The sequence below is a fragment of the Hemitrygon akajei genome, chromosome 24, assembly GCF_048418815.1.
Source record: "Hemitrygon akajei chromosome 24, sHemAka1.3, whole genome shotgun sequence".
Taxonomy (NCBI): Eukaryota; Metazoa; Chordata; class Chondrichthyes; order Myliobatiformes; family Dasyatidae; genus Hemitrygon; species Hemitrygon akajei.
The window spans coordinates 15,675,560-15,747,648 of record NC_133147.1 but is presented as its reverse complement, the minus strand read 5'-3'; positions in this window follow the sequence as shown (position 1 = coordinate 15,747,648).

Here is a 72,089-nt window from a genome sequence, read left to right as displayed (position 1 = left end):
GGCAGCGATTTCTGCTCCCAAGAAAAATCAAGGAAGCAAGAGGAGATATGATCCAAAGATTAAGTTCTCTCAACTGAAGCCTGGAGAAAGATTTTTAATAAGAAATTTAGGACTACCAGGGAAGCGTAAGTTGGCTGACGGTTGGGTATCTTCTCCTTATCTCCTAAAAGTCGAGAGCCGGATGCAACATGAATCTCAAAGTTCCTCAAAACAAGTCCACAGACTCATCGATCAATCCTGGCACCGTAGATCCCAAGACTCCCGCACCATTCCGAGAGAAGCAATGGAGTCGGTCGTGGTCTCGTGCCCTCGATGCCTCTGTCACAGAGAAGCAATGGAGACAATCACTGGCTTGCACCCCGCATCCTGGCTACCAGGCCGCCAGGTCGTACGCCCCACCCAACCCTCATCAAACTCCCACAGAGACAGCAAAGCACCAGGTCGCTCAATCGGCCCCAAAGTACACCATTAATGCAAATATCTAATCAACCAATCATGTGGAAACCACTCAATGCATAAAAGTATGCAGACATGGTCAAGAGATTCAGTTGTTGTTCAGGTCAAACATCAATCTGGGGGAAGAAATCGGGTCTAAGTGATTTTGATTGTGGAATGATTGTTGGAGTCAGACAGGGTGATCTCAGAAACTGCTGATTATACGTGAACAGTCTCTACACACGACATGCGCAACAGTCTCTAGAATTTACAGAGAACAGTGCGAAAAATAACAAAAAAATTCAGTGAGGAGCGGCAGTTCTGCGGGCGAGAATGTTTCCTATGATTGCAACGTTGACCTGCCAACTTTTAGACCCAGTGCTTCTTTTATCATCAAATCCACTTGTGCCGCTACTTTCACCGAGCAACGCACTTGCTCCAGAAGAACGCTCTGTCCGTCAGCGCTCCAAAGGGCCCTGCCTTTCCTCCCGACTTGCAGAGAACGTTCTCAGAAATCTAAATGCGTAACATCAAAAGCTCTCACCGTTACACGGTCGGGCGCAAGTAATTGTGGATGCACCTATTCTGTCAGAATTCTCTCCAGGAGGAACGGGAGCCAGAAGACACACACTCAGCATTTTATCAGCAGCTTCTTCCCCTCCACTGTGAGATTTTTGAACAGACAATTAACCCATGAACACCACCTCACTATTTTGCCTTCTTTTTGCACTACTTAATTTATATACATAAAAATCTAAATATATATATAATTTATTTTTATTAATTTATATGTGTATGTAAATCAATCAAATGAGTTGTATATTATCTTTAAAAAAATGCGAAATGCTGGCAGAACTCAGCAGGCCAGACAGCATCTATGGGAGGAGGTAGTGACGACGTTTCGGGCCGAAACCCTTCATCAGGAGTGAAGTAACATGGGATGGTTGAGGGGGGATAAGAAGTGGGGGGAGGGATAAAGTAGAGAGCTGGGAAGTGATAGGCTGGAGGGAAATGGGCTAGGGGGAAGGTGGAGAATTATGGGAAATAAAAGAGAAAGAAAGGTAGGGCTGGGGGAAGAGATTATAGTGAGGGGGGAAAAAGAGAGAGAAAGAGAACCAGACTAAAACTCCCTTCTTATCCCCCCTCGACCATCCCATGCTACTTCACTCCTGATGAAGGGTTTCGGCCCAAAATGTCGTCACTACCTCCTCCCATAGATGCTGTCTGGCCTGCTGAGTTCTGCCAGCATTTCGTGTTTTTTTATTTTTTTATTTCCAGCATCTGCAGATTCACTCGTGTTGTATATTATCTATAAAGGTAATGGAAAATGACAGAGCTATATCCTCTGGGACTTCCAAATACAAACTGATAAGTAGGTACTGGCCAACCAGCCGACAGACGAAAGCAATGTGGCAATCCCAAACAACAGTAACATCAGGAAGGAAGAATGTGAGAAGCTGGAGAAATACCAGGGCTTGAAAGAGCAGGAAGAAAGGATGTGGAAGGTTAAAGATGAAGGGTTTCGGCCCGAAACGTCATCACTACCTCCTCCCATAGATGCTGTCTGGCCTGCTGAGTTCTGCCAGCATTTTGTGTTTTTATTTATTTCCAGCATCTGCAGATTCACTCGTGTTACCTTATATTCCGTCTGGGTAGCCTTCAACCTGATGGCATGAACATTGATTTCTCTAGCTTCTGTTAATGCCCCTCCTCCCCTTCTTTCCCCATCCCCATCTCTCTCTCTCTCTCTCTCTCTCTCTCTCTCTCTCTCCCTCCCTCTCTCTCTCTCTCTCTCTCTTTCCCTCTCACAAACACTCATCGCCTGTTCTCCATCTTCCTCTGGTGCTCCCCTCCCCTTTTCTTTCCTCCAAGGCCTTCCGTCCTATGATACTCCCCCTTATCTAGCCTTGTATCCCTTTTGCCAATCAACTTCCCAGCTCGTAGTTTCACCCTTCCCCCTCCTGTCTTCTCCTATCATTTCGGATCTCCACCTCCCCCTCCCACTTTCAAATCTCTTACTATCTCTTTTTTCCGTTAGTCCTGACGAAGGGTCTCTACCCGAAACGTCGACTGTACTTCTCCCTATAGATGCTGCCTGGCAGGCTGCGTTCCACCAGCATTTTGTGTGTGTTGTTTAGAGAACATTTACAGTGTTTCTTTATCTATTTCTTATTGTAATCCATAGTATTTTTAGTGTGTTACACTAAAACTGCTGTTGCAAAACAATAAATTTCAAGACATACACTACTGTGCAAAAGTCTGCGGCAGCCTAGCTATATACATGTGCCCGAGACTTTTGCACAGTCCTGTATGTCAGAGGTAATAAACCTAATTGGGATTTTGATTCTGATGTTCTTTGCCACCCATCTCCTTATACTGGCAGTCTCCCGTCTTTCCCCTTTACACTCGGTCCTGACGCGGGTTCACGGCCATCCCCTTCCCGTCACGGATCCTGCCTGGCTTGCTCAGTTCCTCCAGCAGCTCCAGATCCCAGAAATCTGAATCAAACTGCAAGTGACTGTGACTGAAACGTTGACCTGTTTAGTTTTCCTGACGGTGAAAAATAGAACATTGAACATTACGGCACAGGCCCTTCAGCCCACGAAGATGTGCTGACTCTTTAACCTATTCCTCGATCAACCTAACCCTTCCCTCCTACATAGCACTCCATTTCTCTATCATCCATGTGCCAAAAAAAATAACGTTGCCGGATAGTAAATAATGAAATATATGAAAATGATCATTCGTGAAATTAAGTAAAATCTGTTTTAAATAGTACTTGGGAATTCATCTTCCTTACCGTGCAATCATGGAGAATGGATGTATTGTAATCGGTTGAAGTTTATGCAACATGATTGTGACCTCCACTCCAAGTTTGTCCCCTATTGACACCGGACAGCAATATTTTCAAAAATGTTGCTTCTTCAGAAATGCTTTTATTTGTTGTTGTTTATAATAGACCACTTGAATCTGGACAGAAATATAATCTCAAACTGCTTGATATTATGTAGAAATTTGGAGAAACAAGAAATTAACTTTTACTGAACATAATGTCTTTAATTGCATAGTGGTGCTGACACTTTGCAATAGTTCAACTAAGCTAAGAGTGTTCTGTTGACGATTTTCATTTGTATTCAGTGTCTGAGGCTTCTCACTTAAGTGTCCAACAATAATCAGCCAGCATTGATGGATTCCAGTTGCTCTGATACAGTTTCTCCATGACCGCAATGTCCTGGTGAAACCTTTCACTGTGCTCGTCACTGACAGTGACAAGATTGGCAGGGAAGAAGTCTAAATGGGAATGCAGAAAATGAATCTTTAGTGACATGTTGCACTTCATGGTTTTGTATGCTTGAAGCACGCTGTCAACCAGCTGCACGTAGTTTAGTGCTCTGTAGTTGCCAAGAAAATTTTCAACAACGTCCTTGAATGCCTTCCATGTGATTTTCTCCAGTCCCACTAGAATTGCCTGGCATTGATAGCCTGTTTGATTCGTGCACCAACAAAAATGCCCTCCTTAACCTTGGCATCAGTTATTCTGACTCAAATTATGAATTAAAATAACAAATACAGGCTATTTCAAAAAAACGGTGCCTAGTAGGGAAATTTCATGGTGATTTTCATGATCAGTAGCCCAAAATCCATAAGTACACCCAGAAATATTCAGGAAGCAAAATCTTTGTCGTCCAGTGATACTGGTAGTTGGTTTATTACAAGATGATGTACCAAAACTGAGTGAAAACCTGTTTTGCCTGCCATCCATACAGATAATTCCAAACGTAAGTTATTAAGATGGTACATAAGATCAGAATGCACAATATAGTGCTACAGTACTGGAGAAAGTTCAGTGCAGGTAGACAGTAAGGAGAAAGGACCACAGCGAGATAGATGGAGAGGTCAAGAGCTCAGCTTTCTCAAGAACCAACATTTAGGAAGCAAAATCTTTGCAACACAAAAGGCCAGGCAGCATCTACGGAAAAGAGTAAGCTGTCGACGTTTCGGGCCGAGACCCTTCTTTAGGGCTCAGAGCAAGATCTTTGTTGTCCAGTGTTATTCAACTCCCAGAACTGCAGTAGAGCTGAGGGGCTCCTGCTACCCCACTGAACGCAATCGGCAGCAATCTCCGGAAGGCAGCAGTCCATACGATTTCGTATTAAAGTCTCCTAACTGAGAACCAATGGCATGGTGTTGTACGGCCCTTTGACCTTGATGACCTGCGAAAGTCGGACATCTTTAGCGTTGATCGCAAGGCAGGTGAAAGCAAACTGAAGCACTGAACAAAGAGCAAACACGAGGAAATCTGCAGATGCTGAAAATTCAAACAACAACACACACAAAATGCTGGTGGAACACAGCAGGCCAGGCAGCATCCATAGGGAGAAGCGCTGTCGACGTTTCGGGCCGAGACCCTTCGTCAGGACTAACCGAAAGGAAAGATAGTAAGAGATTTGAAAGTAGTGGGGGGAGGGGGAAATGCGAAATGATAGGAGATAAAATCAGAAGGTCCAAATTGAGAAGCTCGAAAACGGATCCTGAAGCCAACTGGAGTCAGTTGGCGGTGGAGACACGTTCCAAGGAAGGATATATGGCTGTAATAGCGGGTCTGGGTCAAAATATGATCGAAAAGTTGAAGGGCCAAAGCAATTATAGATGGGGAGCAGCGAGAGAGGGTTTCACTGAACTCCCGTTGAAGAGAAGATTTAAACTTCTTCAGTGTAGGCATCACTGGCAGAGGCTTCGCAGTAGTGAATTTAAAGAGCAAACACGAGGAAATCTGCAGATGCTGGAAATTCAAACAACAACACACACAAAATGCTGGTGGAACACAGCAGGCCAGGCAGCATCTACAGGGAGAAGCGCTGTCGACGTTTCGGGCCGAGACCCTTCGTCGGGACTAACCGAAAGGAAAGATAGTAAGAGATTTGAAATTAGTGGGGGGGAGGGGGGAGATGCGAAATGATAGGAGACAATGATTGCAGTTTGGAAAGAAAACAGAACGTTAATAAAGTTTGACTCCACTGCCTTGTTTCATTCGCCCAGCAAATGAGAATGGAAATGCAAAGAGCGTTGTTATGTCATACATTGCAAATTGTTGCAAATTCCCACAGCGGGGAGTGGGGTGAGGCAGGCACTGCTGGCAGAGCTGAATCCAATATATAAGAGCTGAAATGACTTATAATAACCTTAGCAGAACAAATATCAATGTTGAGGGAAGCCACTTAGCACATTAAACCAGTACTGTTCCAGCTCCCCTGTTGTGTCATTCTCTGCTCTTCTCATATGATAGGGTGCTTCTGAGACTGAGTAGTTCCCTATTATACCGTAAATTGTGTTTCACTGAAGAAATTTTCTTCTACATATTTTTTTCTTAAGGATCTGTTGACGGTAATGACCCTTTCAAAGCTTCTCTTTGTCTCAGTCTTACGCATGCTGATACAGGAGGAGACCATGCCAGAGTTCGGGGGGCAGTCCCCTCTGTCCCACACCCTCTTTCCTTCTTTCCCTACAACCATACGATGTATAGCAAAGAGATTCGCCTTAGTTGTCACACGTACATCAAAACGCACAGTGAGACGCGGCGTAGGCAACAAATCAAATCAGCGAGGATTGTGGCGAGGGTCACCGCGCTTCTGATGCCAGTGTAGGGTGCCCACGACTCGCTAACCCTAACCGTACATCTCTGGAGTGTGGGAGGAAACTAGAGCAGTCTGCGTGGTCACGGGGAGAACATACAAACTCCTCACAGGCGGTGGCACGAATTGAACCCCAAGTGGTGACCATGAGACCGTAAGATATAGGAGCAGAAGTGGGCCGTTCGGCCCATTGAGTCTGCTCCGCCATTCAGTCATGGGCTGATCCAATTCTTCTGGTCATCCCCACTCCTCTGCCTTCTCCCCATACCCTTTGATGTCCTGGCTAATCAAGAACCTATCTAACTCTGCCTTAAATGCACCCAATGACTTGGCCTCCATAGCCGCTCATGGCTACAAATTCCACAGATTTGCCACCGTCCGACTAAAGTAATTTCTCCGCATCTCTGTTCTAAATGGACGTCCTTCAATCCTGAAGTCGTGCCCTCTTGTCCTAGACTCCCCTACCATGGGAAATAACTTTGCCACATCTAATCCATATCAGTGATTGCTGGCACATTACGCCACCGTGCCAACACAGTCTATTCTCTCACCATGACTCAGGGCCCCAAACAGTCCTTCCATGTGAGGGGCTACTTCACCTGTGATTCTGCTGGGGTGGTCGGAGCTCCAGGTTGGGCCTCCTCTGCGCTGTTGAGAACTGGCACAGATTGGGGGGGGGGGGGCTTTGCCGAACACCTTCGCTCTGTCTGCTGCAAAAGGCAGTGTTATGAAGGATGAACAACTCTGATGGGCAGAAGGGTACAGAGTTGCCCATGTTCCCCCCCCCCCCCCAGGAGAATCACAAACTGCTACTGTTACCATGCTGCTAATGAGAGAGAAAGAGAGACAAAGGGAAAACATACTGGGACTGGAACATCTGCTTCAGATAAGGGAGAGATAACACCGGGGGAGAGAGGCTTGTTGACCCACCATATTATGACTCCTGAAAGACTTATGGCTCCGGAGAGGGCTGTTTACTTGGTACCATTCTGTTCATTAAAATTCCTCAGTGGACAGCCGGAGTGGGCTGGTTTGATGGACTAAGCCATTCAAAACTGATTGACACCTGAGACCCCGTGAGTGGGGCTAAAAGTGAGGTCTGGGGAGACACCTCTCAGACACACCAGAAGACACACTAGTGAGCACTGCTTGAGTGTTGGAACCCACGTAAAGGTGTGGGGCATCGGGGACCGAACAAAGGATCGGTCAGTTTAACTCACAGTGTTATAGCAGGACCGGTGGGGGCTTGTGTGTGTGTCCGCCCTTGCCTGGGTGACGTCCACCACTGAAGAACGGTCTAGCTGAAGGATAGAGGGGTCATACCTGAATGGCCACAACAACACATCGACGGATCAAGAACGTAAAGGAAGGTTTGCCTGACAATAGCTGTCACGGTTTTCTCTCTCTCTCTCTCTCTCTCTCTCTCTCTCTTTCTCTCTCTCTCTCTCTCTCTCTCTCTCACTTTCTCTCTCTCTCTCTCCAACAACTACAACAAAACCACCAACAACTACCTCAGCCTGAATGATCTGAACTGAACTTTACATTCACATATGCCAATTCATTATCCCCTAGACATCGATAGAGCTTGTTTATTATTGATTATTATTATACCCACACTTTTAGGTTTAGTATTGCTAACGTGTATTATCTATATATTTGCATTGTTGATATTGATTTGTATATTTTACTAATAAACACTGTTTGAAAATAGTACCACCAGACTCCAACGGGTTCTTCTACCTTTGCTGGTCAGACACCCAGTTATGGGGTACGTGACAGCAGGATCTCCAGGTGGCCACACATTTCAGTTCCCATACTGACACGGCCTCCTCTGCTGCCATGATGCAGTCACACTCAGGTTGGAGGAGCAACACCTCACTTTTCATCCGGGTAGCCTCCAACCTGATGCAAAAGTCTGAGACGCATATATATATAGAGAGAGAGAGTTTGGGTGCCTAAGACTTTTGCACAGAACTGTAGTAATTTTATGTATTGCAATGTACTTCTGCCACAGAATAAAAACAGATTTCATGACATATGTGAGTGATGATAAACCTGATTCTGATATGGGTCTCCTTTATGGACTGAGAGTGGGAATGGGGCAGGGAGAGGGGAATCGTGGTTGGGAAAAGGGGAAGGGAGAGGGAAGCACCGGAGAGACATTCTGTAATGATCAATAAACCAATTGTTTGGAATCAAATGACTCTGCCTGGAGTCTCAGGACTGAGTGTGTCTGCCCTTCAGCGGTACCGCTTCTCTAATGCAGTAGGGTAATTCTGGGCAGTTTCTGGAGTGGGTTACATGGTCAGCACAACATTGTGGGCCGAAGGGCCTGTAGTGAGCTGTAGATTTCTATGTTCTATGTTCTACAGAGCCAGGCTCCAGGCAAGTGACCTGACTGCTGTGGCTTTCCTCAGCTGGGTTGTCCTCTCCCCAAGGGTGAGCAGGTTAATTGAAAATTATAGGTAGATAAGGACTGTAAATCTTAAAATTTATGTGGTAAGGTAGGCGGAATGGGAAAGAAAGCAAGCATTTTTGAAGCTCATTTCACGTTGTCAGAGTAATCAGATGTGATTTTATTGAAACACGAAGATTCTGAGGGAGCTTCCATTGGGAGATGCATTCTCTAAGACTTTGGATACTGCTGGGGGCACGGGAGGGGTGGTGAATGACCTAGCAGGGAACAGCCACAGCGGCCAGTCACTGAGAGGAACAGCCACAGAGGAACTCTGCACTGGCTGCCGATCCCCTTTCCCCCTCCTGGTCGCCCGTGCCCTGCACCTTGGGTGTGATTACCTCCCTGAGTGTCCTGTCTATCCACCCCTCAGCCTCTCAAAGGATCTGGAGTTCATCCAGTTCCAGCTCCAACTCCTTAACATGGCCAAGCGGTTAAGGCTTTGGGCTGGTGATCGGAAGGTTGTGAGTTCGAGCCTTGGCCGAGGTAGTGTGTTGTTCCCTTGAGCAAGACACTTAACCACACATTGCTCCTGCATGTGTATAGCCCAGTGGCGACGGTTGGTGCAATACGGTCTGTTAGAAGCTGCAGCAGGAAGCACTTCTTTTCCTTCAGCGCCACAGAGCCAGACTCAGTGCGAGAGACCTGACTGCTGTGGCTTTTCCCTGCTAGATCATTCACCCCCCCCACCCCCTGCCACCCCCTCCAACAGTATCCAAAGACTTAAAGAATGCATTTCCCAATGGAAGCTCCCTCAGAATCTTAGTGTTTCAATAAAATCACACCTGATTACTCTGACAATGTGAAATGAGCTTCAAAATTGCTTGCTTTCCTTCCCATTCCGCCTACCTTACCACATAAATTTTAAGATTTACGGTCCTTGTCTATCTATAATTTTCAATTAGCCTTCTCACCCTTTTCAATACTTCTCCTCTCAGTTTTCGGAGAAAGAATGTTAAGAAAACTGTTTTGTTCCTGTTGAGGAACATTAGATTTTCTCAAAAATAAAGACCCAATTTCATTTTATAAGCTGAGCAAAAATATTAAATGACATCTTTTATGCAGCAAATAAGCACTCTGAAAAATTGATGTCTTAGTTCCAGACCTTTGTCTCCTACTATTCACTCTCTCTCTCGAGACTTTTACATTAGCTGTGACATTTTATTCTGACACATAAACATTATTTGCTGCGTGGACATCAAAATTTCAAAATGTACAGTGAAATGCATTGTTTGCATCAACAAACATAACCTCTCTATACTCCTCCCATCATGTACTTATCCGAACAGCTTTTAAATGTCGAAATTGAACCCACACCCATCACCTACTGTGGAAACTCATTCCAGCCTTGTACCAGGATTCAAAGTACAATCATTGTCAAAGAATGTATACATTATATACCTTGAGATTTGTCTGCTTACAGGCAGCCACAAAGCAAGAAACCTGAAAGAACCCAATTTAAAAAAGGACCAACACCCGATGGGCAGGGAGAGCGAAAAAAAACAACACAAATCACGTAAACAGCGGAAGCTGGCAACAGCATTCCGAACCAAATTCGGTCCATAGATCCGATACCCTGGAGCAGCCGGAGTAGGCCCAAGCCTCAGTCTCAGTTCACCACATCGCGGGGAAAATCGCGACCAAGCTCGCAGACACGGAGCACAGCAGCTGGAGCAGTTCACAGCCTCTGCGCCGTGGAGAAAGGAGTGAACATCGCGGGAGAGCGAGTGGAATCTGCCGGACCCTTGCCCCCAGTCCTGACATCCTGCCTTTCCAGTCTGTCTGGGATGGCATTTAAATTATCATGCACTAGGATCCAGGCCCCGGCGCAGCAATACTCTCTCAGCCTGTACCCTGCCACCCAGCCCGAGGCCATTCTCAACCTTTTCAAATCGGCTTGGCACTTAGATCCACCCGACCTCATGTCCGGTTTAGGCAGCCGGGCATCGAAACTCCGCTGCCTTGACTCCTCTCTTAATTACATGCTCAACTCCATTTCTGACAGCGACACCATCTTCATCTGCGACCCCATCTCGAACTCGTTGCGCCCTGACTTTGCGAAGCATCAGCTCTTCTCATCCCTTGAGTCAGGTTCACCTCCGTCCGCCTCTTCACTGTTTGCAGTGATAGTTTACCACAATTTACCTCATAAAAAAGTGTTATTAGTCATATCTGTTGCCTTTTGAACTACCAGTAAGCTGTCTCACAACTTCAGTGGCGCCATCTTAAACTGGACTTCATACGGCAAAACAGCAAAATCTGAAAAATTCTATCACAAACAAGAGAAAATCCACTGATGCTGAAAATCCAAGCAAGACACACAAAATGCCGGAGGAACTCAGCAGGCCAGGCAGCATCAATGGAAAAGAGTAAACAGTTGAGGTTTTGGGCCGAGACCAGGACTCACTTCCTCCCACCTTTTTATTCTGGCATCTTCCCCCTTCGTTTCCAGTCCTGGCCTGCTAAGGTCCTCCAACATTTTGTGTGTGTTATTCTGCCACTAACCCTGCTTTCCGCCTTCAGTTTCGACCTTCCAAAGTGAATCACTTCACTCTTTCCTGAGTTGAACTTCATCTGCCACTCCTCAGCCCAGCTCTCCATCCCATCAACACCCTGTTGCCATTTACAGCATTCCTCCACACGATCCACAACTCTACTAACCTTCGTATCATCTCATACTCACTGACCCACCTTTCCACTTATTCGTCCAAGTAATTTATACAGCAAGGGTCCCAGCTCTTTGTGAGTTTGTGGAGGGGAAATGGGGATCAAAAAGTCCACAATCTTAGGTCTTCGATAGGTTTGGTACACCAAGTCAAATCAAATCAAGTCAAATCAAGTTCATGCAACACACACAAGACACTGGAGGAACTCAACAGGTCAGGCAGCACCTATGGAGAAAAGTACAGTCGACATTTCAGGCTGAGACCCTTGGGCAGGACTGGAGAGAAAAAGCTGAGGAGTAGATTTTAAAAGATGGACCGTCTTGTGGTGTAGTGGCATCAGCCCTGGACTTCAAGGCAGATGGTCATGAGTTCAAACCCAGCCGGATCCCAACCTGTGCAGTAGCGGTATCTCCATGGAAGAAAGGCCAATCTACTCCCATATCTTGCCATGAAAACCCCATGGACCCCATGGTCCACTAGGTCAACAAGTATTTAAAAGGTGGGGAGAGGGGAGAGAGAAACACAAGGTGATAGATGAAACTGGGAGGGGGAGGGATGAAATAAAGAGCTGGGAAGTTGATTGGTGGAAGAGACACAGAGCTGGAGAAGGAGGAATCTGATAGGAGAGGACAGAGGCCGTGGAAGAAAGAAAAGGGGGGAGGAGCACTGGGGGAGGCGATGGGCAGGCAAGGTGAGAGAGGGAAAAAGGGATAGGGAAAGGTGAAGGAGAGGGTGGGCATTACTGGATGCTCGAGGTGTTGATGTTCATGCAAGTTTATTGTCTTTTAGCTATATACATGTATATAACATATATAAACATATAAAGTACATAGAAATAAGATGTTTCTCCGAACCAGAGTGTAAAGCATAGTAGCACACATAACACACGATAACTCATGAAGGAAAGGATAAAATCTACAGATGAATGACACATAAATAACAAACTAAAGTACATTAATATTAAATATTAGAAACATAGAAACATAGAAAACCCACAGCACAATGGGTGTTCTATGGCCCTTTGGCCCACAAAGTTGTGCCAAACACGTCCCTACCTTAGAAATTACTAGGCTTATCTATAGCCCTCTATTTTACTAAGCTCCATATACCTATCTAAAAGCCTCTTAAAAGACCCTATCTTATCCGCCTCCACCACCGTTGCCGGCAGCTCATTCCACACACTTAGCACCCTCTGAGTAAAAAAAAACTTACCCCTGTTATATTGTAAGGTATGGAACAGATTTACCAAAGACAGTTCGACAGTTCGGCAGGGAGTTCAGAAGCCTCACGGACTGGGGGAAGGAAATGTTTCTCATCCAGCTGAGGTATGAAATGCCAGTTCTGTTTCACTCTCCGCAGGAGCTGCCTGACCTGCTGAGTACTTCCGGAAGTTCCCCTTTAAGCTTCAGATACCCGGCACCCTCAGTGCTTTGTTTAACTTGGTAGACGGTTTCAGGGCCGGCTGGTGGTGTAACGGTGTCAGTAGTGGACATCAAGGCAGATGGTCCTGAGTTCAAACCCAGGTCCCAACCTGGGCAGCAGCAGTATCTGCGTGGAAGAAAGGCCTGGTAATCTTTCCATGTGGACCCTATAGTCCATGAGGTCACGAAGAGTCAGACTCAACTTAACGACTGAACAACAGCAACAGACAGTTTTAATGTGGAGAAGAACTTTATTATTTATGAGTAAAACTTTTCTAATTAGCAGAGCACTGGACCGCTTGGAACAGCAGCTGAAAGTTGATGTGAGAAAATATTAGTTTTGGATGTAAAAATTATGCATTCTTATTGGGAATACAGATGTCTAGTGAGGAGATATTTTGCCATCAGGGCCAATTTTAAAATTAATTTACTTCTGAGGTCTGCTCCTTTTCATCCCGCGTTACATAGCGATGCCATTTTTGTCCCCAAATGTGCCTGTGCTGCAACACCTTCCAAAATGCCGCCCCCCACCCCCCGTCAAATCTTGGCAACGAGTTGAAATGACGCATAACGCGCTGCTTCAGATTAATTGCGGAGAGGATCTGAGCAGCGGGAGGCTGGACAACACGATTAAGCAGCCGAAGGAGACGGCATGATTTAGAGAGAGGCGGTGAGAATTCTGAATGAAAGCGCCGAGCTCACGTATCCTGCATGCAAAGCAGTACAATTAGAGAGGTTCCCAGCTACAGGCCAAGCCTGAAGTTCACCATCAAAGCTGCTGGTGACAGGCAGAAGCATAGCGCAAGGCTCTCCCTTGAAACTAAGCCAATTAGTTCACTTAACTGAATTCACACATGCAGTTTGACATTGAGAGTGGCATGAGAGAGAAGGTTATTTTTCATACAAGCCAATAATATATTGTTTTAGATAGATAGATACTTTAGTGATCCCAAAGGAAATTACAGTTTCGCTGTAGCATTACAAGTGCACAGATAATCAGATACTAGAAGAGAAGAGAGAAAGAATAAAAAAAAAGTTACTTCAAACAGTCTAACAGGAGGGGGTTATCACTTCCCCGGCTATAGGTTGACTTATTATAGAGCCTAATGGCCGAGGGTAAGAATGACCTCATATAGAAGGAAGGAGGGGTAATAATATCTGAAGAAGAATGGACAATAATATGGAGGTATCAGTGGAAGTGTGCCAGTTCACAGAAATGGAGGGAGCTCGGGTGGAAAAGCTTGATAAGGTATTTTATTACACCCTCTCAGAAATCCCGTTATGATAGTAACCTCCCTGTTTGCTGGAGAAATTGTGGAAATCAAAATGCAAACCATTATCATATTTTCTGGAAATGCCCCGTTAACAAAAACTATTGGAGTGGGATACATAATGCCCTACAAGACATCTTTAAATGTGAAATACCCTTAGAGAGTAATATCATATATTTTGGGGTATACACCTCAAGAATGGTTGAAAAGAGATGAATATTTAATGAATATACTGCTGGTGGCTGGTAAAAAGGCCCTTACCAGGAAATGGTTATCACAGGAGAGCCCAACTTTAAATGCATGGATGGAAATTACAATGGACATTTACAAAATGGAGAAGATAACAGCATCTGTTATCTGTTATAAGCTGGAACAATTTGATTCATACTGGGAAAAATGATTTAACTACATAATGCCTCATAGGCCTGATTTTATTCTCACAAGTCAGAATCTGTTGTAAAAAAGAAAGATCACTCCCCATTTTGTACATAGTTTTCTTATTTCGATTGTTCATTCTCTCCTCTCCTTTCTATAACCATATAACAATTACAGAACGGAAACAGGCCATCTCGGCCCTTCTAGTCTGTGCCGAACGCTTACCCTCACCTAGTCTCACCGACCTGCACTCAGCCCATGACCCTCCATTCCTTTCCTGTCCATATACCGATCCAATTTTACTTTAAATGACAATACCGAACCTGCCTCTACCACTTCTACTGGAAGCTCGTTCCACGCAGCTACCACTCTCTGAGTAAAGAAATTCCCCCTTGTGTTACCCCTAAACTTTTGCCCCCAACTCTCAACTCATATCCACTTGTTTGAATCTCCCCTACTCTCAATGGAAAAAACCTATCCATATCAACTCTATCTATCCCCATCAACTCTATCTATCCCCCTCATAATTTTAAATACCTCTATCAAGTCCCCCCTCAACCTTCTACACTCCAAAGAATAAAGACCTAACTTGTTCAACCTTTCTCTGTAACTCAGGTAACATTCTAGTAAATCTCCTCTGTACTCTCTCTATTTTGTTGACATCTTTCCTATAATTTGGTGACCAGAACTGTACGCAATACTCCAAATTCGGCCTCACCAATGCCTTGTACACAATTTTAATGTGGAGATTTGTGACAAATATGATTATATAATATATATGTACAGTATCTGAAATACATCTTGTGGAAATGTTTGTTTGATGATAAACTTCAATAAAAAATAAATTACAAAAAAAAGAATGACCTCATATATACGTTTACTGTAGTTCATGCTTTCATCCACTATTACATATAGCATTGTACTGTGCCACATAACAGCAAATTTCACAACGTATGCTGGTGATATTAAACCTGACTCTGGTTCTGAAAATTCATTCTTTTAAATGAATTCAGTAACTGAGGCCCCGCAGCCCTGGAGGGTAGAAAACTCCAAAGGTTCTCCAGCCTCCGAGTGAATAAGTTCCTGCTCATCCCAATTCTAAACAGTCTCTCCTTTAGTACCATGGTGTATCTTATGTCACGGTGTGCTCGCTGAGGGCTGGACCCAGGTGCGGAGGAACGAGAGGCTTTCTCTGTCACGGGGGGTCGCTGGCACTGACTCAACCCAGGAACTACGGACGGCAGGTTCATATCTCAACCCCAGGGGCGTAGGATCAGCAGGATCCCCAGGAAGGGACGGGAACAATAGGAATACCAACAGAACCTCAGGGGAGTGACCGAGCCACCCCGGGAGACAATTCGTGCTGTCCAACACAACGACCCCGCTAAGGCACCGAACGAGAGTCCTCCTCAAATAATCATAGAATGCGGGGAAACGTGTGGCAGCCACAATGAACTTGGCAACACTAAACTGAAAGCACAAGGGCTCGAGTTAGGATAATAATTAGTACTCAAGAAGACTAGAAGCTTAACGCTCTATGACAAGCTGCAGAGGACGCAGGGCTAATGACACTTTATCCATCTCCTAGACTCCTCAGGCAGGGGAATTAAGCATCATCTTCACATCCAGCTTGGAGGATTTTACAATTTTCATTAAGACCTCCTCTCCTAGAGTCATACAGTCATACAAGTTGCTCATCCAAGCTAGTCCCATTCAAGCTAAACCTTTTGTATTAGAAAAGGCATCAAAGGTTACAGGGAGAAGTCAGGAGAAGATAGAGTGAGCCACTCGGAGACGAGAAGTCGAGGCAGAGGAACTTTGATGCCCGTACAACTGGTCTGGGTGAGTGTTTGGATCGACTTGCATATGCTGTATGGACAATTTAAACGCCAGCCTGGATAGACTGGGAAGACAGGGTGTCCGGATCGGAGGCGAGCTCTCCTGTGATGTTCACTCCTCTTTCCATGGCTTGCGGCCGCGAAGTCTACCCAGGCTGCTGTACTCCATACCCGCAAAAATATGAACTCATACTGAGGCTTTGGGCCTACTCCGGGCTGCTCTGGATTTCAGTTTTAAGGACTCACTTTGCTTCAGAATGTTGTGCCTCGCTTCTATTGTTTGCATGATTTGTGTTTCTCTTCCCCCCTTTCTCTGCACTTCGGTGTTGGTCTAAATTTTCTCTTTAATTGGGTCCTTTTGAGTTTCTTGCTTTGCGGCTGCCCGTAAGCAAACAAATCTCAAGGTTGCATAATACATACTTTCTTTGATTATAAATGTAGTGGGAAACTTGAAACTTTGAATGGAGATGAGAGGGAAAATAAATCAGCCATGATAGAATGACTGAACAGAATTGATGGGCTGAATGGCCTAATTCTGCTCCTTTGTCTAATGGTCATATCCATTCTTCTAAACTCTAGAGGCTGCAGACCATCTTTGCTTCTCTTTCCTCAAATGACACACACGCTAAGTCTGGAACCAGTCTATGCATCTTCAGTCCTGATGAAGGATCACAGCTCGACACATAGACGGTTTATTCATCTCCTGTAGACGCTGCCTGACCTGCTGAGTTCCTCCAGCATTTTGCTTGTGTTGTTATGAATCTTCAAAGCACTCCCTCTACGGGAAGTACATGGTCTCTTGCAGTGGGAGACCAAAATGGTACACAATACTCCAGGTGCAGCCTTCATTTTTCTACCAATCAAAGCCTCTCATAATGAAAGCTAATATACCATTTGCCTTTCAGATGTCTGACCGCACCTGCGCACTGGCTCTCAGCGATTTCTGCACAAGGATCCCCAGGTCCCGCTGAATGTTAACGCTAACCAATCTCTCACCATTTAGCGAACACTCGGCCTCGTGGTCATGAGAACCAAAGTAGATGACCTCTCGTATTCTGTACGGCATTCCCTCTTCCGGGTTCTCAGCCTGTCCGTACCGCCTTGGAGTTTTCGTGCATCCTCTTCCAAAATAGCCGACCCACTGAGTTTTGTACCATCACCAAACTTGGAATATTACTTTTTAACCCCCTCAGTCAAATAGTTGGTGAGCATCTGGAGCCCAAGCACTGATTTTTGCAATGTCACTAATGTATCTGCCTCTATCATCGCTCTACCATGAACCCACCACTCTTTGTGTAAAAAAAAACTTCTTATATCCTCTCCTATACTTCCTTCCAGCCAGCTTAAAATTATTACCCTCTTATATTGGCCATTTCCACCCTGGGAAAAAGTGCTGTCTGTCCACTCTCTCTATGCCTCTTATCATCTTGTACACCTCTATCAAGACATCTCTCATCCTCCTTCGCTCCAAAGAGAAAACCCCCAGGTCGCTCAACCTTTCCTCATAAGACATGCTCTCAGATACAGGCAGCGTCCTAGTAAACATCCCGGCACCCTCTATTAAAGTTTCCACATCCTTCCTATAACGAGGTGATCAGAATTGTGCAAAGTGTTCTGTTGGGAGAGGGGTGTTTCTTCAACCCCGTAAACTAATAATAAATGCAATCTCCTTGAAGGATTATAAATTTAGTTGAAGAAATAATACTTCTTTTTGCAAATATGATGCTTGCAATTGTCTGCATTTTTATTGTAGTTGAAACCTAGAGATCCAGAAACAGCAAGATATAAAAGTAATTGTCCTGGTTTGAAATCTTGTCAAATTCAGTTTATTCTGCCCAATTTTTGTTCCTTCACTTTCTTGAATTGACTTTATTTCTTACATCCTTCATATACAGGAGGAGTAAAAATCTTTACGTTACGTCTCCGTCTAAATGTGGAATCATAGTAATTTATAATAAATAGATCAGTCTGTGTAATATAGAGTACACTCAAATCAGCGTGAGTTAATCATGTCCCGGAGCCTGCTGGTCCTGGCTTTTATGCTGCGGTACCATTTCCTAGAAGATAGCAGCTGGAATAGATTGTAATTGAGGTGACTCGGGTCCCCAATGATCCTTTGCACCCTTTTATCACACCTGTCTTTGTAAATGTCCTGAATCATGGTAAGTTCACAACTACGGATGCACTGGGCTGTCCATACCACTCTCTGCAGAGTCCTGTGATTAAGGGAGGTACAGTTCCCATACCAGGCAGTGATGCAGCCAGTCAGGATGCTCTCAGTTGTGCCCTTGTAGAAAGTTCTTAGGATTTGGGGGCCCACACCAAACTTGGTCAACGGTCTGAGGTGAAAGAGGCACTGTTGTGCCTTTTTCACCACACAGCTGGTGTGTACAGACCACGTGAGGTCCTCGGTGATGTGGACACCGAGAAACTTAAAGCTGTTTACCCTCTCAACCCCAGATCCATTGATGTCAATAGGGGTTAGCCCGTCTCCATTCCTCCTGTAATCCGCAACCAGCTCCTTTGTTTTTGCGACATTGAGGGGGAGTCAAGCAGAACCTTTTGTATCGACTCTCCAATGACTTTCTGCTCCAAGCTTTGAATGGCTTGCCCAGGCAGGTCTTCTGTTACCTGTAAGTGATGGTGGGGCAAGTCGGAGAACTTGCATTTGTAAAGCGCCTCTCCCCGCTCCTCAGGAAACCCAAAGTGCTTTGAGCTGACTGAATTATGACATGGTGGCATTGACCGTTGATCTGGAGTCCTGAATTCAAATCAAGCCCCCCTGATGAATAGTCACCACGTTTTTTGCCTAGGGCAGCCGAATCCAAAACTAAAGAGCATAGGTTTAAAGTGAGAGGAGGAAGAATTAAAAGGGACAAAAGTGGCGACCTTTTCACACAGAAGGTGGTGAGTGTTGTGACGGTGAAGGAAGTCACCGGAGAGACACACTAGAACAAGGGGGTGTAGAAGACTGAGCAACAGACACAATATTCAAGACACTCATTGAAGAAGAGGCCTGTCTGAGCCAATACTGCGTGACCTTTTTATATCCTGAAGATCAAAGGTCAATTCAATAGTTACAATGTATCTACAGTGCTTCCTCTGAATTACATATAACTTTCAAACACTTCCTTCTTCACACCCATACTCCAGGCACCCAAAATTAATGTTAACCAGCGTTGTCTCCCTCTATCTGTATTCGTGCATGTGCAGACATCAAGTGAATGGATGTGTCCTGGTTTGCAGTCAACACCAGTCAGACCATTGTTCAGAGCTGCATTTTAAGTTCAATCTACAGTCCACATTCAGATCTGAATATTGGTTGCTATCAAAGTTAATATTTGCTATTTCCCCTAACTGCAGAATAAGTCCTAACAGTGAGCATATGGAATGAGTTGCCAGAAGAAGTGATTGAGGTAGAATTCCAATTCTTGAAGGACGTCGGTCGACTCCATCGCTTCTCTCCGATTGAGGCATCAAGCAAGGGTGAAGTCGACGAGGATGGGAGCAGAGGACGGGCCGCTATTCAGCTTGTTCTTTATTGGTTTTCCTCTCCCCTGCTGTCAGAGGCAAGTGCAGGAGCCTTGGGATCCATGTTGCAAGGATTGGTTGGCGAGGCTGTAAAATTCATGTTGGGGGACTTTGAAAGTCATGTTGCATGTGCTTCTTGATTCTAGTTCCACAACATCTGCAGTGTACTTTGTATTTTTTGATTCTAGTTACTTTTTTTTTGCTGTTTTTGTGAGGTTTTATTGAGGTGGTTGACCGGGACAATCCTGATGAAGCCACGTTGGTGGCAAGACTTCACTAAGAGATTGAGAAGATCTGGTTTGTCACCAAAGACTCCAGAAAATCTCTACAGATGCGTGGTAGACAGCATTCTGACTGGCCGCATCGCCGTCTGTTATGGCGGCTCCAATGCACAGAACCGCAAGAGGCTGTGGAGAGTTGGAGGCACGGGCAGCTCCATCGCGGCCACAAGCCTCCCCACCATCAAGGGCATTCTCAGAAGGCGATGCATCAAGAGGGTGGTATCCACCATGACGGAACCTCGCCATCCAGGACGTGCCCTCTTCTCATTACTACCATTGGGGAGGAGGTACAGGAGTCTGAAGATGCACACTCAATATTAGAGGAACAGATTCTTCCCTTCCACCGTCAGATTTCTGAATGGTCCATGAAATCTTGAAATCTTATTCTTCTTTTGCATGATTTACTTTTTTTGAGGGGGTGTATGGGGTGTCACCCCCTAGTGTCCATTTGGGCAGCTCACTCAGCTTTGGTCCCCACCGGACACTCAGCTCCCACCTGTGGCTCCGAGTAGCAGTTTGCACGCGACAGTGGCCACGCCCCCGGTACGCCGCTTCGACAGGCCGGCTAAGGCAGGGGAGGGTGGCTGGTGGGTCTCATACCCCAGTGAGTTAGGGACGTGCCTCCGGCAGACTGGGCGAATGAGATGGACAGTGAGATCCAACGATCAGGAAGGCCGTTCTGCAAGGCTCTGTGGAGAACGAAGGGCGTGACGAGGCACAGAAGACATCACGGTCATCCACTGCGAGCAAGGAAGACCCCAGTTTGTGATGATCACTTGCACCACGAGCCTCAGACTGTCAAGGTCAAGAGAGTAGATCTGCTGAAGTGGAATGATGTTTCCACTTTAAAAACTCTCCCTCACAGGGCCTGATTGATTGATTACGGACATCATCGGACACGATGGACAATCAATCATTTACTTTTTTTACTGTAAATTATAGCATTTGTTATGTATGTACTGTACTATTGCTGCAAAACACCAAATTTTATGACGTACGTTACTGTGTAAAAGTCCTGAGCACGTATATATAGCAGGGGTGTCTAAGACTTTTGCACAGTACTGTAGTAATTTTATATATTACACTGTACTGCTGCAGCAATAAAAAAACAAATTTCATGACGTATGTGAATGACAATAAACCTGATTCTGATATGGGTCTCTATTGTGGACTGAGAGTGGGAAGGGGGCAGGGAGAGGGGAATCATGGTTGAGAAAAGGGGAAGGGAAAGGGGAATCATGATTGAGAAAAGGGGAAGGGAGAGGGGAATCATGGTTGAGAAAAGGGGAAGGGAGAGGGGAATCATGGTTGAGAAAAGGGGAAGGGAGAGGGGAATCATGATTGAGAAAAGGGGAAGGGAGAGGGGAATCATGGTTGAGAAAAGGGGAAGGGAGAGGGGAATCATGGTTGAGAAAAGGGGAAGGGAGAGGGGAATCATGATTGAGAAAAGGGGAAGGGAGAGGGGAATCATGATTGAGAAAAGGGGAAGGGAGAGGGAAGCACCAGAGAGACATTCTGTAATGATCAATAAACCAATTGTTTGGAATCAAATGATCTTGCCTGGTGTATCAGGGCTGGGTGGGTCTGTACCCGTGCCACCCTCCCCGCCCCTGACGCTCCTTCTCTTCCACCTGACCCACACCCCTCCTTCGGTGCTCCACCCTCATCATCTCTAAATAAATAAATAAGCAATAACACACATAAAACGCCGGAGGATCTCACCAGTCCAGGTAACATCTATGGAAAAAAGTAAACAGCCAGCGTTTCGGGCCTTGACCCTTCGTCAGGCCTCAACCTGAAACTTCGACTGTCTCTTCATTTCCATAGATGCTGCCTGGCCTGCTGAGTCCATCCAGCATTTTCTGTGTGCTGCTTTGTGCTTCTGGCATCTCCAGACTTCCTCATGTTCGAAATAAACACACATATTCCAATGGGAAGCTCTCAACTGAGTTAATTTTCGAACGACCACCAACATCAAAAGACCTCTGGAAGGCACATCTACTGAGCATTGCTTATTCCCATTCCAAGCTCCTGGCTCAGCAGTGCATGCTAGATCAGGGTATTTAGCATGAAAATAACCAGGCGTCACTAATTTTGATTCCAACAGCTTGTGTGCCAGTTTTTGTACCTTGGCCGCTGAATTACTTTCCTTCAGAGCGCCAATAAATGTTGCCTTGCCCTTGAGAAAGAAGCGACTAAGCTTTCTTGTGTTTCGCAGTCAGCAGATTATCATTCCACCTAATTAATTTCTGACGTGCGTTTGTCCCAGCCTGCCTGGGATTCGAGATTTTCTCGTTTATGTGTTCTCCGCGCCATCCGTCTGCAGTGCGTGACAAGTTTGTGACTGTATCCTGATCGAAGGGCCGGTGCATGAACAGCAGGCTGCACTGGTCCTTAAAGTTTAGTCTTTTTAAGTATCAGAGTGCTGCTTGTTCATCTCAACGACTCTTTTTCTTTATTGAGAAACAATGTGGAATAGGCCCCTTCGAGCCACACTCCCAGCAATCCCTTGATTTCAACGTAGCCTGATTGTTAACCCCCAAACAACACGGACACATTTTTCTTTAGCGGCTCCGCTCAATACCTGAGGGCCGCCACTTTTACAACCCACAATTCCCCTCTTCTCCTCCCCTGCGCACACACACAGCAAGGAGAGTGCGCGGCGCACTAAATCCTTACAGAGTCCAAGTGAGCAGAACTCAACATGAAAGAAAATCTGCAAATGCCAGGAATCTGAGGAGCACACGCAAGATGCCGGAGGAATGCAGCACCTATGGAAAAGAGTACAGCCAACGTTTCGGGCCGGAGGGAGGAAGGATGAGGGGTCAGAGTAAGAAGGTGGGGGGGGGGGAGGGGAGGAAGAAACACAAGGTGAAAAGTGAACAAGAGAGAACCTACAGGCGTTGGAAATCCACCAACACCAGCAGAATGCTGGAGGAACTCAGCAGGCCAGGCAGCATCGATTGTAAAGAGTACAGTCGACGTTTTGGGCCGAGACTCTGCATCAGGACCCAGGGTCTTAGGGTCCTTGAAAGTGAGTCTGTAGGTTGTAGAATCAGTTCAGAGTTGCGATGTGAGCACCCTCTCCAAAGCCCCAACATCCCTCCTATAGTGGGGTGACCAAAACTCCAATACCGCAATACTCCAGATGCGGCCTAACCAGGGTTTTTTAAAGTTGCATCATAACCTCTTGACCTTTGAACTCAGCGCCTCAACAAATAAAAGCAAGCGTCCCATAAGACTTCTTCACCACCTTATTGACCTGTGCAGCCACTTCCAAGGTGCTATGAACTTGGATCCCAAGATCTCTCTGTTCAGCAGTGCTCTTCAGGGCCTTGCTTTTCTGTAGAAGAAGGAACTAGAATTCACAGCGCGTAGCTCATTTTTGTCACTAGACAGGTAATTGCTGCACGGTTCACCAGTATTAAAACTTCCTGTGAATAAGTATCTAATATATCTTTTTGAGAGAAGTAGGAATACAACATTTATTGCAAACGTAAGGATGTAAAATACAAACAAAAATAAGCCAGTTTAATTTTAGAGAAGGCGATACAAGTTGCTGTTCCTTTTATTGCCCTCTGGCATTTTTGTCATTCCTGTAGTATTTTTGACTGTTTCTTTACGAGGCCGAGTTGCTAGCTCGAAGCTCAACCCAGCACGGATGGAAAGCGTGCAAGGGGCCGTCTGGATTCGAACTTAGGACCACTAGCTTTGAAGTCCGATAATTATGCCATTGTGCCACCAGCCAGCATATGCTAAAAGTGTCTTTCTATTACTATGAAAGTCATCGAAGGTTATTCACTTTGCAGTCACGATTTTTGCCTTTTGTAAACCTTTTCTCATGCAAGACTCATTTTCCTGCATACTCATAGTTCTGTCTCAATCCTTGTTTTCTCTCATCTTCTAGTTCTCTCACTCTGAGCAATTTTTGTTTGCTGTTGGCCCTCGGCAACCTTCTTTTCTGCACCGCTTTTAATGTACCCAAAATGGTTCACAATTGCCGAGACAATTGAAAGGTGACAAAATTCTTAAGAAAGTTTTTAAAAGGCTAGGAACAGGCGTAGGCCAGGAAGCTGTTGGAGTTTCTCTGATATTCAATAAGATTGTGGCTGGTTTGTCTGTCTCGAGTCCAGTTGCTGCCTGGTTCTTTGTTTCCCAGCCTAGAGTTCCCTCTCTGGACCATTGTAGCTAAGAATACCAGGACTAAACTTTTGTAAGGGTGAAGGCAGGTAGGGGATGAGGTCAGTAGGAGTTCAAGTACCCCAAAATGTGTTTATACAGTACTGTGCAAAAGAATTAGCCACATACATATAGGGTCCCTAAGACTTTTGCACGTTACTGTAGTAATTTTATGTATTGCACTGGACTGCTGCCGCACAAAACAAAACACAAATTTCATGACACCTGTGAGTGATGATAAATCTGACTCCGATGTGGGTCTCTATTGTGGACTGAGAGTGGGAAGGGGGCAGGATTGTTGGGCATCGGGGGCCTGGAGCTATCGCTGGAAGATGGGACTGAGGCAGAAGATCAGTTATGGTCGTCCTGTACAGCAGAGCTACCTCAGAGGATCTAATGGCCTACGCTTTCAGACTGTACCTGAGGAAAATGTTCTAAAGTTTAGCACATACAAGAGGGAACGGACTTCGGCCCTTCATTGTTTAGACTGCACAGCCAGGTGCCAAATGCGGTAAAGCTCATCAATAGTATTGGAGTTTCTGTTCCCTCCCACAGCATTTCAGAAACTTTGAGTGAGCTTCAGCCTCCAGAACTGTCATAAGCTGGAACAATTTGATTCATACTGGGAAAAATGGTTTAACTACATAATGCCTCATAGGCCTGATTTTATTCTCACAAATCAATGAATATGTTGTTAAAAAAAGATCACTCCCTACTTGCACATAGCTTTTTCTTTTTGCTTGTTTTTTTCTTTCCGCTCTTTTCTATAAGTGTATACCTCAGATAAATACTTGGTGGAGATTTGTGATGTATATGATTATATGATATATATGTACAATGTCTGAAATACATCTGATGGAAATGTTTGCTTGATGATGAACTTCAATTTTAAAAAAATTACAAAAAAAAACTGTGTGCTGGTGACAATTTTCAAATCCCATGTATTCCAGCAGTGACTGAGGCACCGCTAGGGGTGGTTGTACAGTCAGATGCGTTAGGGACGTTTAAGAGTCTCTTAAATAGACATATCGTCGTTAGGTCGCATCTGGAATTTCCAGTTGGCGGACGATTTCCCTCCACGCCGCTCTGACACATTGAGAACTCGTGTTCGTGGCAGGTTACAGCAGTGGTTTGCCTTTGCCTTCTGCCTGGTGAGTTTAAAAAGCTCACCACCTCTTGCGGTGGATGACCAGGACGTCTCGGTGCCTTGTCGCGCTCTTCGCGCTCCACAAGCGCCTGCTGGCCTGCCTCCTTGACCGTTGGACCATTAATCGGTCTCCTCAGCTCAATCCGCCAGGGCCAGACTTCACACGCTGGGACAGACAAACCCCCCCACCTCACCAAAGTTCGAAGACCCGTCGGCTACCCTCGCCTGGTTTGACCCGTCTGCCGAGACGGTTTACCGGGGTGTGGCCGCTGCACGTGTTACAGCTACTTGGAGCCACAGGTGAGAGCCCAGTGACAGGTGGGGACCAAAGGTGGACGAGCTGCCCTGAAAAAGGGCACGGCAGGCCCCCCACCAGGGATACTACCCCTCCCTGGACACCCCATAAACCCCAAAAATAGACATATAGATGATAAAAAAAGCTGGAAGGCTGTCAGGTTTGGACTGTTGGATTGATCTTAGAGTAGGTTAGACCTTTGGCACAGCATCATGGGCTGAGGGACCTGTACTGGGTTCTGTGTTCTATGTTCTGAAGAAGGTGGCATCCATCGATAATGACCCTCACTGGGGACAATTCCTCTTCCCAGTACCTCCACTAGTGAGGAGGTACAGGAGCCTGATGACCTATCCTCAATGGTTTTGGAACAGCTTCTTCCCCACCGCTGTCAGATTTCTGCACAGGCCACGAACCCGTGAACAGCCGCTCACTATTCCCCTCTCCTCCCTACCTGTTTATTCATTTTAGCGGTACAGCGCGGAATAGGCCCTTTCCGTCGCCTCGGGCCACGCCGCCTCAGCAGCCTCCGACAACCCGATTAACCCTAGCTTAATCACGGGACGATTTACAATGACTAACTAACCCACCCGTAATGCCTTTCGGCCGTGGTAGGAAACTGGGGGGCCGGGAGAAAACCCACGGGGAAAAATGGGCGGGGTCTCCCTACAGGCGGTGCCGGAGTTGACTCGGAACCCCGAAAGCCCCAAACCCGCTGCATCTATGGTTTCTATCCATTTATTTACTTATTGTACCTTATAGTGATCTTTCATGTCGTGCACTGCACTGCCACCGCACACAAAACAAATTCACCACATATGTCCAGAGTGATAAGCATGACTTTGATTCGGATTGTAGATTTCTTTTCCTTTTCAAATCTTTTTATTATTATTATTATTATTCAAAATACAAGAGTACATCAAAATAAGTAACACAATGCCTCAAAAGAGAAAAAAAAAACAATATAAAGGATTGAAAAATATGGTGACACAAAAAAAAAGAGAAGAAAGGAAAAAAACCGCTGTTAAAGCAAGAAAAAGGTGAGGAAAAAAATAGACCCATTCGGTGTTGAACCCCGGAGCCGTGCGTCATACAAGAAGCTTCTAAAGATAAACATCAGACCGCCGGCAAAAAAAAATTATACCAAAATTTACAATTAGATCGTGGAGAAAATCTGTCAATGAACTCAAATGGTAGTAACGAGCAAATGAACCCCATCTTTTCTCAAGATCAAACAGAGGTTCGAAGGTTCGACTTCTAATTTTCTCCAAACTAAGACACAGCATCACTTGAGAGAACCGTTGTGACAGAGTGGGAGCCGAGGTCTCCTTCCGCTTCAACGGAATGGCCCTCCTCGCTATCAATGTAACAAACGCAATAACATGTTGGTCAGACAAAGAAATACCGCAGATATTTTGAGGAATTATTCCAAAGAGCACAGTTAATTTGTTAGGTTGTAAATTAATTTTAAGTGCTTTAGAAATTGTAGAAAAAACTGACTTCCAAAATCATTCCAATATAGAACAAGACCAAAACGTGTGTCAGTGTAGCTGTCTCAGTTTTACATCTGTCACAATAACTATCAACATTAGGAAACATTTTAGACAATCTCTCCGGGTTGTAGATTTCAAAGCCAACGCGGACATGGATGGATCAATATTGACCTGGAAACCCTTTAAAACCAGTTCCCGGGACACTTAGCAAGTTCCACCAGCATCTCCTTTCATCGCACAGTAAAATATGCAGGAACCTCCCCAGCAACACTGACATGGCAATCCTGCGGCCTGTTTAAATGGCTAACCATAGAAAACAAGAGCGGCTCTAAGCAGTGTTCACGGGGTTAACTTGGGGGAAAAAAAACGCATAAACTGCTCAAAATGTATGGTTATTATTCTAGAGATTTGTTGAGTATGCCCACAAGAACATTAATCTCTGGGTTGTCTATGGTGACATATATGTCCTTTGATAATAAATTTACTTTGAACATTGAACTTGCCCGTCCTGATGAAAGATGTCAGCCCCAAACGCCGACAGCTTATTCCTCTTCATAGATGCTGCCTGACCAAGTTTGTCCAGCATTTTGTGTGTGTACCTTGACAAATTATCAGGAATCACAAAACCCACTTTGTGTGTTTGAGAAGGAAATCTATTTAGTTCTGGTTTGGCCTGCAAATGACTCCAAAATGCTGAGGCACTCTATGACTCTATGCCTCACTCCTAAACAAGGTCAAAGTCAAGTTCAAAGTACATTTATTATTAAATTGCAAATAAGTCACCATATACAACCCTGCAGGCATACTAAATAAATCTATAGAATAGTACCTATTACCGGATCGATGAAAGATCAACCAGAGGGCAGAAGACAAGAAACCGTGCAAATGCAAATATAAATAAATAGCAATAAATGATGAGAACAGTGTTGAAATGTCTAATACCAGAGGGTATGCATTGACGGCGAGAGGGAGTAGGTTCAAGGGGAATGTGAGGGGTGTTTTTTACTATGAGAGCTATGGGTGTCTGGTTCGGTGGTAGAGGCAAATACATTAGAGGCTTTTAAGAAACTTGGATAGACACATGGATGTGAGGAAGATGGAACGATATGGACATGGTGTAGGTAAGTGGGATTAGTGTTTGGGTATTTTTTGATTTGCTTTTTAGCTGCTTTGGCACAACATTGTGGGCCGAATGGCCTGTGCTGTGCTGTAATCTTCAATGTTCTCTGTTCTATGCGATGAAGAGTCCTTGAAAGTGAATTCATTGGTTGTGGGTGCATTTCAATGATGGGGCAAGTGAGACTGAGGTGAAATTATTCCTTTCGCTTCAAGAGCCCGATGGTTGAAAATTTAATATCCGTTCCTGAACCTGGTGGGGCAAGTTCTGAAGCTCTTATACCTTCTCCCAGCAGAAAGAGCGCATGTCCTGGATGGTGGGGATCTCTGATGATGAACATTACTTTCCTACGACAGCATTTCATGTTGATGTGCTCCATGATAGTCCAAGACCCAATTACATAAGGAGGTATTCAGACCAAGCCTGAAGCTCAAAATGGACCAGCAATTAGAAAAGAAAAATTAAACGTTAATTTTGCTAATGATGTCCTCATCCGATAAATAAAATTAAAGGATTAGCAATCATTCGATGGGCAAGTAAAAGATGAGGTATGGAAGAAGGGATTATGTTAAAACATGAGGCCTAACGCAACGAATATTCATTTCCACAGATGCTGGCCTGCTGAGTTGCTTCAGCATTTTGTGTCTGTTGCTCTGGATTTCCAGCATCTGCAGAATCTCTGATGTTTAAATGACAGCGTGCTCTGAGCAATGGCAGGGATGTGTTAGCTTACTGGACACATCAAATGCACATGGGGGAGTCTGGAGACTTGAGGCTGCTGTCAGCGCGGAGCCGAATCTCTGCCGGCATCAAAAAGCAGGCCCTGAGGCAACGTTGTGAAGAAATGCCTCTTGTTAGAATAATTCAGAGTGATGCAAGAGCATTTCGTTGGAATCTCTGAGGAGAAAAGCTAACACGGCGAGCAGTTGATGATGAAGAATTCATCGTGCGAGGGCTAATTATAGTTCAGCCTGTATTCCTGCTTCCTGTCTTTGTGGATTGTGAGCAACAGTATTTCTCAAGGACCTCATTAAATTATCACAGTGAGCAATAAAGTTTACTTCCTTATCAGCTGTAATGTTGTGCCACTGTGCTCTTGAGATCTCAGTGTTAAGACTGGGAGGTGCACCCAAGTTTTCGGTTTTAGGACAGGGAGGTTGACTTGAGCTTTAGTGTCAGGACTGGGAGGCGTTCCTTTCAGAGATGGTTCTAACACCGTTAGGAGTGTGAGATCAGGAGTGATCACTGCGGTTGGTCTACCTCGGGGTTTGCAACATTTCCATTCTGCCAGTTATTACTGAAGCTCGACTGCAGGCAGTCCTGCAAGTCTTCGAGAGAAGAACAAATAACACAACGCTAAACACTGGTGGAACACAGCAGGCCAGGCAGCATCTATAGGGAGAAGCGCTGTCGACGTTTCAGGCTGAGACCTTTCGTCAGGACTAACCGAAAGGAAAGATACTAAGAGATTTGGAAGTAGTGGGAGGAGGGGGAAATGCGAAATGATAGGAGAAAACTGGGGGTGGGGTGGGGTGAAGCTGAGAGCTGGAAAGGTGATTGGCGAAAGTGATACAGAGCTGGAGAAGGGAAAGGATCATGGGACGGGAGGCCTTGGGAGATCAAAAGGGGGAGGGGGGAGCACCAGAGGGAGATGGAGAACAGGCAAAGTGATGGGCAGAGAGAGAGAAAAAAACAAACAACTAAATATGTCAGGGATGTGGTAAGAAGGGGAGGAGGGGCATTAACGGAAGTTAGAGAAGTCAATGTTCATGCCATCAGGTTGGAGGCTACCCAGCCGGTATATAAGGTGTTGTTCCTCCAGCCTGAGTGTGGCTTCATCTTGACAGTAGAGGAGGCCATGGATAGACATATCAGAATGGGAATGGGACATGGAATTAAAATGTGTGTCCACTGGGAGATCCTGCTTTCTCTGACAGACCGAGCGTAGGTATTCAGCGAAACACCTACCAGGCAGCATCTATGGAAGAGAGTAAACAGTTGATGTTTCTTCAGGACTGAGAAGGAAGGGGGAAGATGCCTGAATAGAAAAAGTGGGGGGGGGGAAGGGAAGGAGGCTAGCTGGAAGGTGTTGGGTGAAGCCAGGTGGGAGGGAAAGGTCAAGGGCTGGAGAGGAGGGTATCTGATAGGAGAGTGGACCATGGGAGAAAGGAAAGGAGAGGAGGTGATAGGCAGATGAGAAGAAGTAAAAGGTCAGAGTGACGAATAGAGGAAGAGCGGGGAACAGAATTTGATCTTTTACTTCTTCTCACCTGCCTATTACTTCCTCCTGGGTCCTCTCCTCTTTCCATTTCTCTCCTTCCCTTTCTCCTATGGTCCTCTCTCCTCTCCTATCAGATGCCTTCTTCTCCGGCCCTTGACCTTTTCCAGCCGCTTGGTTTTACCTGTCACCAGCCAGCAACCCTGATTCCCCTCCCCCTACCTCGTTATTCTGGCATCCTCCCCCCTTCCTCCTCAGTCCTGAAGAAGGGCCTCGGCCCGAAATGTCGACTGTTTATTCATTTCCACAGATGCTGCCTGACCTGCTGAGCTCCTCCAGCATTTTGTGTGTGTTCCTTTTGGATTTCCAGCATCAGCAGTCTTGCTCGTGTTTATGAAGAACAGACAATGTGCTGATGGAGATCAGAATGGACAAATAGAGAGAGAGAGAGAAAATGGAGAACTACCTTCCTTCCACGTTACGCGACCATTTCAGGCCTGCAAGACCTTTCAAGTGGAACTGAATATGAAATTGTGTTGCTTTCTGGGATCAGAAGCAGAATCCAGTCCGGGGAAGTAAGGTGAGAAATAGAAGGTCAGAGTGGGGAATAGAGGGAGGAGTTTGTTCACCGGAAGGAGAAATCGATATTCCTGCCATCAGGTTGGAGGCTACCCGGACGGAATATAAGGTGTTGCCCCTCCAGCCTGAGGGTGGCCTCACCTCGGCACAAGACCGATACGTCAAAAGGGGAACTGGAATCGGAATTAAAGTTTTAGGCCACCGGGAAGTCCCGCTTGTGCTGGATAGAGCGGAGGACGAAGGACCAACTTACAACGGGTCTCACCAGCGCAGAGGAGGCCGCATCGGGAGCACCGCACGCAATAGCCGACCCCGTAGACCTCTAGAAGCTTGTAAGACTATGAGAGCCGTCACGGGGATAGACAGAGCGACGAGCTAGGAGCTGTTTACCGAAGCTGCAATGTCTAATCTGAGAAGGCGTGCGTCCTAGGTGAAGGGGCTGAGTTCAAAGGAGATGTGTGAGTCAGAGAGTGGGTGGGTGGTGGGAGTGTTTGCCGGGGTGGTGGTGTAGGCAGATACGATAGAGGTGTTTGTGACACTCTTCAGAGAGGCACATAAATATGCAGAGAACGGAGGGATATGGACCACGTGCAGGCAGAAGGGATTAGGTGATGTTTACCTAATTACATTGGCACAGCATCGTAGGCAGAGGGGTCTATCCCTCTGGGACTGTTCTGCGTTCTGTTCACGCAAAGTTAAAATGCAAGCGACTATCCTGTTTAGTAATGAGAGATCGAGTGCGTTGGCACAGGCAGACAATCACGGGGAAGTAATGTAACATTGTGCCAATGTTTTCGCAACAACCTTAAGTATGTGGGTGTAAGATTTTTAATGACACTTGGAATATGAACCTGAAATGTACAGTGACTGTAATCAACAAAATGACTATGCTCAGAGAACAAAAAAAATAATTATAACTAAGAGTGCTACATCAGAATCGGAATCAGGTTAATATCACCGGCAGATGTTGTGAAATTTGTTAACTTTGCACCAGCAGTACAATGCAATACATAATAACAGAGTAAAAACTGGGAATTACAGTAAGTATATATATATATTAAATAGTTAAGTTAAATAAGTAGTGCAAAAATAGAAATAAAACAGTAGTGAGGTAGTGTTCATGGGTTCAATGTCCATTCAGGGATCAGATGGCAGAGGGGAAGAAGCGGTTCCTGAATCGTTGAGTGTGTGCTTTCTGGCTCCTGTACCTCCTCCCTGATGGTAGCAATGAGAACAAGGCATAACGGGGATCTTTAATGATGGATGCTTCCTTTTTGGGGCACCACTCCTTGGAGGTGTCCTGGATGCTGGGGGGGGAGGCTGGTGGCCACGAGGCTGAAGGTCACAACTCTCTGAAACTTATTCCAATCCTGTGCAGTAGCCACCCACCCCGTACCAGACGGCGATGCAGCCAGTTGGAATGCTCTCCGCGGTACATCTGCGGGAATTTTCGAGTGTTTTTGGCGACAGATCTACCACATCTTCTGAGACTCTTAATGAGATATAACCTTCTTTGTAGCTGCATCGACATGCTGGGACCAGAGTAGATTCTCAGAGATATTGACACCCAGGAACTTGAAATTGCTCACTCTCTTCACACCCACTGCTGATCCCTCTGCTCAATAATGCATTCAGGACGTACTGGCGTTGAAGTTAATATGTAACGAAGTGGCGGTAGTGTGTGCATGTTTCTGTGATTCAAATCAAGTCAGACACACTAATCCCTTTGCCTGCAATGATTTTATTTTTCAGCCTATGGCGAGTGTGTTTAAAAAAGTCTGAAAGCAAATGTTTGCTCTGTTAGTGTAAATGGAGGCCCATCAAACCCAGCAGTTCTATTTGATTTTTTCTTCAGTATCTAACTTTACATCTTCAGTTTGTTTAGAACAAACTTCCCCTGTTACGACTCCCTTAATTTTTCCCTTTTTCAGGATGACATTGTGGTGTAGCAGTTCAAGGTTCAAGTTCAAAGTACACTTATTATCCAAGTATGTATACATCCTACAACCTTGAGATTTGTCTTCTTGTAGGCAGCCACAAAACAAGGCCTCGTTCGTTGACTGCAGGCCACAGAGCCAGTCAGCGTCGAAATGCCCCGATCAAAAATGCGCAAAAATAGCAACAAAAAGAGGTGTCAGCTCTTCCGCTTTCTGAAAACTCCTTGGATATAAGGGCTTCTAATTAATGATAGATAGAAGCTTTATTTGTCGCGTGTACATTGAAACGGCCAAGCAATGCAATGCATCACTGGCGTCAACGACCGAGGGTGTGCCCGCGAGCGATGCCATGCTTCCAGCACGAACAATGCACGCTCACCACTTACTAATCTGCACACCTTTGGAACGTGGGAGGAAATCCATGATGTCACAGAGAAAATGTACCAACTCCTACAGACAGCGGTGGGAATTGAACCCATGTCAATGGCATTGTAAAGTGATATGTTGCACTGTCACCCTTTGTTATTGGCTGGTGTGGGCTGTAAACAATGTTCCCTCTCATTTGCAGTAACCAGTGTGCGCAAATATATTGTGCTGTGCAATTTTTTTGCCTAGTGACAACAGTACATGTGCACTGAATAATTTCTTCAATAAAAACAGTATAAATAAGCCAGTTCTAAAATTTGCAGACAAATCATCGCAAACCCCACGTTGTCCACGCCGCCCGTATCAGAAACCGGAAAAGGAAATGTGATTGTGTACGATCGTGAAATATACTGAACATGCCAACGAGGTAGAGGGTGACAACCTTTTGTGCGCAGTTTAAGTTCCTTTGTGTGTTAGTAGCAAATGATATGCTTGGCACACACGCACATGCCTTAGAGGGAAAATTGGCTGTAAACCTCTGGAATTGAATTGACTTCATTACTTACATCCTTCATATACATGAGTGGTAAAAATCTTTACGTTACGTCTCCGTCTAAATGTGCAATTTACAGTAATTTAAAATAAATAATACATACAGCAGGACAGTCAATATAACAGAAATACAGTTGTGTCAGCATGGATTAATCAGTCTGATGGCCTGGTGGAAGAAGCTGTTGGTCCTGGCTTTTATGCTGCCACAAGGTAGCAGTTTGTGGTTGGGGGTGACTCAGGTCCCCAATGATCCTCCAGGCCCTTTTTACACACCTGCCGTTGTAAATGTCCTGACTAGTGGGAAGTTCACATCTACAGATGCGCAGGGCTGTCCGCACCACTCTCTGCAGAGTCCTGCGATTGAGGGAGGTACAGTTCACATACCAGGCAGTGATGCAGCCAGTCAGGATGCTCTCAATTGTGCCCCTGCAGAAAGTTCTTAGGATTTGGGGGCCCATACCAAACTTCTTCAACCGTCTGAGGGGAAAGCGGCGCTGTTGTGCCTTTTTCACCACACAGCCGAGGAACTTAACCCCAGATCCATTGATGTCAATAGGGGAAAAGGAGGATTCGAGGAAAAATACAGTGAGGCTAATCTGTGGCTCGGAGTTTTTGCTGTTGATGCTCCATCAGCCCGGAAACACGACTTTCTGCATTCACTCCAGTCCCAGAGGTAATGCTGGTGGTCGTGTTGCAGGTGTCAAACAGGCACACAGCCAGCTGATTTCAATTCAAAATTGCTGTATTCAAGTTGCAATTATTCTGCATCTGCTTATTAAAACCATTCAAGACAAACTTAGGTAATTCACTATTTTTTTCATTTACAGAGTGACATCATTTTCCCAAATCTCTGTATGAATGAGTCGAACTAGTCTGTGCCAGCTTTCAGCTCAAACCCAAACCCCACGGCTTTTCCCTGTCCACTTCTCTCCCCACGTGGCTGCCGGTGTTCTAGAGATTCTGTCACAGTGGCCAATTAACCCACAATTTTCCGGACATAGGAGGAAACTGTAGCAGCCAATGGGAACCGACATGGTCACAGGGAGAATGTGTGCGTTCCACGTTTATCTGTGGAATTCTCTGCCCAATGAAGCAGTGGAGGCTACCTCAGTAAACATATTTAAGACAAGGTTGGATAGATTTTTGAATAGTAGGGGAATTAAGGGCTATGGGAAAAGATAGGTAGATAGAGATCAATACATGGTCAGATCGGTCATGATCTTACTGAATGGCAGAGCAAACCCAACAGGCCAGATGGTCCTGCTCCTATTTCTTATGTTCTTATATTCTAATAGAGGTCATGGTTGAACCCTGGGTCACTGGAGCTGTCAGGTATCAACTCTATTAGCTATAGAATATAGAACATAGAATAGTACAGCACATTACAGGCCCTTCAGCCCACAATGTTGTGCCAACCCTCAAACCCTGCCTCCCATATAACCCCCCACCTTAAATTCCTCCATATACCTGTCTAGTAGTCTCTTAAACTTCACTAGTGTGTCTGCCTCCACCACTGACTCAGGCAGTGCATTCCACGCACCAACCACTCTCTGAGTGAAAAACTTTCCTCTAATATCCCCCTTGAACTTCCCTCCCCTTACCTTAAAGCCATGTCCTCTTGTACTGAGCAGTGGTGCCCTGGGGAAGAGGCGCTGGCTGTCCACTCTGTCTATTCCTCTTAATATCTTGTACACCTCTATCATGTCTCCTCTCATCCTCCTTCTCTCCAAAGAGTAAAGCACTAGTTCCCTTAATCTCTGAACATAATCCATACTCTCTAAACCAGGCAGCATCCTGGTAAATCTCCTCTGTACCCTTTCCAATGCTTCCACATCCTTCCTATAGTGAGGTGACCAGAACTGGACACAGTTATAAGACCATAAGTCCCGAAGACATGGGAGTGGATGGACCATTTGGCCCATCGAGTCTACTCCCCCATTCAATCATGGCTGATTTATTATCAACCCCATTCCCTGCCTTCTGCCAGTAACCTGACACCCTTACTAAGAACATATCAACTTCCTCCACGGCCATCTGTTGGAAAAGAATTCCACAGTTTCATCATGTTCTAGCTAATGAAATTTGTCTTCATCTCTGGGTCTGTGCCCTCTGGTCCTAGACTTTCCCATCAGTTATTTTATTTAGAGATACAGCATGGACCCAACCTTTCGAGCCGTGCAAACCAGCAACTCCCGATTTATCCCTAGCCTAATCACAGGACAATTTATAATGACTAATTAACCTAATAACCAGTGCATCTCTTGTCTGTGGGAGTAAAATGGAGTGTTACAAGGATTACTGCTTATTAATAATGATCAGTCAGGCACAGAGAGAATCTGTATTTACTGACTAGTACCTTTATTTCTCAGCTAAAGAGTACATGAATTTACACAACCGAATACCGGTTTGCACACCTACTAAGTTTCCCTGACTCTCCATGAATAGAAAAGGTTACACCCAGGAAAGGAGTCTATACTGGTCAGATGTTTCCGATCTAGTCTCCAATGGTCCGATGTGGAGTTTTTTACTTCAACAGCGGTTTGACTCCAGAGAGTTGAGGCTGTTTTGCTTTCGAAGCTCCTAAATGTTTTTAAAACTTCTCATCAGTTTAAACGTTGCATTTCAATCTTGTTGGTTCGAGGCCATCTGACTGACCTGTGCCACCTAGGTATTGGCTCTGGTCTAAGCCAAGCATCCACTTATTGCCCTCTTCCACAAGTGACAACTGGCAATCTATCACTCTTTGTTCTGAGTCATTTACCAGACCAGCAACAGCTCAAGTCACTCAGGGCTGACATAGACCCCAGCATTCACAAACCTGCACGTGATATCATACCAAAGATCACCACAAAAATAACTTCTTATTTGGAAATTATCTATAGTTCAGCAGATTAACAGGAGTACCATTGTCTCTATTTCAAAACACTTGATTCAGCCAAGCAAAACCAGTTCACAAAATGGAGGATACACAGCAGCTTCACAAAATGGCAGCCCCCATTCCTTCAACCTCATGTCAAGAACAAAGACAATTGGTCTGTCTACTTCCACTGCCCTTGATTCATTAAAATTCACTGACTTGCAGACTGTAGCTCTTTCTGGCCAACAGGAGCACCTAGAGAAAACCCATGGATTCCACAGGGAGGAGGTACAGACCCCTTACAGAGGACTTCAGGATTGAATGCTGAACGCTGACGTCCCGAGCTGTAAAAGCATCGTGCTAACTGCTACGCTACCGTGGTGCCAGTAACATCCTCTTAGAAACATCATCTCCATGTCCACTCTGTCTTGGCCTTTCACGTATAATTACTTCTCTTATTGTAGTTAACTCCTGTAGCATCTGTGCCCCAAATTTACCCCCGTTCGCCTAGGGTGAACAGCCGTCGCCCCACCAATAATGAAATACTTTGGTGTAAATACGGTGTAATGCCCCCCCCCCCCCGGTCCACACTCGCAACACAAATACCAGACAATACACCAAAAGCAAGTGAATAATTGCAACCTTATAGTTATTCCTTCGTGATGGGTTAGTAGAAACAGATAACCTAAAGGTGCCAAATCAGTAAGTTTATCAGTTTGTGCACATAATATTTTAATACATTGGAGCTCACGCCTCCGGTTCCATCCACAACGACCTTCCGAGCCTTCGGCCAGCGTCTGAACCGCCGACATCCAGTATCCGCTGCCCTGGAACCGCTGTCCGCTCCTCACACGTCCGTCCTCCTCGCTTGCCTCCCGAGAAAGACCGCGAATTCCCGCTCAGCTCACACATACAAGATAGCATAACAATTCTCCATTGGTTAGTTCCCCCCTCATTTGCAATCATAACCCAAACATTCCAGACACAGAAAGCCATTACAGCATTAAGTAACATGACAGAGAAGCCATTTTGTTAGCCTGCACAGTTAACACCACAGTTACTGGTACTGAGAGCCCTGCACTCCTTCTGTTAATATGGTTGGCAATGCGTGCCACCCATATCAAGAAAAGGCTCCATTTCTCGCCGAGGACGATTGAAACCAATGAGGACAAGAGCGAAAGTCAAGTGGGTGTTGAGTGCCATCTGCCTGCATTTGACCAGTTTCTCTGCATTCTTGCTCATAGCTGCCGGAGGAAGGTGCAGGAGTTTTGGGTTTTGGACATGGTTTGAAGAGTGGGCTCGTTTTCAGAGGACACCGGTTCATGTTATCTGTTTTTCTGATTTCTGGTTACAGTACTCCTTGTTTTTACTACAAACAAGAGAACCCGTCCTGCCGAAGGGCTCCGGCCCGAAACGACGACTGTACTTTTTTCCATAGATGATTTCTGGCCTGCTGAGTTCCTCCAGCATTTTGTGTGCGTTGCTCCTTATTCCTATTGCTATTTTGCGCAACATTAACCAGGGCGGACTAGCTCTGCGGCCTCCAGTTAATGAACAACACAGCACTAAATTGAACTGATCTCAACTGAACATTCCTAGATTGTTTCAAGGACTCTGCAGCTCGACGTTTAATATTCTGTGTGTTACTTGCACCTTCTTTGCTGTTGGCGTGATTTGTTCTTTACTTTTGCGTGTTGTGTGCTTGAAATTTTCTTTGAATGCATTCCATGGTGTTTCTTTGTTTGTGGCTGTCTGCAGAAAGACAGATCTCAGGGCTGCATCCTGCATACATACTTTGATAATAAGGGTATTTAGAATTTTTGAACCTTTGTAAATACTTCACTTGCATAATTTTAGAAATATGATCTCACTTTGATTTCATTTTTTTAAATTTTTAATCTTTTTTTTATCGATTTAAAGATATATAAAGACAAATACAAATCAGAGAAGTTATATCAACTACATATTCCAATGGAAGTACAAACACCAAAAAAAGGAGAGTACACTGTCAAAATCATATATAGTATAATACTGAGCTCCTCAATATCCACAAGTCCTCTTAACAATTCAAAAAAAAAGATCAAAAATTGCCATCACTAAGAAAAAGAAAAAAAAACCACTAAACTAACCTAAAACAAAATAAAAGAGAGAAAAAAAAGATTTGAAATAAGATCTCACTTTGAAGCAGGTACATAATTGTACAGTACTCCATTTTAAGTCTTCTATTACTGCCTTGAAGGGAACCTGATGGTGTCTAAGGCTGGAAAAAGCAAACTGCCGGATAAACTCAGTGGGTCTGGCAGTAAGTAGTTCTAAAGGGGATAGAAGTCACCATTACAGTCCAGAATCAGAATCAGAACCGGGTTTAACATCACCGACATATGTCATGAAATTTGTTGTTATGCGGCAGCAGTGCATTGTAATGCATATACATAATAATAAAAACTGTAAATTGCATTTAGAAGTGTGTGTATATAACCATACAACAATTACAGCATGGAAACAGGCCATCTCGGCCCTTCCAGTCCGTGCCGAATGCTTACTCTCACCTAGTCCCACTGACCTGCACTCAGCCCATAACCCTCCATTCCTTTCCTGTCCATATACCTATCCAATTTTACTTTAAATGACAATACCGAACCTGCCTCTACCACTTCTACTGGAAGCTCGTTCCACACAGCTACCACTCTCTGTAAAGAAATTCCCCCTCATGTTACCCCTAAACTTTTACCCCTTGACTCTCAACTCATGTCCTCTTGTTTGAATCTCCCCTACTCTCAATGGGAAAAGCATATCCGCGTCAACTCTATCTATCCCCCTCATTATTTTAAATACCTCTATCAAGTCCCCCCTCAACCTTCTACACTCCAAAGAATAAAGACCTAACTTGTTCAACCTTTCCCTGTAACTTAGGTGCTGAAACCCAGGTAACATTCTAGTAAATCTCTTCTGTATTCTCTCTATTTTGTTGACATCTTTCCTATAATTCGGTATAATTCGGTGATATATATATATGTGTGTGTGTGTGTGTGTGTGTGTGTGTGTGTGTGTGTGTGTGTGTGTGTGTGTGTGTGTGTGTGTGTGTGTGTGTGTGTGTGTGTGTGTGTGTGTGTGTGTGTGTGTGTGTGTGTGTGTGTGTGTGTGTGTGTGTGTGTATAGTGAGGTTCATTTTCCATTTAGAAATTGGAAGGCAGACGGGAAGAGGTTGTTCCTGAATCATAGAGTGTGTGCCTTCGGACTTCTGTACCTCTTTCCTGATGGTAGCAATGAGAAGAGGGCATGTCCTGGCTAATGGGGATCCTTAATGATGGACGCTGCCTTTTTGAGGCATCGCTTCTTGAAGATGTCCTGGATGCTACGGAGGCCAGTGCCCGTGATGGAGCTGACTGAATTCACAACTCTCTGCAGCTTATTTCGATCCTGCGCAGTAGAACCGCGCCCCCCCCCCCCCCACCCCCATGCCAGACGGTGATGCAGCCAGTTAGAATGCTCTCCACGGTACATCTGTAGGAATTTGCAAATGTCTTTGGTAACATACCAAGTCTCCTCATAATTTCTAATGAAGTACGGCCGCTGTCATGCCCAGACTGTTGACAAATTCTCTCTCCTCACAGTTCTTCCAGCAGCTGGCATTTTGCTCCAGATTCCAGTGTCTACAGTCCCTTGTATCTCCAGAGTATAAGGTAGTAACGTAACACGATAAAACCCTAGCCCAGTTTGTGCATGTCTCTACTGGCACGGCACATTGGCAGATTCCATCTGTGACCACACTGAAAAAGAACTTTGTTTTCTTTGATTACAGGCTTCAAAAGCATTCCTCTTTCTTTTCATTCTAAATGCTTCTTTGTTGGCAGGTGCCCAAGACAGACAGCAAGCGACTTCTAATCCAAATTTTAAAAGGGGTGCATTTTAATCTTCTGTGCGGTATATTATGTGCACTGAGGATGAGGCTGTGTCTGATCTGGTAGCGGTAGAGAAATACTTCCAAAGCTCCCCCCTCAAAAGTAACTGTAATCACTTGTTTTTAAATAAAACTTTGTTAAAAGCACACTTGGAGCACTGTGTGTAATTCATGTTGTGCATTAGAATCAGAATCAAAATCAGATTCACTATTACTGACCTAAGTCATGAATTTTGTTCTTCTGTGGCAACAAGACATAGAAATTATTACAGTTATAGTTACTGGAAGGATGTGGAGTCTATGGAAATGATAGGGAAGAGGATTATCAGGGCTCTGCCTGACTTAGAGGGCATGAGCTATATGGAGACATGGGACAAATTTGAGTTGTTTTCTATGGAATTCCAAAGGTTGAGGGGACACCTACTAGAAGTTTATAACACTAATAAGCATAGATAAGGGTAAACAGTCAGAATAATTTTTTCCCACAATAATAATGTCAAATAGGGAGAGCAGAGTGGAGATATGCCACTACCAAAGGAGGTGTAAGGTGCCCCTTCCCTCCGCTAGCCTGCAGGTCACTCTTGGTCAAGGTGTAGCACCTGCTTAGCCCCCGATCAGGGTCATGTGAAACCATGAGAGCAGGTGGTGGATGGTCATTCGAGCAGCTGGTGAACATCACAAGTCCTGGTTATGCGACCACCGACACCAGGCAGACAATCTCTGAAGGGTATTGATAATGGCTGGGGTCACCCGTCTTGTAAAGACACGGCCCAGATGAAGGCAATGGCAAACCACTTCTGTAGAAAAAATTGCCAAGAACAATCATGGTCACCCACATTATATGACACAGCACATAATGATGATGTCATACAACACAGTGCATAATGATGACATCATATGATATGGCACATAATGATGATAATCAATAATGTCAAATACAGTGGATTTCAGTTAATTGGGCCATTGGTTAATCAGGGCAGCCACTTATTTGGGACAACTCTTAAAGTACAAAAACTAATCAAGAAACTAGCCAGGATTCCCTTCATTTATTTGGGACACTATACCACTTAATTAGGACAAGAGACAGTTGCTGAATATTTTCTAATGAGAGTCACATGCATGTCGTGTGGCCGGTAGAAACAACACCATGCTTAGAACGAACAGTTTTTAAATAGCGTCAGTTGTGTGTGCTTGTGTTCAAAAAGCGGTGATCTTCGTCACTGATGGCTCTTGAGAAATAGCAGCAATATAACTCAAAACTGTTCTGCTCACAGCGGTTTCAAGCATTCAGGCTTGAGGATGGCGGAAAGCCAGGAGTGAAAATAAATGACTTCACTGCTTCAACAAGTTAGGAACTACGAAGAATTTGAAGGTATCGACAGTCTCCTTGAATGCACAATGAAAGGAAAAGATGAAGGTAGTCCATCACCTGCGCTAAGTATCTACACTGATGTTGTTCATTTGCAGTCAATCAAATGAACGCAGAAGAAATCCTCTGTCAATAACTATTACGAGCTAATGCACAGTTTTATCATACTGTAGGGCATTGGTGGTTTTCTAATTGATTCTGAATTTCATTTAAATACAGAGTTCATTACTCAGTTAAATGGTAATTTATCTTTTATATACCTTTTTAACTAATTGGGGAACTGCTTAATTGGGCCAAAATGTACTGCAGTAGTCCCAATGTGTGCCAATCAGCCAGCATCCACCGTATTAGAGGGCATGCATTTAAAGTGAAAGGGGGAAAGTTTCACGAAATTTTTTTTAGAGAGTGTGGTGGGTGCTTAGGACAGGCTGCCAAGCAAATTGATGGGTAGCATTTCAGAGGCAGTTTGATAGATACGTGAATATGCAGACAACAGAGGGATATGCGTCTTGTACAGGCAAAGGGGATTAGTCTGCATCTTGTCCAGCGCAGATACCATGGGCCAAAGGGCCTGTCCCTGGGCTGTACTGTTCCATGTTGTATGTTTACGAGCCTCCTTGGTTAAGCAGAGGGCCGAAGGTACACTCAAAGAGGCTGACTGGTGCATCAGGGTCCTGCACACACCCAGGGGCCACCTTATTAGTTACACCCGTACACTTGCTCATTAATAAACATGTCTAATCAGCCAATCACGTGGCAGCAACTCATTGTATAAAAGCAGGCAGACACGGTCAAGAGGTTCAGTTGTTGTTCAGAACAAACATCAGAATGGGGAATAATTGCTATCAATGTGACTTTGGCCATGGAATGATTGCTGGTGTCAGATGGAGCAGTTTGAGAGTCTCAAAAACTGCTGATCTCCCGAGATATTTATGCATCCTCTAGAGCTTACAGAGAACGGTGCACAACACAAAAAAATAAATTCAGTGAGCAGCAGTTCAGTGGAAGAAAGAGCCTTGTTAATGAGAGGGGTCAGATGAGAATTGTAATGAGCTCTCATGGCCTGCGCGGGGGCGCCAGAGAGCGATGGGCTCCGAGGTTTTCAGAGCACCTGACATGGTTTATTGCTGTTCAACAAAAGTCGTTAATCATCCAGCGTTTCGTGTCTTTTTCCTGACCATCTCGCTCTTTGCAATGCGGCCTCCCCGGTGCCTTCTGGTCAAGCTTGCCAAGTTTATTTTGATCGGCCCGGGGATTCCGTGTGCCTTGTGTTATCAAGCCTTTGCCCAATTAGTGCTAATCGCCAGGTCCAAGTTTTAGGATTGTCTCTCCTCGCGGTGTCAAGCCGCCTATTTTGCAATTATTGTAAGTAAACTCTGGTCTGCCTCAGAGTCTGTTGTTCCTCAGCACTTGGGCCCCGATACTGCCAGCACACATCGTGGCAAGAATGGCCATACTGGTTCAAGCTGACAGGAAGGTGACAGTAACTCAAATAATCACGTGTTACAACAGTGGCGTGCAGAAGAGCATCTCTGAACACATAGCATGTTGAATCTTGAAATGGCCACAGCAGCCGAAGACCAGGAATATATACTCAGCGGCCACTTTATCAGAGATCTCCAAGCACGGAATATGCACCTATATGTAAATCTCACAGGGCTCCCAAACTCAGCGGTGTGGGGGGAATATGATCCTTTCTTTCCTCACACAGATGCTACTAGATCCATTGAGTTCTTCCAGCAGATTTCTTGTTCACTGTCAGCCGTTCCCCAGTTGATTTTTACGCACGGCGCTCAATGTCTCTTCCACCACCGCTCTCCTGAAAGAAGCTCTCTTTCAGCACTAACGCAAACATTTGTCAAACTCACATATTGCCCGAACGGCTGCCAAGTCTCGACTAATGACAGAAGCTTTTCCAACAAAAATAAATATTAGATCCTTCGTCTGCCAGCCATCAATTAGAACACTAAACACCTCATGGTTTGAGGAATTTAACTTCACACTGAGGTGCATTGGATTGCAACGGGGTTCCCCAGCATGTTCGATCTGTGTCCCACAGAGTTACAGGAGGTGGCAATAGACGTCAGTAGCACCACTTGTCTGCACAGTATTGGTTTGTCTCTCCTCCCCCCTCTCCCCCCTCTCCCCCTCTCCCCTTCTCTCCCTCTTTCCCCCTTCCCCTCTCTCCCCCCTCTCTCCGCACTCTCTCCCGTCTCTCTCCTCTCTCCCCATTTCCCCCTCTCTTCCCCATCTCCCCTTCTCTCCCCCTCTCCTTATTCCTCTCCTCTCTCCCTCCACCCTCTTCCCTCTCTCTCTGCACCCTCTCTCACCCCCTCTCCCCCTCTCCACCCTCCCCCTCCCCATCTTTCCCCCTCTCCCCTCCCTCTCCCCCTCTCTCCACCCCCACCCCTCTCCTCAATTCTGATTTGGTCTCTGTTATGGACTGAGAGTGGGAAGGGGGGCAGGGAGAGGGGAATCGTGGTTGGGGAAAGGGGAAGGGAGAGGGGAGGGAGTGGGAAGCACCAGAGAGACATTCTGTAATGATCAATAAACCAATTGCGTGGCATCAAATGCCCTTGCCTGGTGTCTCAGGGCTGGGTGTGTCTGCACCCCCACCATCTCCGGCCCCCCAAGCACTCCTTCTCTCCCACCTATCCCCCATTCCTCCCATGGCACTCTCCTCTCGCAATCCCCAACATATTTTGCTCACAAATAAGAAAAAATCTGCAGATGCTGGAAATCGGAGCAACGCACACAAGATGCTGGAGGAACTCAGCAGGTCGGGCAGCACCTATGGAAAAAAGTACATTCGACATTTTGGGCCAAGACGTTTCATCAGGACTCATCCTTTGCTCCCATCAGATTTACAGCCTCGTTCTCCGCTCCAATTTGACAAACATAGTACTCTGCAAAAGTCTTAGGCACCCTATCTCTATATCTGTGCCTAAGACTTTTACAGAGTACCATAGATCCTGCGATAACGCAAGTCACACAGATCCCCGAGACGATCAAAATAAACTTAACCTGCTTAAGCAGAGAGCAAAAGTGCCAGGAGACCTCATTACAAAGAGCCAGTGGCTCAAGAAAAATACAAGGAATTCTCAATGATTAAAGATTGCTGCTTAAACAACAATTAACCAATTCTGGTTCTCTCTGGCGCCCCACACAGGCCTGAAGAGCACATTACAATCTTACCCGACTGTTTCTGTCTTGTCCCCACCCACCCTTTCTCTCACTCTTCTTTTTCTTTCCATATCTCTCTCTCTTCCTCTCCCTCTCCCTTCCCCTCCCCTCTACCTCTCCCCCTCCCTTTACCTCTCCTCTCTTTCTCTGACACCCACTTCTCCCTCTCCCCTCCCCTCCCTCTTCTTTTCCCTCCTTCTCTCTCTCCCTTCCTCTCCCCTCTTTCTCATCCCCTTCTCCTCTCTCCCTTTCCTTCTACCCCTCTCCCTTTCCCCTTCCTATCCTTCTCCCTCCACCTCTCTCTCTTTTTCTCTCCCTCTCCCTTTCTCTCTCTCACCCCTTTCCCTCTCCCCTCCCCTCTCCCTCTCCCCTCCCTATCCCTTCCCCTTTCCTTCTCCCTCTCTTCCCTCCCTCTTCCTCTCCTCTTTCTTCCCTCTCTCCCTCTTTCTTCCTCTCCCCTCTCCCTCTCCCCCTCCCGCTCTCCCTCTCTCCCTTTCTCTCCAACTCCTCTTCCCCCTCCTCTTTCTTTCCCTCTCAATCCTGATTTTCTCCACTGGTCCCACCTCATTCTCTCCCCACCCCCATTCCCTCTCTTTCTCCCTCTCACTTTCTCTCTCTCACCCCCTTTCCCTCTCCCCTCCCCTCTCTCTCTCCCCCTCCCTATCCCTTCCCCTCTCCTTCTCCCTCTCTTCCCTCCCTCTTCCTCTCCTTCTCTTTCTTCCCTCTCTCCCTCTTTCTTCCTCTCTCCTCTCCCTCTCCCCCTCCCGCTCTCCCTCTCTCCCTTTCTCTCCAACTCCTCTTCCCCTCCTCTTTCTTTCCCTCTCACTGGTCTCCACTGGTCCCATCTCATTCTCTCCCCACCCTCATTCCCTCTCTTTCTCCCTCTCACTTTCTGTTTATCCACCTCTGCTGTGCGGCTCTGTGAAGCTTTAAATCCCGGCGTTGTTCACATCTTAGGTTACTTAAGGACCTGGTCTTAGACCGAAACTCTTTTTACAAATATCCCTGCCACATTCATTGATGAATCATGGAGCTAAGCTGAATTTTCTCAAGAGTTTATTTCATTTATCACAAAAATTCTAACAGGAAAACTCTACTTAGAAAGAAGAAATGCACAGGCTAGGAAAAAAGATTCAAGGATCACGATTGCTAAATGTTATTTCCAGTCCACAAGTGTAAAGGAGAATTAAATAATTGTTACTCCGGATGTGATGCAGCACAAAAAAACACAATAATAAAATACACCCAATTAATAGAAATACATAAGATAGTTTAGATACTGCACCTAGATTGATTGTATGTCCAGAAAGTGATGCTGGGTACAGGAATGTCTGTACATAAGGTTATTGACAGGAAATTATAAAGTATTGGGGGGTGGGGGGGGTGGGGGTGGGTTAGTGGGTGGAGGTGTTGATCAGCCTTACTCCTTGAGGAAGGTAACTGTTTTTCAATCTGGTGGTCCTGGTGTGGATGCTACGTAGCCTCCTCCCTGATGGGAGTGGGACAAGCAGTCCGCGAGCAGGGTGGGTGGGATCATTCCTGATGGTACTGGCCCTTTCCTGTATATATGTCCTTGATGGTGGGTAGGCTGGTGCATTTTCACTGGGCATTTTCTGACAGCCCATTGTAAGTCTTCCTGTCCTCTGCAGTGCAGTTTCCGTACCATGCCGTGACACAGGTTGTAAAGATGCTCTCTACAGCGCCTCTGTGGAAAGACATGAGCGTAGACGAGCATCGTCCAGCTTTCCTCGACCTCCTCAGAAAGTAGAAACTTTGCTGATCTTTCCTGATCGTGTAGAATGTGCTCAGGGACCACCACAGGTGGGTGCGAGATGTGCTCTCCCGGGAGACCATGGCAATTTATCAATCGGTGTCTGAAATTAGGAGCTGTCACATCACTTTGTCTCACGCGCACAGATAATCTTGACCATCTTGATGAGAAATCGTCCTGCACTGGCTTCCAGACTGACAGCCGCCTTCATCCTGGGATCTTGGATCATGAGAAGACCAGAGGAGGAATTTCTTTAGCCGGAGGGTGGTGAATCTGTGGAATTTGTTGCCGCAGGCAGCTGTGGAGGCCGGATCATTGGATAGATTTAAGGTAGAGGTTGATAGGTTCTTGATTAGTCAGGGCACGAAGAGATACGGGGAGAAGGCAGGAGATTCGGGCTGAGAGGGAAAACAACGCATCCATGATGACATGGTACAGCAGACTCGATGGGCCAAATAGTCTAATTCTACTCCTGTATCTTATGGTGCTGTGGCCTTATACGTAATTTGATAATATTTTTACTTTGACTTTGGTCTCATCCGGAAAACATTCACAGTTTGCACAACTTCCCTATGCTAAATCCTCTCCCAAGTAATCGAGTGGATTTTCTAAAGCCTGAGGTGAGTGGAAAATTAAGCCATTATCCTTTTAGGAGTTTTCTTGTCCTGGAACACGCTCTCTGTTTGATGTCAGGGTTATGCTGAGATGAAAATCCCATCAATGCATTTTCTCATGGGTATTATGGACTGGAACCTGGAGCACGGGGTTTCCCCTCCTGTAAGGGTAAAATAGACACAACTAGAAGCAATTCTGGGATCCATAGTTCACCACAGCCCGATCAGCTTCTGCATTCCAAATAGCCTCTCCTTGGATAAAAGAACTCTTGCCACATGTTACGCTGGAAAAACTCACCAGATCAGTCAGCAGCTCTGGAGAGAGAAAAACAGAGAATATTCTTGAGGTCTCTGCCCTTTCATTAGAACTACAATATCTGAAGGGTTTTGCTTCTCAAGGCTTTCAAAGTTATTCCTTATATTAGAGTCAAACAGTGATAGACAAGTACAGCATAGAAACAGGCCATTCAACCCACCTAATCCCTGCCAAACCATTTAACCTGCCTACTCCCAAAGACCCGCACCGGGACCATAGCCGTCCATACCCCGACCATCCATGTACCTGTCCAAACTTCTCTTAAACATTGAAACCGAGCTCACACGCACCACTTGTGCTGGCAGCTCATTCCACACTCTCACCACCCTCTGAGTGAAGAAGCTTCCCTTCATGTTCCCCTTGAACTTTTCACCCTTAACCCATGACCTCTGGTTGTAGTCCCACCCAACCTCAGTGGAAAAAGCCTGCTAGCATTTACCCTATCTATACCCATCATAATTTTGTATCCCTCTATCAAATCTCCACTTAATCTTCTATGTTTCAAGGGATAAAATTCTAACCTATTTAATCTTTCCTTCTAACTCAGGTCCTCCAGTCCCAGCAACATCCTTGTAAATTTTCTCTGTACTCTATCAATATTATTTACATCTTTCCCATAGGTAGGTGACCAAAACTGCACACAATCCTCCAAATTAGGCCTCACCAACATCTTGTACAACTTCAACATAACATCCCATCTCCTGTACTCAGTACTTTGATTTATGAAGGCCAAAGTGCCAAAAACTTTCTTTATGACCGTATCTACCAGTGACGCCACTTTCAATGAATTATGGACCTGTATTCCCAGATCCCTTCGTTCTACCACACTCTTCAGTGCCCTACCGTTCACTGTGTAAGACCTACCCTGGTTGGTCCTGCTGAAGTGCGACACCTCGCACTAAGCTCCATTCGCCATTTTTCAGCCCATTTTTCCACCTGGTCCAGATCCCATTACAAGCCATGATAGCCTTCCTCACTGTCCACTACACCACCAATCTCGGTGTCCATCTGCAGATGTGCTGACCAGCTAACCACATTATCATCCAGATCATTAATATAGATGATGTCAACAATGTGGATGATATTGTCACTAACATCAGGGAGGAGGTACAGGAGCCTGAAGACAATAACTCAAAGTTTTGGGAGCAAGTACTTCCCCTCCACCATCAGATCACTAAATGGTCCACAAACCCAAGAACACTGCCTCACTATTTTTCTCTTTTGTCTTGAATATTCCTTCTTGTAACTTATAGTAATTTTTAAAAGATATTGCATTGCACTGCGGCCGCAAACCAATAAATTTCACAACGAGGAGCACCTTGGAGCGAGGGAGGATGAGAGGTGACCTGATCGAGGTGTACAAGATGATGAGAGACATTAACTGTGTGGATAGTCAGAGGCTTTTTCCCAGGGCTGAAATGGTTGCCACAAGAGGACACAGGTTTAAGGTGCTGGGGAGTAGGCACAGAGGAGATGTCGGGGTAAGTTTTTTACGCAGAGTGGTGAGAGCGTGGAATGGGCTGCCAGCAACGGTGGTGGAGGCAGATATGATGGGGTCTTTTAAGAGACTTTCAGATACATGCTTAGAAAAACAGAGGGCTATAGGTAAGCCTAGTAATTTCTGAGGTAGGGACATGTTCGGCACAACTTTGTGGGGCAAAGGGCCTACATTGTGCTGTAGGTTTTCTATGTTTCTATATACGTCAGTGATAATAAACCTGATTCCGATCACCTTCACACGTGACTCCAGATAAACACGTGCACATACAAACTTGCACGTTAGGAGCCGGAGCAAACCACTGGGCCTCACACGCCTGCTTCATTGTAATTGGCCCCACCACCTGACTTGTGATCATCTTGTAGCTTGCTTTCTCTGAAGCTGTTATACTTCGTTCTGCACTGTTACTGTTCTAGCTTGTTCCAGCTCAGAGCACTGTGTAATGATCTGACCTGTATGAACAGTATGCAAGACAAGCTTTTCACTGTATCTCAGTACATATGATGATACCAATACTAATAACCAGATTACAATCCTCAACACTGCATTCCCCTCTACCTCCTGGTGGCCTTTCATCCCTTTTCTTTCTAATCTCTGTACTTCTTTCCCTTTGGGGTGGGGGGAGGTGGTCACGGTAGCGTAGTGGTTAGCACAACGCTTTACAGTACCAGCGACCTGGGTTCAATTTCCGCCACTGCCTGTCAGGGGTTTGCACGTTCTCCCCCATGACCTCTGGTTTCCTCCCACAGTCCAAAGACGTACCGGTTGATAGGTTAATCGGTCGTTGTAAATTATCCCTTGGTGAAGCTCGGGTTAAATTGGGGGTTTGCTCGGTGACAGATTTGAGGGGCCAGAAGGGTCTATTCCATGCTGTATCTCAAACAATCGATAAATAAATAATCTGTGCTTTCACCACCATTTAAGTTCATAAGACTCATTACCCATTCAGAGGAGCAAAAGAGTCCCTTCTGCCTTAGATAAGGGTGACCCCTTATTGTTAAACATTGAGCCTGAGTTCCTGATACTCCCACCAGTGGACAAATCCCCTGCAATTCCATCCCTTCTAGACCCCTTAACCTGCTCTGGCTGAGGATCACTGGTGCAGCATCTGCTTAGACATGAGCCAGAAGATGACAAAGAACGCTAGAATAATTGATGCCAGTTACCAAGGTAACATAATCCAGTATGTTGAACGCAAGCCAGATGGAACCAGATTTCACAATGGAGCAAAGGCTCTAAAAACAACTTCAGTGCAAACAGTGAAAACCTACCTGTAATGAGCTCTTCCGGCCCGTGCGGGGCGCCAGAGAATGTTTGGTTCTGAAGTTCTTGGAGCACCTGAATTGGTTCATTGTTGTTTAATGAGGGTGCTTAATTGTTGTTTAATGAGTCTTAATTGTTTAGGACTCCTTGTGTTTTTCTCAAGTGACGCACTCTTTGAAGTGGGATCTCCTGGTGCTTTCTGTTTAAGTCTGCTAAGTTTATTTGGATAGGCTTGGGGATTCCATGTGACTCATATTATTTAAGTGGACGCCCAATAACACTAATCGCGGGGTCCTAGTTTTGAGAATATTATTTCTCGCACTGTCGCTCAGCTGAGAAACCAAAGTTCTTTTGGAATTATTACGAATTAACTCTTGTCACTGTTTCTACATCGGAGTCTGACTTTCCCCTGCACTTGGGTTCCAATATTTTGGCCGTGCTCCTCGTGACAGAGATGGCGAAAGGAAGAGAGGGACAGGGAAAGGAATGAGGGGAGAAGCAGAAAGGAAAAGATATGAATTAGCAGAAGGAAAAAAAGCAAGGAGAAATATGAAGCAAAAAGACAAGACTAAGGAGAGGGAGAGAGGGTACGGGGAAATAGCAGAAACGAAAGAGAACAGAAAATGCACGTGAGAAAGGGAAAGTGGGAAAGGGGAAGAGAAGGAGAAACTAGACCATAGTTCTCCATACCCCTTCTCATCCATGTACTTGTCCAAACTTCTGTTGTGCGCAGTTCAGTTTGTCGCACTATAGGAGCAAGAAACTAGAAAGGGTGCAGGGAAGATTCACAAGGATTTTGCCTGGCTTGAGGGAAAAGGAGAGGTTTGGATAGGCTTGATCTGTTTTAGCTGGAGCAAAGGAACCTGAGAGGTAACTTGATCGAGGTTTAGACATTATATACCATAAAAACCTAATCACAAGACAATTTCTAGTGACCTGTTAGCCTACCCAGTACATCTTTGGTCTGTGGGAGGAAACCCACAATCCAATGCATGCCGGTTGGTAGGTTAATTGGTCATTGTAAATTGTCCCGTGCTTGGGTTAGGGTTAAATCGGGGTTGACGGGGAATGCTGTGCGAGGTGGCCAGAAGGGCCAGAAAGACCTATTCCGCTCTGTATGGTGAAATAAATAAAGACAGTATATAGCTGGAGTCTGTTTCTCATGTTAGAGATGGTCTAAAATTAGAGGGCACAGGTTCAAGGTAAGAGGGAATATTAAATTCAAAGTCCAAAATAAATCTATTATCAAGGTAACATATGTCTCCACATACATTTTCTTCTGGATATACTCAGTAAATCCATCACAGAATAATAACCATAATAGAAACAATGAAAGACCATACCAACTTGGGCATCTACCCAGGGTGCGAAAGCCAACAAACTGTGCAAATGCAAAAAGGGAGAAATAATATTAATAAATAAATAGGCAATGAATATTGAGAACGTAAGATGAAGAGCCCTTAAATTTGAGCCCTTGGATTTCAGGAACGTTTCAACGACAGGGCAAGGGAAGCTGAGTGAGGTTATCCCCCTTTGGCTCAAGAGTATATTTTTTCACAGAAACAGAATTCGTCTTGAATAACGGGGTGTTGAAGGCAGGAATGGAACAACATTGAAGAGTCAAGTGCGTAGATAGTTGACTCAGCAAGGTATAGAGGTCAGTGGGGTTAATGCCGGCAAGTAGGATTACTGTTGGTGAGCACGTTGGTCAGTATAGAGGGCTATGCTGCATAACAGAATCAGAATCATAATCAAGTTTATCACTGACATAAGTTGTAAATTTGTTGTTCTGTGCCAGCAGTACAGATCTATGACTCTATTTCTTTATAACTCTGTTAAAATTAGTGCTTATGATACCACAGCTCATGAAGCTGTGAATGGGGTCCAAGTTCACAGCTCCATAAAGTGGCTACCCAGGTCGATGGGGTGGTGAAGAAGGCTTATGGGTTGCTTACTTTCATTAGTCGAGGCACTGAGTGCAAAAATCAAGCGGTTACGTTAAACTCTAGTTAGGCCACACCTGCGGTATCGCGTACAGTTCTGATTGCCCCTCTACAGGAAGGATGTTGAGGCTTTGGAGACAGTGCAGAAGAGGTTCACCAGGATGATGCCTGGCTTAAAGGGCGCAAGAGGCTGGACAAATTTGGCTTGTTTTCTCTGGAGTGGCGGAGGCCGAGGGGAGATCTGATAGAGGTTTATAAGATTATGAGAGGCATCGGTAGAGTAAACAGGCAGTATCAGATCCCCAGGGTTGAAATGTCTCACATTGAAGGTGAGAGGTGATAGGTTCAAGGGGGATGTGAGGGGTAAGTTTTTAACTCAGAGAGTGGTGGATGCCTGGAATGCACTGCCTTGTATGGTGGTAGAGGCAAATACATTAGGGGCTTTTAAGAGACGCTAGGATAGGCACATGGATGTATGGAGGGATACAGACATTGTGAGAGTAGGGGGGATTTTTTTCTCGGGGGGGTTTGATTTACCTTTTAGCTGGTTCAGCACAACATGGTGGGCTGAACGGCCTGTTTCTGTGCTGTACTCTTCTATAGTCTATATTCTACATTCACTATGAGCTGTAACTAGATTTTCGACCCTTGTGCATTAACTTACCCATTCCAGCCCAGGATCTTAAGGCACAAACTAACGGAGATGGGAGTAGACTCTCACATGGTGGATTGAATAGTGGACTACTTGACAGATAGACCTCAGTATGTGCGGTTGGGAGACTGTAGGTCTGACACGGTGGTCAGCAGCACAGGGGCGCCGCAGGGAACCGTACTCTCTCCGGTCCTGTTCACCCTGTACACATCAGACTTCCAATATAACTCGGAGTCCTGCCATGTGCAGAAGTTCGCTGATGACACGGCCATAGTGGGGTGTGTCAGGAATGGACAGGAGGAGGAGTATAGGAAACTGATACAGGACTTTGTGATATGGTGCAACTCAAACTACCTGCGTCTCAATATCACCAAGACCAAGGAGATGGTGGTGGACTTTAGGAGATCTAGGCCTCATATGGAGCCAGTGATCATTAATGGAGAATGTGTGGAGCAGGTTAAGACCTACAAGTATCTGGGAGTACAGTTAGACGAGAAGCTAGACTGGACTGCCAACACAGATGCCTTGTGCAGGAAGGCACAGAGTCGACTGTACTTCCTAAGAAGGTTGGCGTCATTCAATGTCTGTAGTGAGATGCTGAAGATGTTCTATAGGTCAGTTGTGGAGAGCGCCCTCTTCTTTGTGGTGGCGTGTTGGGGAGGAAGCATTAAGAAGAGGGACGCCTCACGTCTTAATAAGCTGGTAAGGAAGGCGGGCTCTGTCGTGGGCAAAGTACTGGAGAGTTTAACATTGGTAGCTGAGCGAAGGGCGCTGAGTAGGCTACGGTCAATTATGGAAAACTCTGAACATCCTCTACATAGCACCATCCAGAGACAGAGAAGCAGTTTCAGCGACAGGTTACTATCGATGCAATGCTCCTCAGACAGGATGAAGAGGTCAATACTCCCCAATGTCATTAGGCTTTACAATTCTACCGCCAGGACTTAAGAACTTTTTAAAAGCTATTATTAATGCTTTTTGAGATAGTGATTTAGATGCATATCATATTTTTTACTGAGTTAAGTATTGTATGTAATTAGTTTTGCTACAACAAGTGTATGGGACATTGGAAAAAAAAGTTGAATTTCCCCATGGGGATGAATAAAGTATCTATCTATCTATCTATCTATCTATCTATCTATCTATCTATCTATCTATCTATCTATCTATCTATCTATCTATCTATCCTTCTCGGTAATAAATAACACTTCTGGTGCGAGTGGTTTAATATTCCACTGTGAACTTGTCACACGCCACCACAGCATATGAGCTGAAACCCATTCCGTGTACTGAGCCGTCAGAGATGTTGTTTTGTTGAGCAATGGATCGACATCCCAAGTGAGACGTCTGATAAATGTTGAGCCGAACAAAGCAGCTTCACTCCATAATCATGATCTAAGATTCGAAGATTCAAAGTACATTTATCATCGAAGTATGCACGCAGTACACAACCCTGAAATTCATCTTCCCCACAGACAGTCAGGAAGCAAAGAACCGACCTGTTCAAAGGAAGATTTCAAACATCAAACCCTCCTTCCCCCCACGCACAAAAAAAATCACGCAGACGGCAACAAGAAAAGAGCGAAAACACAGAATAAAAAAATAAATAAAATCAAAAGACACACTTCAGCTCAGTGTTCATTATCTGCAGCCCGTCCCAATTCAAAAATCGTCCAAAAGTAGTGACAAAGAAGCGAGACCGAAACTAGAACTACAAACTAGGACACATCATAAACCTGAATTAGAGTCCAAATCTACAATCGGTGGTGATCAAACCTTGCTCCAGCATCATCTGCCGACAGCATTGAGGGCTAAAGAGACCACTCAAACGCAAGGACCTTCCCTCGGGAGCAGCGAGCGAGAGGGAGTGAGAGACCGCCACATCCAGACAACTTCTCAGGCAGCAGCGAGCGAGAGGCTGGTAGACGGCACCGAGTGCTCGCTCACCCTCTGCACCCGCCTCGATGATGTTAATCTTCCTCAGCGCTTTAATCAGCGAGAGATAGAGTCACCATGAGCTCTTGCCCCGTCTCCTGGCATCCTGGCCTCCATGTCACACGCTTTGGTGGCAGCCCCGCGGAACAATCTTGGAGACAGCAAAGTGTCGGGTCGCCCAATCGGCCCCAAATCACACTGCCAGAATATAGATTACGGGCTCTAGCAGTAGCAGAGTTATATCTGAAATAAAAAGAAGATGCAAAAGAAGATAAAAGAATTGCTTCCTGACTCATCTCGAGGACGTTGCCTTTCTTCACCTGCATCATCTTCTTCTGAGATTGATGAGCAGAGATTGACGTGCATTTTAATGGGGCTTTAGATTGCATCTTTCTGATGTCCCCGCTTGTTTTCAGTGCCTCATTCACCACCCTCGTTTCTCTGTGCATCTCTCAGAGGCTCCGCTCCACGGGAAGCTTCACCAAGGTGTCTGTTTTACGTGCGGCATCCACACAGGTCTGTGTTGGAGAGATGTTTAGAGAACAGCTAAGTTCCAGATCCATTTGTGTCTGATATGTACAAGCCTGCGTGGTTTTCTTCCACAATACTCTTTGGATAGAACCAGTGACATTCAGGCAAAAAAAGTCCATTTAGCCTATTGTCTTGTCAGGGTATATAGCAAATATTAATTTCACCAGCAACCAATCTTCAGACCTGAACATGGATTGTAGATTCAATTTAAAATGCAGTTCTGAACAATCATTTTCATGGAACTGCAGGCTAGATTCATCTGCAAACCTGACAATGCTGATTAACATTCTCTTTGGGTGCCTGGAGTGTGGGTGCAAAGAAGGAGGCGTGTGACAACTACATGTAATTCAAAGGAAGCATTGTAGCTACATGGACATGAGTTGAGAGTTGAAGGGCAAAAGTTTAGGGGTAACACGAGGGGGAACTTCTTTACTCAGACAGTGGTAGCTGTGTGGAACGAGCTTCCAGTAGAAGTGGTAGAGGCAGGTTCGATATTGTCATTTAAAAAAAATTGGATAGGTATATGGGCAGGAAAGGAATGGAGGGTTATGGGCTGAGTGCAGGTAGGTGGGACTAGGTGAGAGTAAGTGTTCGGCACGGACTAGAAGGGCCGAGATGGCCTGTTTCCGTGCTGTAATTGTTATATTGTTATATGGCAACTATAGAATTGTCTTGCTGTTACCTTTGATCTTCAGCATGTAAAAATGTCATGTAATATTGGGTCAGGAGGCCTCATCCTCCAGAAGTGTCTTAATACGATGCTTGGTGCTTGTTTCTGTTGAATAAAACACTTGTATATCCACCAGCTTCAGTGGCTTTCTGGTAACTTTGTTCACGTTACAACAGTCTCTGTGGTATCCCTTTGGATAATCCTTTTGGATTGCTTTACTCGATATTCTTGGATTTGCATTTTCATCTGCCTTGAATATACTGCTGCTTCCTCTTCCACTTCTCCTCAACTTAGAAGTAATGTCATGGCCACACACCATACTGATCTGGAACTATATGGACAATGTGTTGTCATCTCTGGATCTAAAGCTTGAAACTCCCTCCCCAGTAACATCTTCCTTGAGGGACTGCTGTAGTTCCAGAGGTGGTTCACCCAAACCTTCCCAAAGACGAATACGGATGTACAGATGGGAATCGGATACTTAGCCTTGCCAGCAATGCCGAGATCCCAAAAGATAAAGTGATGACACAGAGGGCAGAATAAAGATCAATCAGGATTTGAAAAACATTTTTTGTTAACTGTATACTCAGTCAGACCTTATCAGATTCAGTTTATTTTCATTTATAAACCACAAATACAATGCAGTTAAAAAATGAGACAACGTTCTCCAGAGTGATATCATGAAAAAGCACAAAACAGACCACACAAGAAAAACCACATAACGTTTGGTAACCCCCAGTCCAGAGTCCAGAGAGGCTGCTGTGTATCGATATCACACTACCGTCTTAGCACGTTCCCCAGAAAGGAACTACAAACCCATCAGACAAACCTAAAGCTACAAGACCTACACAAAACCATATAGTTACATGTAGTTATAGTTAACATATAGTTTCAACAGTGCAGACAATACCATAATTGATAAAAGACTAACTGACAAAGACCACATAATTATAACACATAGTTTCAACAGTGCAAAGCAATACTGTAATCTGATAAAGAGCAGTCCGTGGCACGGTTTAACAGAAAGTCTCGAAGTCCCGACAGCCCATTATCTCACGCAGATGGTAGAAGGAAGAAAAACTCTTCCTGCCATGAACCTCCAGCGCTGCAGCTTGCTGATACAGCATTTATACCACTTTTTCTGCCAGTTAAGCTGTTAAAAGATGCCTTTTAGAAATTTCCATGGCCTAGTTATTTGTTTTCATTTGTATTGGAGATGCAGCATGGTAGGAGGCCCTTTGGGCCTGACGAGACTGGGCCACCCATTACACGCAATTGGCCTGCTAACCCTTTGGACTGTGGGAGGAAACCAGAGCACCCAGGGGAAAACAACGTGGTCACGAGGAGAACGTACAAACCCCTTACAGTCAGCAGTGGAAAATGAACCCAGGTGACTAGCACTGTAAAGTGTTATGCCAGCCACTACTCCACAGTGCCGTTTCTTAGCAGTTGTTAAGCATTGTGCTAACCATTAGGCTACCGTGCTATTTCAAAACAGTTCTAACCCTCTGGTCAAAAAGCTAGGGACAAGGTGAAGATTTGACTTTTATTTTTGATTTCAGTTTTTTTCTTTTTATTACACTTATGTAGTATATATAACTCGGGTGCCCAAGGCTTTTGCACAGTGCTATATTTGTCAACATAGAGCGGACAGCGAGTTTGTAAACCTGGTGGGAGCGAAGGATGCTGGGAATGGTGAGGGTGGAGCATCATGGGAGGGGTGTGGGACAGGGGACCGAGAAGGAGTGCTGGGGCGGGAGGGGGCTGGTGGCGCATGTACCCCACACAGCAAGGTCATTTGATTCCAAACAATTGGTTTATTGATTGTTACAGAATGTCTCTCTGGTGCTTCCCACTCCCTCCCCTCTCCCTTCCCCCTTTTCCCCTCTCCCGGTCCCATTCCAACTCTCAGTCCACAATAGAGACCCAGATAATAGTAATCCAACTCAGGATCAATAAATATTTATTATTACTGTTGTTGTTGTTATCATCGTCATCATTATTATTATATCAGAATCAAGTTTATCATCATTCACATATGTCATGACATTTGTTTTTTCTTTGCAGAGCAGTACAATGCAATATATAAAATTACTACAGTACTGTTCAAGAGTCTAAGGCACCCCTGCTACACATAGAGTATGTGCCTAAGACTTTTGCACCGTTCTGTAGCTCATTCGTAATCTAAAGAGCAAGCACAATCTGGACATCTCCTTCTTCGCAGTCATTGTACTGCGGGCTTAATAAACTCCCTTACAATGCATAAATGCACCTCATTTCGTCATGATACTTGGATATACACAGCACGCAAAACAAGATAAATGATCGTGTTTAGTGCAGTTAGAAATTGGCAGGTATTACGTTCTGCCCATCTGTGCTTTGGTTGAAGGAAGATCACGAGTGGGAGCTTAACAGCCAAGGATACACATCGTATCGAAAGGACGGGCAGGTGGGCAAAGGGTTCGGGGTGACTCTGTTGGTAAAAAGTGAAACCAAATCCTTGGAAGTGACACAAGGTCAGAACTTGTAGAATTCTTTTCATAGAGTTAAAAAACTGCAAGGGTAAAAACTCCAATAGGCCTCTGAACAGTAGCCAGGATCTGGGGGTACAAATTACACCAGGAGATAGGAAGGCCACGGAAAGGGTACAATGTTATGATAGTCATGAAGGGATATCAATATACAGGTAGTCTAGGAAAATCAGGTTGGTACTGGATCTGAAGAAAGGAATTTATAGAATGCCTACAAGACATAGATTCACTCACATATGTCATGAAATTTCTGTGACAGCCTTGCAGTGCAAAACATAAAATTACTAAAGTACTGTGTAAAAGTCTTAGGCACCCTAGCTGCCCTATATATAGGTGCCGAAGACTTTTTCACGGTACTTTAGTATGTTAAGCTCCTCAAATCATCTCAGCAACACACACAAGATGCTACAGAGACTCAGCAGGCCAGGCAGCTTATAGGAAAAGAGTAAACAGTCAACGTTTCAGGCCGAGACCCTTCAAGTGACGGCTCCACTGAATGTGCTTGAAAATCATGCAGGTACGAACAATAACAAAGAGGCGAGCACCCTGGGGTCTCGTCCTGTGTTTGTCCTGGGGTCTCATCCTGTGTTTTCCCTGGGGTCTTGTCCTGTGTTTGTCCTGGGGTCTCATCCTGTGTTTTCCCTGGGGACTTGTCCTGTGTTTGTCCTGGGGTCTCAACCTGTGTTTGTCCTGGAGTCTCGTCCTGTGTTTGTCTTGGGGTCTCATCCTGTGTTTGTCCTGGGGTCTCGTCCTGTGTTTACCCTGGAGTCTCGTCCTGTGTTTGTCCTGGGGTCTCGTCCTGTGTTTACCCTGGAGTCTCGTCCTGTGTTTGTCCTGGGGTCTCGTCCTGTGTTTACCCTGGAGTCTCGTCCTGTGTTTGTCCTGGAGTCTTGTCTTGTGTTTGTCCTGGAGTCTTGTCTTGTGTTTGCCCTGTGGTCTCATCCTGTGTTTGTCCTGTGGTCTCGTCCTGTGTTTGTCCTGGGGTCTTGTCCTGTGTTTGTCCTGGGGTCTCATCCTGTGTTTGTCCTGGAGTCTCGTCCTGTGTTTGTCCTGTGGTCTTGTCCTGTGTTTACCCTGGAGTCTCGTCCTGTGTTTGTCCTGGGGCTTCGTCCTGTGTTTGTCCTGGAGTCTCGTCCTGTGTTTACCCTGGAGTCTCGTCCTGTGTTTGTCCTGGGGTTTCATCCTGTGTTTGTCCTGGGGTCTCGTCCTGTGTTTGTCCTGGAGTCTCGTCCTGTGTTTGTCCTGGGGTCTTGTCTTGTGTTTGTCCTGGGGTCTCATCCTGTGTTTGTCCTGGGGTCTCGTCCTGTGTTTGTCCTGGAGTCTCGTCCTGTGTTTACCCTGGGGTCTCGTCCTGTGTTTGTCCTGGGGTCTCGTCCTGTATTTGTCCTGGAGTCTCGTCCTGTGTTTGTCCTGGGGTCTTGTCTTGTGTTTGTCCTGGGGTCTCATCCTGTGTTTGTCCTGGGGTCTCGTCCTGTGTTTGTCCTGGAGTCTCGTCCTGTGTTTACCCTGTGGTCTCGTCCTGTGTTTACCCTGTGGTCTCGTCCTGTGTTTGTCCTGTGGTCTCGTCCTGTGTTTACCCTGGAGTCTCATCCTGTGTTTGTCCTGGGGTCTCGTCCTGTGTTTGTCCTGGAGTCTTGTCCTGTGTTTGTCCTGGGGTCTTGTCCTGTGTTTGTCCTGGGGTCTCATCCTGTGTTTGTCCTGGAGTCTCGTCCTGTGTTTGTCCTGGGGTCTTGTCCTGTGTTTATCCTGTGGTCTCATCCTGTGTTTGTCCTGTGGTCTCGTCCTGTGTTTGTCCTGGAATCTTGTCCTGTGTTTGCCCTGGGGTCTTGTCCTGTGTTTATCCTGGGGTCTTGTCCTGTGTTTGTCCTGGAGTCTTGTCCTGTGTTTATCCTGGGGTCTCATCCTGTGTTTGTCCTGGAGTCTCATCCTGTGTTTGTCCTGGGCCTTCGTCCTGTGTTTGTCCTGTGGTCTCATCCTGTGTTTACCCTGGAGTCTCATCCTGTGTTTGTCCTAGAGTCTTGTCCTGTGTTTGTCCTGGAATCTTGTCCTGTGTTTATTCTGTGGTCTCGTCCTGTGTTTGACCTGGGGTCTCATCCTGTGTTTGTCCTGTGGTCTCGTCCTGTGTTTGTCCTGGGGTCTTGTCCTGTGTTTGTCCTGGGGCTTCGTCCTGTGTTTGTCCTGTGGTCTTGTCCTGTGTTTACCCTGGAGTCTCATCCTGTGTTTGTCCTGGGGCTTCGTCCTGTGTTTGTCCTGTGGTCTCATCCTGTGTTTACCCTGGAGTCTCGTCCTGTGTTTGTCCTGGGGTCTCGTCCTGTGTTTGTCCTGGAGTCTTGTCCTGTGTTTATCCTGTGATCTCGTCCTGTGTTTGTCCTGGGGTCTCATCCTGTGTTTGTCCTGGAGTCTTGTGTTTGTCCTGTGGTCTCATCCTGTGTTTGTCCTGGAATCTTGTCCTGTGTTTGCCCTGGGGTCTTGTCCTGTGTTTGTCCTGGGGTCTCGTCCTGTGTTTGTCCTGGAGTCTTGTCCTGTGTTTGCCCTGGGGTCTTGTCCTGTGTTTGTCCTGGAATCTTGTCCTGTGTTTGCCCTGGGGTTTTGTCCTGTGTTTGTCCTGGAGTCTCGTCCTGTGTTTGTCCTGGAGTCTTGTCCTGTGTTTGTCCTGGAATCTTGTCCTGTGTTTGTCCTGTGGTCTCGTCCTGTGTTTGTCCTGGAGTCTTGTCCCGTGTTTGCCCTGGGGTCTTGTCCTGTGTTTGTCCTGGAGTCTTGTCCTGTGTTTGCCCTGGGGTCTCGTCCTGTGTTTGTCCTGGAGTCTAGTCCTGTGTTTGCCCTGGGGTCTCGTCCTGTGTTTGTCCTGGAGTCTTGTCCTGTGTTTGCCCTGGGGTCTTGTCCTGTGTTTGTCCTGGGGTCTCGTCCTGTGTTTGCCCTGGAGTCTCGTCCTGTGTTTGCCCTGGATCATGCAGTAGCAAGATGTAATCGAGCATGGTTATATATTGAATTTTAGCAGTGAAGGGCTACCTCTCTCGTTAAGGGTCCACACCATTTAGGAGATTATTTGTTCTCATTGCTACCCTCACGGGTGTATGGGGGGGTCAGGGAGGGGTAGCACCTCTGGTGGTGGGGGGGGGGGGGACATGTCGCGTCCTTTTCAGGCGGTTTGTCCACTTTTGGTCCCCACCTGGCACTCAGCTCTCACCTGTGGCTCCCGGTAACTGTTTGCAGGCAACAGCAGCCACACCCCGGGCAACGGCTTCGATGAGCTGGCTAAACCAGGTGAGGGTAGTCGATGGGTCTCAAACCCTCGGTGAGACAGGGAGTTGTCTATCCCAGCATGTGAAGACAGGCTCCAGCGGACTGAGCGGACGAGATCAATGGATGGTCCAACAGTCGAGAAGGCGGTCTCTGCAAGCGTCGTGGAATGTGTAGAGCAGGACAGGACACAGAAGATTTCCTGATCATCCACTGCGCCTAGTCCCATTTCCAGCCACCTCGACTCTTGTCTTGCCCCTGGATCCAGATGGGAATTGGGAAGAGAGAGTGAGGCTGATGCTGCGCAACTCTCCCTTACTTAAATCCAAATCCAAGTCAAATGGTGTCGAGGTCTTCATTGACGTCGACAATGGATGAACAGAACCATCAGGGAGGAGGTACAGGAGCCTGAAGACACACACTCAAAGATTCAGGAACAGCTTCTTCCCCTCAGCCATCTGATTTTTGTATGAACCATGAACCCATGGACACTGCCTCACTGTTTCCTCTCTTTTACAAAACCAATTTATTTTTTATACTTCTTTTTGTAACTTACAGATATTGTTCATGTATTGCACTGTACTGTTGCCACACAACACCAAATTGTGTTAATGCAATGTGTCTGGTTCTGGTAGGAGAGGAGAGTGGAGGGGGGAGAAAGGGAAGGAGGAGGGGACCCGGGGGAAGTGATAGGCAGGTGAGAAGAAGTAAAGGGTCAGAGTGGGGAATAGAGGAAGGGGGAGGGATTTTTGTTAACCAGAAGGAGAAATCAATATTCATCCCAGGTTGTAGACTACTCAGACGGAATATAAGGTGTTACTCCTCCACCCTGAGGATGGCCTCATCTTGGCACAAGAGGGGACCATGAATCAACGATCTGGAAAGGAATGGGAATCGGGATTAAAATGTTTGGCTACCGGGAAGTCCTGCTTGTGGCGGACGGAGCGGAGGTATGCGACGAAGCGGACCCCCGGATTTATGATGGGTCTCGCCAATGTAGAAGAGGCTGCGTCGGGAGCGCTGGACGCGATAGACGACGCCAGAAGATCTGCAGCTGAAGTGGTGCCTCACCTGGCCCGGAATAGAGGTGCGGGAGGAGGTGTAGGGGGCCACTTGCAGGGATAAGTGCCTGGAGGGAGATTAGTGGGGAGGAACGAGTGGACAAGGGAATCCCTTTGGACCCCACCACCAAATAATAAATAATATTGATCATGTATTCCCCACGGTTTAGCACTCGAGTTTCATCCTGCTAGTCCCCAGCTTCCTGTTCAGCTGCCTTAGAGAGTTCTGTTCAATAAAAATCCAGCTGAATGTTCTTCATACAGACCGATCTCTTTATTAAATGTTGATGCAAAAATCTATCCAAAATCTTAACTCGAAGACTTGGAAATATTTTACCATCTATTATATCACATGACCAGACAGGATTTATTAAAAATCGTTACTCACATTTTAATATATGTCAGTTATTGAATATGATATGTTCACCATCCAAAAAAATATCAGAGTGTATATTATCCTTAGATGCAGAAAAGGCCTTTGATAGGATTGAGTGGAATTATCTTTTTAAGACCTTAGAAAAGTTTAATTTTGGGCCTAATTTTATTCATTGGGTTAAATTAATTTACTTGTCTCCTACCACTCAGGTTATTACTAACTCTCAAATTTCTAAGCCCTTTAAATTACAGCAGGGAACTAGACCAGGTTGCCCTCTTAGTCCTTTACTTTTTGCTTTAGCTATAGCTATATCTCTAACACTGAAACTTCTTTACCTTCTGTTCTTTCTTTAATTTCCCAGTTTAGTTCTTTTTCAGGATATAAGCTGAATTTACATAAAAGTGAGCTATTTCCTTCAAATGACCTAATCTCATCAAATGCCAAATTTCCGTTCCAAGTTGTTACAAGTCAATTTACATATCTAGGTGTAACAATTACTAAAAACTTCAAGAATTTATTTAAAGAAAACAAACCCCTTATTGAATTATGTGAAAAAGACGCTTTCTAAATGGTCTCCTCTTTCTTTATCTCTAATTGGCCAAATTAATTCGATTAAAATGAAGATTCTTCCTAAATTTTTATATCTTTTTCAGGCCTTACCTATTTTTATTCCTAAGACCTACTTTGATTCTTTAGATTCAATTTTAACATCTTATATTTGGAATAATAAGCAAGCTCGTTTAAGTAAAGTTTACCTACAAAGAAATAAAGAGATGGGTGGATTAGCCCTACCCAATTTTAGGCTTTACTATTGGGCTGCCAATATAAGGAATATTACTTTCTGGTCTTATTATATTTATCGTAAAGATTGCCCATCATGGGTCTCCTTAGAAGTTAATTCTGTAAAAAATTCCTCTATTATCTCTCTTCTTGGATCATATTCTTCTTTTTCAGCAAATAAAATAACAGATAACATACGTAATTGTTAAGCAAACTTTAAGGATTTGGTCTCAATTTAGGAAATTTTTTGGTTTAGCGAATTTTTCATTATCGTCTCCCATTCTCCTTAATTTTTTTTTATCCCTTTCATGACTGACAAAGTCTTTAAGGATTGGGATGAACTAGGTATTAAGTGTTTTTGGGACCTGTTTATCTCAGGATCTCTTGCTTCATTTGACCAATTGTCAACTAAATTTGCACTCCCAAAAACACATTTTTACAGATACCTTCAAATTAGAGATTTCTTACATTTCCAATTAACTACTTTTCCTATAGGTCCTGATAAAAATTTACTGGATGATCTTTTAAATATAAAACCTTTTGTTAATGGTTCTATTACCGGTATCTATAACTTGTTGATTGAATCTAGACAAGACTTTTTAGATAAAATAAAAAAAGCTTGGGAGGATGACCTAAATTGTCAGATTTCTGATGATAGATGGAATAAAATTCTTAAACGGGTTAATAAATCATCTTTCTGTGCTCGTCATTCTCTTCTACAATTTAAAGTGGTTCATAGAGCTTACATTTCTAAACAGAAGCTGTCCAGTTTTTATCCGAATGTCTCTCCACTTTGTAATAAATGCAACTCTGCTGATGCCTCTTTAATTCATATATTTTGGTTTTGCCCTACAATTGAAAAGTTTTGGCGGGAAGTATTCCATACCTTCTCACAACTTTTTAGGGTCCAATTTGACCCAAATCCCCTTACTGCCTTGTTTGGTATTATTGTAGATGAAGATATAACTTTAAATACTCCTAACCTACAGGTTTTAGTTTTTACCTCTCTTTTAGCAAGAAGAGCAATCTTGCTTAAATGGAAGGAGTCTACCCCTCCTACACATCTTCAATGGCTACGTGATATTATGTCGTATTTAAATTTAGAAAAGATCCGCTGCTCAGTCTTAAATTCGAAACAATCTTTTTATGATATCTGGGGTCCTTTCCTAAATTATTTTCCCAATTTATAAAGTTTAACAGTCCACAAACTTTTATGTATATTTTTATCTTCTCTTCTTAAGCGAATATGTTTTCTTTTCTAATTTATCCATTATCATCCATCAGCTTTTTTCTTTGGTAGTTGGGAGGGGGTTGACTTTTTTTTAATATAAAAAATTTATTTTATGATGTATGACCTATCTTTAAATTTTTGATTACAGAGTGGTATACCTTTATGTGATATGCTATAACATTTTGATCAATTTTATCACAATATATGAATGTACACAAGTTATGTTGAGATGTATCTATGTGTTGCACTCTGTAAATCGTGTTTTTTTTTTCTTCTGAATAAAAATATTGTAAAAAGAAAAAGAGAGTTCTGTTCACAGGGTAGCCAGCATGGTGTTTCAGACGTTATTCTCACACCTCCAGAGACCCAGCTGTGATCCTGACCTCGGGTTCCGCGTGGGATGTGCAGGCTCTACCTGAAGATGTGAGAATGCTCCAGACAAGAGGCAGGTTTTTCACACAGAGAGTGCCGGGTGACCGGAATCCGCTGCCCGGGGCAGATGCAACGCGGATACATTACACTCTAGAAAGGAAAGAAAACATGAAACGTTATGTAGGAGGGAAGTGCTAGATCGATGATGGAGCTTTTTGAAAGCTCAGCAGAACATCTGCCGTTCCATTCCGCATTCGATGCGTTCTAAAAATTCACTCGACCCTTTATCATCTTGACTAGATTTTTTTAAATATAGGTGTTCCCTGTAATTCTCTAACCAGGACAGCTGGCCAATGATTCTTCACTTTTTGGATTCATATCTTTATGAGGCCATGCCTCAGAAAGGCAGCATCCATCATAAAGGACCTTCCCCACTCAGGACGTGCCCTCTTCTTATTGCTACCATCAGGAGGGAGGGACAGGAGCCTGAAGGCACACACTCAGTGATTCAGAAAGAGCTTACATAGAAATATAGAAAATAGGTGCAGGAGTAGGCCATTCGGCCCTTCGAGCCTGCACTGCCATTCAGTATGATCATGGCTGATCATCCAACTCAGAACCCTGTACCTGCTTTCTCTCCATACCCCCTGATCCCTTTAGCCACAAGGGCCATATCTAACTTCCTCTTAAATATAGCCAATGAACCGGCCTCAACTGTTTCCTGTGGCAGAGAATGCCACCGATTCACCACTCGCTGTGTGAAGAAGTTTTTCCTCATCTCGGTCCTAAAAGGCTTCCCCTTTATCCTTAAACCGTGACCCCTCATTCTGGACTTCCCCAACATTGGAAACAATCTTCCTGCATCTAGCCTGCCTAATCCCTTTAGAATTTTATACGTTTCAATAAGATCCCCCCTTAATCTTCTAAATTCCAGTGAGTATAAGCCTAGTCGATCCAGTCTTTCTTCATATGAAAGTCCTGCCATCCCAGGAATCAATCTGGTGAACCTTCTCTGTACTCCCTCTATGGCAAGAATGTCTTTCCTCAGATTAGGGGACCAAAACTGCACACAATACTCAAGCTTCTTCCTCTCTGCTATCTGATTTCTAAATGGACATTGAACCTATGTGTGTTATAGTGTATTAAATTTTGTCAAAACATCAGATAAAAGTCTGAGCAATTCCCAGTGCTACTTGAGCTCTTTGTGAGCTAGCAGCATGTAAGGCTTCTGTACAAATTAAACACTGTAGGCCCGTTAAATGCTTGCTAGTAGCAACTGGATTCTTTTTGGCCTCAGGCACCAGTGGCGTGAGAACAAAAGACCCAAGGGTTTATCTGTTTCTACGTGTCTCTCAATGCTTGTGCAGGTTGAGTCGGTGGTGAGGAAGACAAATGCCATGTTAGCATTCATTTCAAGAGGTCTGGAATACAAGAGCAAGGGATGTGATGCTGCGGTTTTATAAGGCACTGGTGGAGCCTCACCTTGAGTATTATGAAGAGTTTTCGGCCTCCTGTCTTAGAAAAGATGTGCTGGCATTGGAGAGGGTCCAGAGGAAGTTCACAAGGATGATTCCTGGAATGAAAGGGTTATCATAAGAGGAACGTTTGATGGCTCTGGGTCTGTACTTGCTGGAATTCAGAAGGATGAGGGGGGATCTCCTTGAAGCTTTTCGAATGTTGAAAGGCCTAAACAGAGTAGATGTGGAAAGGTCTTATCCCATGGTGGGAGAATCTAGGACAAGAGGGCACATCCTAAGGATAGAGAGGTGCCCTTTCAAAACAATTGTAGAGAAATTTCTTTAGCCAAAGGGTGGTGAATTTGTGGAATTTGTTGCCACATGCATCTGTGGAGGCCAGGTCATTAGGTGTATTTAAGGCAGAGATTGATAGGTTCTTGATTGGACATGACATCAAAGGTTATGGGGAGAAGGCCGGAAACTGGGATTGAGCAGGGGAAAAAAAGCATCAGCCATGATTGAATGGTGGAGCAGACTTGATGGGCCAGATGACCTAATTCTGCTCCTATGTCTTATGGTCTTATGGATTGAACCCCTATTTATTGAGGCACCTTTCGTTCAATTCTTGGGACTTCACCTAGACGGAGAAGTCACAATCGATTGGTGCCTAGGACAGATCCAGGGTGAACCCACAAATCAGAATTCGGAGCTCCCCCAATAACGGCAACCACCGAGTTGTGACTAAGAATCATGAGCCCTGAAGTCTTTGTAACTTACTACGTAGTATTTATATGGTTTATTTGTGCTTTCAGTTCTAGGAAGATAAATTAGGCTTAAGTTACCTGGTTATGTTTGTACACGTATTACCGTATTTCCTGAACACTCGGATTGATCTGGGTCCGCTGAGTGTGATCAACCCAGCCCATTACACCTTGTACTTTATCTCAATTTTTTCCTCTTTTTTTCTGTTCTGTTCTTAACTGTTTATTTTCGAAACTTTCATGATACATGCCGGTGTCACATGGCTTTAGACCATCCAGACAACACAAATACCTACATCAGGATGCTGTTCATCGACTATAGTTCAGTATATAATACCATCACTCCCACAATCCTGATCGATAAGTTACAGAACCTGGGCCCCTGTACCTCCCTCTGCAATTGGATCCTCGACTTCCTAACTGGAAGACCACAATCTGTGCGGATTGGTGATTACCTATCCTCCTCACTGACGATCAACACTGGCGCATCCCAGAGGCGTGTGCTTAGCCCACTGCTCTACTCTCTATATACACATGACTGTGTGGCTAGGCATAGCTCAAATACCACATAAATTTGCTGATGATACCACCATTGTTGGTAGAATCTCAGGTGGTGACAAGAGGGCGTACAAGAGTGAGATATGCCAACGAGTGGAATGGTGCCACAGCAACAACCTGGCACTCAACGTCAATAAGATGAAAGAGCTGATTGTGGACTTCAGGAAGGGTGAGACGAAGGAACACATACCAATCCTCATAGAGGGATCAGAAGTGGAGAGAGTGAGCAGTTTCAAGTTCCTCGATGTCAAGATCTCTGAGGATCTAACCTGGTCCCAACATATCGCTGTAGTTATAAAGAAGGCAAGACAGCGGCTATACTTTATTAGGAGTTTGAAGAGATTTGACATGTCAACAAATACACTCAAAAACTTCTATATTTGTACCGTGGAGAGCATTCTGACAGGCTGCATCACTGTCTGGTATGGAGGGGCTACTGCACAGGACCAAAAGAAACAAGAAGGTTGTAAACCTAGCCAGCTCCATCTTGCTCACTAGCCTACTAAGTACCCAGGGCATCTTTAGGGAGCGATATCTCAGAAAGACAGCGTCCATTATTAAGGACCTCCAGCTCCCAGGGCATGCCCTTTTCTCACTGTTACCATCAGGTAGGAGGTACAGAATCCTGAAGGCACACACTCAGCGATTCAGGAACAGCTTCTTTCCCTCTGCCATCCGATTCCTAAATGGACATTGAATCTTTGGACACTACCTCACTTTTTTTTTAATATACAGTATTTCTGTTTTTTAAACCTATTCAATATATGTAATTGATTTACTTGTTTATATATTATTATGTTTTTTTCTCTCTCTGCTAGATTATGTATGGCATTGAACTGCTGCTGCTAAGTTAACAAATTTCACGTCACACGCCGGTGATAATAAACCTGATTCTGATTTTGATTTAATTTAATTTTTAAAACATATTCCTTCTTGTAAATTGTAATTTTTTATTATATATTGCATGGTACTGCTGCCGCAAAGTTAAAAAATTTCACGACGTGTGCGGGTGGCAATAAAACTGATTCTGATCCTTCATCGTGGTCTTGTATGCGACAATCAAAATAGATTTTAATCCAACTGCAGAGGTGCTTGTTCAAAACAGTGATAGTCAAATTTATTTGTCATTTTTTTTGTACTTATAATTAGCAAAAGCACTCCGAGGCAGTGAAAAGTAAGATATTACTTCCCTCTTCTCATTGCTACCATCAGGAAGGAGGTTCAGGAGCCTGAAGACACACACTCAGCGATTCAGGAACAGCTTCTTCCCCTCTGCCATCAGGGAGGGGGTACAGAAGCCTGAAGACACACACTCAACGATTCAGGAACAGCTTCTTCTGCTCTGCCATCAGGGAGGAGGTTCAGGAGCCTGAAGATACACACTCAACGATTCAGGAACAGCTATTTCTCCTCTGCCATCTAATTTCTGAATGGACATTGAACCCATGAACTACTTTTTTTATTTCTGTTTTGCACTACTTATTTAACTTTAAATAAATTAAGCTTACTTAATAACATTTATTATTGTAAACTTTAATTCACAGTTTTTTATCTATTATTATGTATTGCAATGCACTGCTGTGGCACAACAACAAATTTCACACATATGCCGGGGGTATTAAACCTGATTCTGATATTATTTCATGACACAATCGTGAATCCTTTCCCTTTTTGTTTCTCCAGACCTGGTGAAGGGCTTCGGCCCGCAGCATCGACTGTACTCTTTTCCACAGATGCTGCCTGGCCTGCTGAGTTCCTCCAGCATTTTGTGTGTGTGTTGCTCAGATTTCCAGCAGCTGCAGATTCTCTCTTGTAAGAAATAATTCTACCCATTTCCATTTCCAATATTTTCTTTGCCACATTAATTCTAAGTACACGGTCTGGGTTAATACATCAGAACAGCAGTACAAGAATCTCATTTTGTCATTTCTAAGTATATTAAATTAATAATGAGTTTATGTTCGCTTTTGAACTTAAGTCATAAGCACTAGGCAAAGTGGAACCTTACTTTATTGAATAACGTGAATATTCAGTGGAAGCCATTGACCTTCACAGCTCATTCCTCTCAGCTGTGAGTCAGCATACTTCGAGAACATTCAAAGTCTTTTTTAAAGAGAAAGATTAGCTCGATTTGTTACCTGTACATCGAAACATCAAAGCATACCTTATCTAAGGAAAGATGTGCTGGCATTTGGAGAGGGTCCGGAGGAGGTTCATGAGAACGATTGCGGGAATGAACGTCCTGAATAGAAGCACGGCAGCGCCTCTGCTTCTGCAGGAGTTTCCGGAGATTCGGCATGGCATCCAAAACTTCGACAAACTTCTATAGGTGTGTAGCGGAGAGTATACTGTCTGGGTGCCTCGCAGCCTGGTATGAAAACACCGAGGCCTTTGAACAGAAAATAGCTGGGTCGGCCCGGTGCATCCTAGGTAAAGCCCTCCCAACCACTGAACGCATCTACATGAACCATTGTCGTAGGAAAGCAGCATCCATCATCAGAGATCCCCACCACCCAGGCCACGCTCTCCTCTCGCGGCTGTATCAGGCAGAAGGTACAAGAGCCTCAGAGCTTGCAACACCAGGTTCAGGAACAGTTACCACCTCTCAACCATCAGGCTCTTGAATAAAAGGGGATAACTACACTCACTTGCTCCATCACTGAAATGTTCCTACAAACAGTGATTTTGCTTTGAAGACTCATTATCTCATGTTCTCATTATTTATTGCTATTTATTTATATTTGCATTTGCACGGTTTGTTGTCTTCTGCACTCTGGTTGATCTTTCATTGATCCTGTTATAGTTACTATTCTATAGATTTGCTGACCATGCCCACAGGAAGTTGAATCTCAGGGTTGTACATGGTGCCATATATGTACTTCGATAATAAATTTACTTTGAACTTTGAAATTCGAAGCGGTTATCTTATAAGGAGTATTTGTGGTCTCTGAGCCTGTACTCACTAGAGTTTAGAAAAATGAGGAGGAATCTGATTGGAACCTATCAAATATAGAAAGGTCTGGATGGAGTGGATGTGAAGAGGATGTTTACTATAGTGGTAGAGTCGAGGACCAGAGGGCACAGACTCAGAAATGAAGGGAGTTCCTTTAGAACGGAGATGAAGAGGAATTTCTTCAGCCAGAGGATGGTGAATCTGTGGAATTCATTGCCACAGGCGGTTATGGAAGCCAAGTTATTGGGTGTATTTAAAGTGGAGGTTGATAGGTTGCTTGGTCAGGGTGACAAAGGCTACGGGGAGAGTGGGGTTGGGAGGGATTATAAATCAACCATCATGTAATGCTAGAGCAGACTCGATGGGCCAAGTGGCCTAATTCTTGCTCCTATGTCTTATGCAGTGAAGCGTGTCATTTGCGTCAAAAACCAACACAGTCCACTGATGTGCTGGGGGCAGCCCGCAAATGTCGCCGACAGA